This window comes from Haliotis cracherodii, unplaced genomic scaffold (genome assembly GCF_022045235.1).
Source record: "Haliotis cracherodii isolate W230 unplaced genomic scaffold, xgHalCrac1.p SCAF_11, whole genome shotgun sequence".
Lineage (NCBI taxonomy): Eukaryota > Metazoa > Mollusca > Gastropoda > Lepetellida > Haliotidae > Haliotis > Haliotis cracherodii.
In genome coordinates, this window is record NW_027266266.1 from 26,183,744 (window position 1) to 26,236,778 (window position 53,035).

The following is a 53,035-nucleotide window of genomic DNA, read 5'->3' on the forward strand; positions in this document are numbered from 1 at the left end:
GTTTGAACAAGAGATTCTTTGAAACCATCCCTCAAGGTGTTTTGTTTATAGATTCTGTTTGACAGCTGTGAAATGTTTCCCCATACTTAGTTTATTCCAATTCATGCCACGAGGTAAGAGTTCAACAGTCATCTACCTGGGCTCTTTATTTCTACTTAAGTATTTTTTAAATCTGAGTTGTTCAGCTGTTTGGAGTGTGTGTATGTGTTCAAGAGAAGCTGGAAGGTTTACTTTCAGAGATTACACAGGACCAGAGATTGCTACTCAGATAGTCCTAGGGGACACAATCTCAGGTCATCCAAAACTAAGTGCTATAATCATCCTTTGGGGGAAACTTGGCAGCATTGTCAGTCCTGGGTCAAAGGAATATCACAGATAGTGAAATAATAGCATTGGATTGAGGTGTAAGAACTGGATAGACGCATATGGTGATGTCTACCCGAGGAAAGATGTGACACCTCACGTGCACATTCTTGCGGGTCATATTCCAGAAAATGATAAGACTCCATGTAGACTTAGTCTCCTCCAGGTAACAAGGTTTTGAAAAACTAAATGACTGCACTACATTGTGGTAACAATCAACATCTTACCATGGTAGAGCTGCACTGATACAAATTTTGCTTAAACAAAACTGCCTTGAGTGAGTACAAATACAGCAGAACGAAAACCAAAGAGATCAGTAAATGTTCTCTTTGTCAAAGCAGAAGTAATAGTAGTAGAAGCTGTGAAAATCATCCCAGGAAAAACTGAACATAATTGTTTTATTTTTCAAGCTTCTTAAGTTGTTTAATTGTGTCAATACTTCTTAGGTGTGATTCGTCACTAAATATTAACGCAATATTGCTATAAGCGGCGTAAAATCAAACTCATTCTTTACATCGACTTATGCTGAAATTATTCCAGCAGGCAGGGGTAAGAAGTGTGAAAATACTTCAGCAGGCTAAGGGTTAAGGACATTAACGAGTCCAAGGAGATCAATAAAAAGCTTCATGCATCTGACAAGACTAGGAGGACTTTTCACAGCCTAAAGTTTCCAGAGGTCATGGCTAAGGGAGTGAGTGAGTGAGTGGGACACCAGGAATGGGCTTCACAAATTGTGCTGATGAGGGAAATCGAAAAGTGACGAGTGAACGCTTTAACTACTAGGCTACCCCACCGCCCCTCCGGCTGAGGGAACCGATCAAGCCATACGATAGTTCCCAGAGGGAACAAAAGAAGAGACTGCCAAATGAGAAGAAAAGGGTACCATTACGGGCCATCAGATCGAACATGAGGATCTAATGCCCCTAGTCCATATGGCCAGAGACTTTTTTAGCCAGGAAATTTGGGGCAAAGAACGATCCAAGGTAACAGTAACAAGAAGTCAAATTTACAGGTGAACAGCAATTACCATATGAATTTGTTAATACACCTAGAAATGTTAGTGCAGGAAACGGTTTTGCAAACACTTCCTACATTGGCGATTCGTTGTTGGTGGGTGCAATTGAAGAACATGTATTTGGTAAAGACAATGTTCACTGTACAGTTCATACCTTGCACAGCGTAGGTTTTACAATACACCCAGATAAGTCAATCTTACAGCCAGACAAGTCTATTACCTAATTGGGATGTCATTGACAGCTCCAACTTGACAGTGATTTAACACAGGAGGAAGTTAGGAAAATTGAACATAGTTGAAGAGAAGAGAGAATTTATCTGTCAGGGAATATATTTGGCAGCTGAGACAGATGAATGCCCGTGTTCATGGTGTTAAGAAAGTGAAAGGGAGTTATTATGGCACAGTGACATTAGATGATGTTTGTGTTAGTGACTTGACTGGTTCGATGACAGAGGGGAGTACTGGAAGAGACAAGGGGACTATCAATTAGACTTGATGCAGGGAACCATGACCAGGGAACACATCTGCCTGGAACCCATGAACTCAGCAATATTCCAGCTATATGACTGTGGCCAAGTCATGTTTTAAGTATTTGTACATATAAGTTAGATATTTTAGATGTTTCATTTTAGCTTTAAACTTTACATACAGTACCCTACAAACAAACCTTTAGAGTTATACAAGCCCTCAATACAATAAGCCTATCCCTGCACCCTGCATTTAACAATAGCCACCTTACTGGGTCAGGCCAGGTTCTGACCCATGCGTATGCACACTGCACAAGTTTCTTTTGTCTGTCTGCTTTAGTTTCTGTGGTCAGCTTACTATCTATTGTGTATGTAGATTTAAATGTTTCTGTCCGGCATATCCTGTTGGCAGTTGTACACATTTATTCGAGGAGGTCACTTGGATTTATATTTGATCGTTTTCCTTAATATCAGCCCCTTGCTGATTGTGGATGTGGAACATTGTGCATTCAGGGAACTCGATATTTGTGTATTGAGGATTTCATTATCCAGGTTAGTTTATATGGGCTTAGTATTTCATATATTGTATATATGGTCGTGTACATATTGTACTACTTAGGAGGTATTAAATTAATGCATCAGTGTATAAGTAAACCTAGCTGGTAGTTAAAGTAAAGTAGGTATTTCAACTATCATTACAGTTGGTTGTATGTAGAATTTATTTAATTTCAATCTAAAATGTATCATATTGCATCTTTACAGTATGTTATCTTCTTAAATACTGCATTACTAGTATACACTTTACTAAACTAAATTATTATTTAAACATGTTCTTAAACCTATAACTGTCTGAACGTGGTATGAAATAAGAACGTATGTATGGGAGATCGGTTGTTTTTATATCTTATTTTATATGGCCATTATTAATATTTTCAAGGTTGTATTTCAACTTGTTATAGAATGATGTGACCGTAAACAACCTTGAACGTGACTGCGAACCACTGAGATAAGCTCATTGCCACACAGTGGTAAGTAGGGAGCATAATTATATATATGGTTCAAACTAATAACTAGTATATGGTTATTCTTCTAAATTAATGTTTTGTGTGAATTTAATGTATTCACAAGTATTTACAAATGGCAATTTTATATAGTTATTCAGAAATAGTTTACAACCTGCTATTTATATTTAAGGATTTATTCATGCTAGTGCTAATGTGCTAGCTGATAAGATGAAGTCATGTAATTGTGTTTAATCTCCATGAAGGCAATATTATTATGTTCTTCTACAAAAATACTTATGATGTTTGATTTATATTTTCAGGGTTTACTATGATTATTATCTACTCTCTGAATAAAGACGGTTGTCATGTGAACTGACGAGAAGCGTCGTGTTGTGTGTGCCCCACCAACATCCACCCTCTAACCGCTACTACATGACGGCGGTCTGTAAATAATGGAGTCTGGACCAGACGATCCAGTGATTGATATCATGAGCATCGATCCACGCAATTGGGATCGATGACATCTTCAGAGAGGTCTTTAGCAACCCATGCTTACCGTAAGAGACGACTAACGGGATTGGGTGGTCAGGCTCGCTGATGCATGTCATCTTATCCCAATTGCGTAGAGCCATCTCATGATCTCAATCACTGGACCCTCTGGTCCAGACTCAATTACTTACAGACCGGCGTCATATCGCTGGAATATTGCCGAGAGCAGCAAGAGCTGCCTAGTTACTGGGACTTATTGGCTTTAGTTAATCTGTGCCTCCATTTATCTGTTGCTTGAGCCCCCTATCAAGGCTAACTCATCCAGCTTACTTCGATATGTCCTTTATTAATTACCAATCAGTGCATCCATTTGTCCATTACTGAGTCTTCGTTAAGTTTTCACCATTGTTATCGTGTTACTTTTGATGGATTAACATGCACATACATACATATCTACTATATAAGCTCTCTGCATCCTAGTTTCATTCACCTGAGTGTAAACATATGGGTAAAAATCTCAATTTGATCCCACTTTATCAATGTCTGTCCCTACCTTTCAGTTAAGACATTGGAACTGTTACAGAAACAAATAACATCTGATTTTGAGGATATTGACTGAATTGTATCTATTTCTTTTAGTCTGATCATGCTGATTCATGTTCTGCCCTCTTCTATTTGGTTATTTTAAACTTCAATAAATGTGAGTCAGCTGACCAGTAAGAATATCACTGAATGTCTTTTTTAAAGATTTGGTATGATTTTATGTAAGCTTCAAATGTTACTGCGAGAGTTGCGCAGCGGCGTAAAATCGCCCGTCATGTATAGTTTATTTTTAGAAATAAAATTGCCAACTCGCTCTCAAGTGTACTAAAGAAAAGGCAAGCAATACTAAAGCAAAAAGGAAAGGCAAAAAATATCTATACGCACGGCAAAGCAAACTCGAAAGCGAACGCCGAAACACAGAGTTCGGGATGGAAGCAGAACAACCACCACTCAAAAATCTCAAAACAGAAACACATACACAAGCAACAGAACAACTAGAAAAAGGTACAGCACAATTACAAGAAAAACAACCCCTATTAGGAGCAGGTGCATTGCACAGAAAAACCACAAGGTAGCTTCCCGAATGGAAATTACAGCAGATTCCAAACAATAACAAAACAATACTCTCGAAGCTTCATGGTAACATTTCCAATTTACACATTGACTTTAGACTTTCGTTGGATAAGTTTATTTTTATTGTGGTGATACACCACAATAAAAATAAAATTAAACTTATCCAACTAAAGTCTAAATTCAATGTGTAAAGGTGCACTCTCAGTTTGTAAAAACCCTGTAAATCACAACAGATCGAAACATATTGATGTGAAATACCACTCATTAGATCTGAAGTTGAATGTGGTTGAGTTGTCATATTTTTTCCTTGGCATGCTTGTGCCAAGAAGTAGATAAAGTTGATCTACCCCCATCATGAACGATCCATTAACAGGCTGGACGAACGTATGGTTGTGCTGAGTCAAACATAAGACTGTGGAGATAAAAACAAGTCGAAGTTGGTGGTCATGCCAAACAGTGGTAGAGGTAGAACTGATAGGGTGGGTGAAGGAGCGTCGGATGTACAACGTATATCCGCATAAAGACCCTGGACATCGCCAAGAAGTTAGACATCTCCCCAAATGATTTCAAGGCCAGCATTAGGTGGTGTCGTAGACCTGAGTTTTTAAGAGGAAGACACTACCAAAGAACAAACCTTTTCCCAAAAGAGTCAAAGTCCGTGTTCATGAGAAGGGATTGTTCAAAGGCGAAACGACTGAAGAATGGGTCAGAACTGTTTGGAAGAGGACACCTGGTGGCCTGCGTAGAGAGAAAATTCTACTAGAGTTAGACGCATTCCGATGCCATCATCTGCCGTCAGTGACGAGACGATATCAAACCTGGGGGGTACAAGTCTTCTTCAGCTACTGGAATTCTCTCTGAATAAGCCATTTAAGTCTACTCTTCGATCAAAGTGGAACCTATGGAAGGCAGAAGGGCAGCAGACAACAGCAACTGGCCGCATCCGTCACCCTGAACTATGGCGTATGTGTACATGGATTCTGGAAGCTTGGTCTGAAATCCCAGATGAAATGGTACCCCATTCATTCAAGAAGTGCTGTATAACCAATGCCTTGGATGGAACCAAAGAGGATATCCTGTACAAAGACGAAGTTAGAGAGTTACCCAGGACGACGAAGATGATGCCCACAATATTGATGACAATGTCATGGACAACATCGTTAACGATGAAACCGACAGCGACTTCCTGGGCTTCAACAGTCAGAATCGTTTTGTCTTGTTACTCAACACTGTTACATAACTTCCAAATTATCTCCATATAATATCACCTATGACCAGAAATGATAGGAAGTATATCTAAAATGACTATGTTAAAAGGATATTGGTTTAAATGTTCTGCAATAAATATTGATTATGACTTGATCCTTACAATCTATTTTTCTCCACAAACCATAAACAATGTTTTTGTCGAGTCATGTAAAAGCAAGACGAACACAAACATATAGAGAATCTCACCCGAGTGTCTTTTGATATCAAATATATTGACACGAGTTGATACAGGTGGGAAAACTCCGAGGCTTGCCACTTTTATCATTATTATTATCACTTATTTATCATCCAGCATCATTCATCCAACTTTTTCAGTTTGTAGACAGTAATAAACAGTGTCTTTAATGTAAAAAGTAGTGCTAACAGCTTCAGTAGCAGAGCCATTAGTGATGTCATTTGATTGTGACGTCATGGTAACCAATGAAGTCACAATGGTCTGCAAAGCATTGTGATGCAATTTCATTGCAGCAATATCTACAGTGTAGATATCACTTGATCTCACCTAAGCGATATCTCCTGTGGGAGCCAGTTTTGGATGATAAAACCTCATACCTTACTGAACATTTACTATTATTATCAAGATCATAAGTTGATGTTTTTGTTTGGCTTGTTGTTTAACACCGCACTCAGCAATATTCCAGCTATATGACCGCAGTCTGTAAATAATGGAGTCTGGACCAGACAATCCTGTGAGTGACATCACGAGCATCGATCTACGCAATTCAGATTCTATTTTAAGTTATAATTTCTTTTATGGGGGCTCTTTTGGTCCATGTAATGGTTCATGTTCATGAAATTGAATTCAGGATACCACAACCATCTATTAAATCTAGCATACATACATATTCTTTTATATCCAGCTCTGCTAACTACATAATAGGAAGCATTTGATAGCAGGCAATGTTTTTTCAACTTGTATAAAATACGGAAACATTCTGTTATTTTTCAACTGTAGGCAGTGTTTTGTGCCCCAAGTGAGATTTTCACCCATGTTCCTCAGAATAATGAAGTGGACAATGACATCCACAAACTCTCTATCACAGGTTCCTGGCTTGCACAAGGGCCACAACTCTGCACACCAAATTGTGCCCCCTGATGTCAGTGTCAATATATTTTCTACTTTGGTCAAACCCTAAAAAAATTAGGTTATTAGAAGTGATAACATGAGAATACTACAGATGTTACAGCCTGTGACATAGCAGATGCTTCTTAAGGAGTCCCGTTCCTGTGAATGCTTTCCCACACTTACCACATTGATAGGACTTAACTCCACTGTGACAAGTCACATGTTCCTGCAGGACACTTGACTTAGTAAATGATTTCACGCACACCCCACACTGATAAGGCTTAGCCATGACATGTCTTTTCACTCGAGGATTAAGATCAGCCGATTCTGTGAATGCTTTCCCAGACTCTTGACTCAGACTAGGCTTGTCTTTATTGGTCCTTCTTTTGGCCCTCTGCTGTTGATTTGATTGGGTAACTTTCTCACATGTACTACTCTGATACGGCTCGACTCTACTGTGAATTTTCATGTGTCTCTGTCGACTACCAGATTGTGTAAATGTCATTCCACATTGACTACACTTATATGGCTTGGCGCCACTATGGCACCTCATATGTCTACTCAAAGTACCTGATTCTGTGAAGGCCCTATCACACACAGCACACTCATAAGGCCTTTCACCTCTGTGACGCATCATGTGCGTCCGCAGGCTGCCTGATGTTTTAACGGTTAACCCACACACACTACACTGGTGGGACTCGACGCTTGTCGCACTCGTGTCTCCGCCGTACCCATGGTGACATTTCATATGTGTCTGCAGGTTACCAGATTGTGTAAAGGCTTTCCCACACTCCGTACACTTATAAGGCTTCACTCCAGTGTGACACCGCATGTGCGCATCCAAGTTACCTGACGATGTGAATGCTTTCTCACATTCACGACAAGGATAAGGCTTGTCTCCACTGTGACATCTCATGTGTTTCCGCAGGTCCCCTGATTGTGAAAATGTCTTCCCACACTTACTACAAAGGTAAGGCTTGACTCCGTTGTGACATCTCATGTGATTGTGCAGGTTCTGCGAACGGGCAAAGGTTTTCCCACACTTCCTACATTCATAAGGCCGAACTCCATTGTGACCCTGGATGTGTGTCTGCAAAGTGCCTGCTCTCGTGAACTCTTTCCCACAGTCATCACATTGATAGGGTTTGACTCCGGTGTGACGTATCATGTGTCGCCGCAGGCTGCTGACCCTTGTAAACACTCTCCCACACTGGCTGCACTGATGATGCTTCACCCCACAGGGACACTGGATGCCACTTTTCTGGTCGCTTGATGTTTCTAAAACTTCCCCACACTTACTACATTGATAGAGCTGGCCTCTACTCTCACACTGAATGTTGTCTCTCTTGGGATCACTTGTGATCACTGCTTCCTCAAGTCCACGGTTTGGGTCTTTCAAAGGGAGGTGGTTGTTTTCTAGTGCCAGGCTTTCTAGGCGTTTAATCAAGTCACGAATGCAGTAGCCTTGAGTGTTCACTATGAACCTCAACTGAGCTGTCAGTTTTCCTCCGTGTATCTTCTTCAGATGTTTCCACAGGAACACCACAGATGAGAACCCCAGGTCACAACTGTCACATGGGTACATTCCTGGAAAAGAAATTCAGAATTCGAAAGTCAAACTTGTTGTGTTGTTTTACACTGCAGTCAGTATTAATCAAGTCTTGGCCAGGTTGATAAACTGAGCAACACCCATGCCAATAGAATGGATACATGTCTGCCAATCTTAACCATCTTATAGACGTCTCTTCTGGAAGCAGGGGTTAGTGCTGATCCGGCCCTTGAATCCCCATGGGAAGACAGTGAGTGAGTGAATATGGTTTTATTCGACTTTTAGCAATATTCCAGCAATATCATGGTGGGGGAAATGGGCTTCACACATCGTACCCAGGTCTTTGGGGTGACGAGTGAACGCTTTTACCACAAGCCACCCCACCGCCCCCGATGGGAAGACAAGTAACTGAGGCTCCAGTGCAGATCTATGAAACACCCAAGATGGATTGATCTGCTAACTGGATAATGATGAGTGAGTGATGTGGATTTGACATTGCACTGAACAGGTCTTCAGTTATATCCAAGCATGTCAGCTTCACGTGAAGGAGGAACTGAAAGTCAGAGGCTATACATGTTTACCACAAATTTGTTTGTTTGTTGTTTAACGCCGCACTCAGCTATATTCCAGCTGTATGATAAATAATCTAATCTGGACCATACAATCAAGTGATTGACATCATGAGCATTGATCTACACAATTGGGATAAGATGACATGCATGAACCAAGTCAGCGAGCATGACCACCCGATCCCATTAGTCGCCTCTCTGGCTATCCATGTTAAACTGCAGCATGATTAAATCCCACGTAACCTCATCTAAAGGGCATATTATTTAATGCAACACTTTTATCATTAACAAGGAGTTCCATGGAGTTGTTTCCCTTAAAGAAGTTATTTTTATCATTGTCATTGCCATCATCAACATCCATTTCTTAAGTCTTTTTTTAATGGTGAGCATGATGAGTTTACACTTCTGTGAAAATAAAATAAAATACAATAAATGTGTAAACACAGGTCTTAAATGCTCTGATTGAATTCGAACTGTTTAGAAAATTGACCCCACGAAACCATGCATAACCCTGACAGTGTAAACTCTCTACTGCTTTACCTTTTAAATAACCTTTAGGTAATTTTAGTTGTCTCTCGATACCAAGGTCCCTTGCATACTTGTGTCCATACCAAACAAGCAGCTCAGAACCAAAATCAATCTTCTTGTATGCTCTGTAGTAGATATGACCATTGTATTGAAATGCTGTCAGATTCTGTTCTTCCTCTGTACGAGCACAGTTGACATATCTCATCCAGTTGGCTGTGTGGCAGTTTTGTCCATCTACAAAGTGGGAAGGTTGTCCATCTGCACGTATCTAAATGAAAGGAACTACATTACCAATTACATTATCCAACACATCATAGGGTGAAGTACTTTCTGTCTGGCATTCATAGTCAGTGCTACACATAAGAGGATTGTTGATATTCCATAAGTATTTCAATCTCATCAAAATCAGATCTTAGTTTTCGCTACTGCTAAACAAAGATCTGAGAACATCCCATTACGGGTCACGTCAGAACAGCCTTTCGTGAATTTTGACCGACCAATGAAATGACTGACAAGAAATCGTCATTAGCCAATCAGAAGGCAGCTTTCTCGAGCTTTACGACACTAGTTTCAAACTGGCGACTACGCTTCGAAACATATTTTGACGTATTCTCGATTAAAAACATTCTGGAATGGCTTATAGATGGCCTAGATTGTATGGATATAATCATAAAACCCCTAATTGTCGTCTGACGGTCTGACGTGACCCATAATGGGATGTCCTCAGATCTTTGTTTAGCGAAAACTAAGATCTGATTTAAATGAGATTGTAAGTATCTTCATCTTTGGCAATTAGGGAGGAATATTGCCCGTTCAAATTTGGTGGTCCCTTACTGCTTTTGTGTACCTTATTTTCTTGAGTATAGTGCATGCTTCTTTAAAAAAACAAACCCACAGCTGTGTTGAAGGGGGTGTGTTTTGATGGGTTTTTTCCCCAATGCAAAGACATTACCGTGAGCACGTAACACCGGAAATAAATGTCAACAATGTAACCTTGTAATTACACTTTCTGATTATAAGTGTTCACCATATATTGGACTTATGTTTGTAAGTTATTTCATTAATTTTATTCAAAATTTCTTTCAATATTGAAAAAATTAATTTCGGTGAAATCGTGTGTGAAGTAATCGGTAGATCGCACAACTCACTGTTATGTACAGCACATACTGTCAGATTACCGTTATTGACGCCTTGAAACAAAGTTAAGTTGACAGAGAATGGATACATATATCATAAATGCCATACTTTGACTTGTTAAAAGTCATATTTGTTGTAGTTTGACGATTCTATGTCAACATATAGTTCTCGTGATCACAAGCCTCGAAGGTGACTGGCGGACATGCGGAAAAATATATCTGTAAAAAGCGTTCATCTGCACCGAAGTGCTATGCTTTATGGTTTTTAAATATATGTAGTAAAAGCTGCAACTAAAATAACATGATTTTGGAATATATTATTCCTGATAAAATAATAGTTTCAGATATAATTTGTTCCGATCATTGCATCAAAATTCTTTAAAGTTATGTCATTGGGTAAGTTTAACTCATTCACCGGTAGATTCCAAGAAAACGTGTGTACATCTGATTGCTGTTTCTGGCTTAGTTTACAAGAAAAAATACATGGTAATCTTAATCTCTGTATGTGAAACAAGGCCTAGCAGAACAGAAAATACAAGTTAAACGGTAAATCAACATGTCTGGTGATTTTTATCTCAAATTTTAAACATGTATTGACCAAGTTTCTTATCACCTGTTCGTTAACCTGAATTTGCTGAAGGGGTACAGTGTATCTTTCCAGCACATAATACTTGAAAAATCTTTTTTTTCAAAAAACCGGAATCCCCTCGAGGATGTGCATCATACTTGGGTGCGCACTTTTACTCAAACTATGGTGGTATAGTAATGTAAACACACAAGTAACTAAAGCTGTGAGTATAATTGTTTCTACTGACTAGCTATCTATATACTTTTATGTGGCAGTAGATATAATTACAAAATAAAATGTAGCGTTGGTCGCAGCAAAGTAATGAAGCTCTCATACAATATCTACTAGTGGCCCATCTGCATTGTAAGTCTTCCTAAGCCTCTATCTCAGTCTTGACTGTGATGATTATTTATAGTTTTATAGGTGTTCGGGCAACTAGGCCCATTTTTTATGTAGTATGATTGCATCAAATGTTATGATTTGTCATCAAAACAACATGTGCACTTTACTTGTGTGCATACCCTCTATCTCAGATATTTGTTTAGCAGCAGCAAGAACTTAGATCTGATTTTAATGAGATTGGTTCAAATGTCGACATAGAATTCCTGTTCCTGAGAGGTTTTGATAAATTATTCCCTATTTTGATAGCTGATCGAAAGAGTTTTAGGATATTTAAAATCTAGTGGCAAACACTAATAAATTACAGCAATTGATGGGTCATACGGTCTACCATATGGTTGATCCCACATTATCACATAATCAATCACTGAGATAGTTTGGACAAAGTCTGTTGTGTACTTTACAGATGCAGTGTTCCTGTTTACCGGTAATGACCAGTTTTTTACCGGTAGAATTAGGCTTGGACCGGTAATTCATGTGACTGCCAGTCCCTGTGGACCGGCAAATAAAGTACCTTATACATCTTTGTTGTTGAACAAAACATTGGTGATATTCATATATGTATATTTTTCGAACAGTCAGGTTGTCTGTTACCATCAGGGATTCCTGTTTTTCTATTTTGTGTGCAAGGAGATAACATTTCGCTTTGCTTTGAGGTTAAATATATATTTGTAGTGACTTAGTCTCGAAATACAAAAAACACCAAACAACAAAAAACCCCGAGACATTGTGACTGAACTTTGTGTGAATGACGTGTAAATCTAACTAAGTTACTTCAGAGATGACGTCATTGCATTTATTTGTTGAAAGTTGGGACTTACCAAACTACCGTAAGAGGGAACTGTTAATTTTTAGAGTTGCCAGTCCACCAGGACTGGCAGTTTCAAAACCCAACGGGGACACTGAGATGAGACACGGTGGTGTACTTCTAGATCTTCGCAAACCATTTTTCTCAATGTCTAACCATGCCAGGTCACCCAATCCCTATTTATATCTAACCTCTGTGGGCAAACATTATATTCTTGTAGGTGTCATTTGTCAGGTTTTCTCTACAAACTATAGCAGTATTCATGGTCTTGAAACAGATATTAAATGAAGTCACTTGAATGTTTTTGTGAATATTTGCTATATTAGAGATCAAATTATTGGAATAATGGTTTAAGGATAACAATGTGGTTCCCATTAATACTCAACAGATCCTAATTACAAGGGCACAAACAAAACTCTCTTTGTAGTGGTACTGTGGTTCTACCTGTTTGTGACAAAACAATTCAGGCAAATATAATAAATATGCATATTTAAAAATATAACACAACTAGCATGATCAATGTTTCCATGGGCTATTAAACTAAAAAATTGTGTCCCAATAATAACCCGTCCCCGATCCTCCGTGTCAAAGTATACCTGAACAACATGAAGTTTTAGTCAGCATCTTCCAAACTCTTACTAAACATTCCAAACAAATAGTTTTTCACCTGTGAGCTGAAAGGCACTTTGCTTTAAATTCAGCTGCATGTTTATATTTTCCATAGATAGACATAACCATGATGCCATGTACGACACCTACTTGCCAAGTGTATCCTGATCCATGAACAATGTTTTTATTCTGGATGATATTTCCTTCATACGGCCCAAAGCAGGTGCGTGCAACAAAGTCCTGAGATGCCCAAACTCCAAGACCTGCACCTGGGATACCGGATTCTTCAATCTCCAGACCAACAGGCAATGACTTCCATGCCCTGCCTACTCTTCCTCGTTTTTCCTAAAATGATCCCATAATGGAGAAGTCATTGTAAATGCTTTAGAATTCATAAGGAGCATGCCTGTATGTTTGTAACTGTCTAAATTTCACTTTTTGGGATCGACGAGTTTTCGAGTAAAGTACAATGTATAATGATGATAAAACAGTGTTTGTGCATATACCATGCACCTTCCTTTGTTAAATGGCTATTATTGGTCTTTAAATTCAGATTGACAATCCACTCAAAACACTTGACTTAACAAGCTCAAATCACATGTCATGGAGTACCTATGCTGATACCAAAGGGTTTGCTTCTAATTTTGTCATGGTAGACTGGAAATAAGCCTTCTGTGTTTTCAATGTAGAGCTAGGTTACCCGCATGTTACATATCCAATTTAGTGAGGTTAATCTACCAGTAGTATCATCTCTCTAAATGATTGCCAAATAATTTCCATTATTTTCTGAAATGTACAAACCAAAAGATTACCTCATCATGCTCACACTGCCATACATTTAGACATTGTCATCCAACTTAAGTGTCATTTCTGGTATGCCAACGTTCAAATACTTTTTTTTTTGTTTATTTGTTGCAGCGTTAGAAATTGGCATTAGTCCTGTAGTCCTTACCAAACTGCCAAATAGTAAAGGTATCTTAAGGACTAGTAGAAATTGGCCCATTTTAAAGGGCCACTGATCTAACGCAATTCCCTGGACTGGTTGTTGCCTTTGTTATTGTTTTTTCCCCCGTGAGTACCCGGATGATACGCAACGCAACTGAGCGTGACCAGAGACTGGGCTACCGTCTGCAAGGACAGCTAAATAAACTTGGAGGCTGGAGGCAATATTTGTTTTACGCATTTTTGCATAAACACTGATTGGTTAACTGTGATCTATAAAGATTTCGACAAAGGGCGCATGTTAATTAATTTCTTCAGCCTAAACAAACAGACACAAAGAACGGCGGAGCTCATCAGATGTCGTCATTTGGAAATACCCCAGATGGTTACAGTTTAATACGAAAAAAAGTATCAATGCAGTGAAAGCATTTTCGGATTTCGGATTGCGTCGATAATACGATTACTACTCCCTTGTTGTCATCCACGTTTTCTCGTATAACCCTACACTTGTGTATTTGTCGTCATTCACTTGATGCTCAGTTAATGAATTTATTACAGGTACAATTAGTGGTAGCACCACTCAGATTACCTGACAAAGGTTCCCATTTGCCATTTATTGTGTCTGGGGTAATTATTCAATCTAAATCCAGGTTTGAAGTGATGTAAAATGTGAGTTATGTAATATGCACGTGGCTGACCAGCAAGAGGTGAATGATCAGTTGATTTACCTTTTTTTGTGAATCAACGGATCGTTCCTAGTCATCAAAGGATTAACAGAAAATACGTTGATTGATTAATCACTGTTATCTTGCACAGTGGATATGTCAAAAGTGAGTGTTTACATGTCTAGGTTTACTAAGACAAAGGGAAATACACTCATATCATGGCGTGAAGTGCCGATGTAAAAACAACATACTTTGTTCAAAGGGTTAACTGATAATACGTTGATTGATTGATCATTGTTATCTATCACTCAATCTATTTTTTAGGAACCGTGAACGTTATGAAAATAGTTGTCACGTGGGCTTTCTCAGCTGACCCTTGAGACTTGACACCTATGTGAAACACCTGAAACAATCCAAGTGATCAGTTGAGAAACGAACGCGGGTTATGATATCCGGAAACGATATATATCTTTCAAAATATTTGATTGTTACAGAGACACGTGACATCGAATAAGTTTCTTTGTACAGCTGCAGATGAGTGGAATATTGTTCCTTTGTGTGGATATTCACGGATACATTCCTCGAACAAGGAAGCTGCCTAAAATTTGTACACATAAATTTGGTAGGTTGCAATTATGGTTTTGCATTTTGTTTTCCTTCATTTGAACCGATTCATTCTTGTTACTCTACGTCTTGGTTGGGAAATTCTTCAATGCGCGATAGACGTTGTTTTCACAGGTCTTTTCCTTTGTAAGCGTGTAAATATTACCGTCAATTTGTAAAATGTGATTCTCTCAGGCTATTTATAAAATGTGTAAATATTTCAGTCATTTTGACTAAACAATCTGTCCAGATTGATAAAGATGATCAAAAGGGCCTACAAACATCACAACAGATTATTATGTAGGATTAGAAGCCAAACGTAGGAATGTACTTTTCAAGGTAACATTTTCAGTCTCTTGGTGATGACATTAAACATCAAAATGTTTGGAATTCGTTATCATAATAATACAGATGGAAATGTTTTTCAGTCACTTTGTAAAATAACTGAATATTTAGACGTTTAATAAATTTGAAAATGTTACACATTTTGACAGTAAAAAAATATACACACTATAAAAAAAGCAATGCTCAGGTGAAATATTTACTTTGTGTTGCAAGTCAAAATAGTGTAAACGAAAATCGCAAAATTACAAAGCAAGTGACTTGCTATCAAAACTTCGTCACCATTACCGATGCTACCCACAAAGATACCTACATTACCTTATTATCTTGAAAACTGTATTTCATTTTGTTGATCAATGTGACCATACGCCCTTATTACTACCCATAAAAGTGACTGATGCGCTTATGAATTGCGCAGCAGAGGTCGCGAACTAGTCTAGATTTCTGCTATACATCCGGGTACTCACTGGGGAAAAACAATAACAAAGGCAACAACCAGTCCCGGGGAATTGCGTTAGATCAGTGCCCCTTTAAGGGTTTGTTATATGTTATGATTATAAGGACTAGTGGACAAAAACTGTTTGTTTCTAACCCTGTGTTGTTTAATGCCGTACTCAGCAATATTCCAGCTATATGACGACGGTCTGTTAATAATCGACTCTGGACCAGACAATCCAGTGATTGATATCATAAGCATCAATCCACGCAATTACGATACAATGACATGCATCAACCAAGACAGCGAGCCTGACCACCCAATCCTGTTAGTCGCCTTTTACGACAAACATAGTCGTCTTTTACAGCAGGCATGGGTTGCTGAAGACCTATTCTACCCCGGATCTTCACGGGTCATAAACCTCCGTAATCCAATTACTTTCTTTGCAAGTGAGGTTCACACAACAATGTACTATTTCTTGTGTATTTGACTGTATACCTTTGTGTCTATGACCATGAGAAGAGGTCCATGTACTGAACAGTCCCCATCATACTCCTTGTGGCAGTCCTCACAATCTGATGTACAAATAGACACATTAATCAATTTCTTCATCACTATGAATTATTAAATAATTATTATGCAGGCATACCATTGTGATCATGAATATGTGGATTGTAATATCTTACAACCTGACACACACAGTCACTGAAAATTGAGTTATTAAACTTTGTATAACATAATTTGCATTCCAATATTGTTTCAATATCAATATCATACAAAGTCGAGACTTTTAAGTTCTACACAATATGCTTACCCAGCATAAATTCATGGTGAAGGAGGTGAAATGGAGTTGAATATCGCATTCAAAATTATTGCACGTACATTGCAACAATTGTGTGTAGCTGCCTGTACTATTTAAGACTTACGCTGGCTCTATAGAGCTATCCTACTCAGGCCCACTGAGAAACAATCCTGCAATTAACATGAATACAACACTCGGACACAGTACACTCCTCGCTATTATTCCACGGCCAAGAAAACAAAATTCTGCAGTCAGTTTTGGTAAATTCTGCAACCAAATCTTGATAATTCTGCAGAGTGGCACAATTCTGCAAACTTTCAAGCTTAGTTTCCATGAATTTCTTAGTTTTGCACCAGTTTGACTTGAGGCAGGCATTTTTATGATAAACTTACCCACAGATAGAATAGCTTATTGAAGTGAATCTGGAGATCACTAGTGTTAACATATACTAATGAATTTCCTGTTAGCAATAAACTCACATTCTGCATCAGATTAATACAAAATAGTGCACACAAAAATGTAATTTTCTGCAAGATAAGTACATTTCTGCACTGAGTGGGCATTTCTGCAAAATATTCTGCAACCAAAATCACGGAATACAGCAGGGAGTGACAGTATACTGGCTCCTAGCCAACCATTCCTACTTCTCTTCCCTTAATGCCAGGTAACAAGGGTTCCATCTCTGACATCGTTTGGTATTTAGGCCAGGTGATTGAACTACCAACCTTCCGCTCTCCAGGCATCAACCTGGCCTCAGAAGACTCATCTTAGATTACCTAACTGCAAATCATGAAACATAATGCTTAATCTGATTGCAAAGTGGACTAGTGGACTAAAAATGTTAGTTTCTACCCCTCATACCGCAGCCACATAGCAGGTGCAGTCATTGATGGCTTACACAAAAACTGATCATCACCACCAGGAACCTCCACATCCATGCAATTCTTCTGTGACCGACGACTCAAAGGAGCACATTTCCGTCCTTTAGAAGATCTTTTTCCAGGCTGTTTTCTCTTCTGAAATCAAGAGGTTGCACAGACACTCATCAGTAGGGGTTTATGTGTACATTATAGGGATGTGTATTGGAGGTTTAAAGTGTATCACAATATTTTGTAATGCACAAGGCTGTGGAAGGTGACGCAAGTGTAATGGTACAGACAACTATGAACAAGGCTAACGTGACATTGAACAGCTGATGAATGTTTTTACTTCAGGGAAAGGAGTGATCTATAAGATTTATTGTGACTTTGGTGACTCGTAGATTGGTGAAATCTCCTGCTCAGTAGGTCCATGCATCAAAGAACATAAAAACAACAGCCAAAGCAGACAGCAAATCAGACCACCAGAAAACATTCCCCAGCCATGAAATCCAGTATGACATAAGTCCAAATCCTCTCGACCAAACATCAGGACGTCACACAGAGAAAACTCTCGGAAGCCATAGAAATCCACAATCACAAACCTTGGATCAAGAGAGATCAAGAGTATATCATCCCGTCTGCCTATGAAGATCTAATCAAGCAAAACTCTTTTAATTAGTACCCTATCAGTTTGTTCAAGAATTTAATTAGTATCCAATCAGCTTTTCTAACTTCTTAATCCTCACTGTATATCTGGCGTCATTACCGGTGTGCCATTTGGTATTCTTTCTGTACACCTGGCTTCATCTAATTATATACCTTTTATAGCATGTAATGTACATAGAGGTTATCTGTTGGCCTACCTGTTGTTATTGTTAATCTGCTGCTTATCAATATAAAATATCATTTATATGTATGACTTGGTTGTAGTTTCTCTCTCTATATATACCCATAATTACTTGGTTGTAATCCCACTAGCTTGATAACATATGCAATAAACCTGAAGTTGTTATCCGATTTGTTTTCTGATTTACCCACCAACTTCCTAAATGCCAATCAAAACAGTTGTTACTAGCTATTGATTTAAAGTTTCTAATTAACCGTGTCGTGCTATAAAGTAGCGAATGTAAGGCCATGAGTAGATGATGCACCTGTGACCGTTTAGATGTATAAGATAAGACACTGACTTTTATTCTGTCTTCTGCATACATACCATTGCTGGTTCTCGCGCCATTTGCGCAGCCAGGGCCCTAAACTAGTTCCACTGCTTAGGGATTTAGCTTACGTAGACAGGAACCCAGTCTGTTCATAAATATCAAAATTGCGGAATTGGTCTTAAACGGTTTCCACTCCAACTTAAAAGTTGGTACATGATTGGAAATGACGATATTAACGAGAGGTTGTAGGATAAGGTGAAAATCTTAAATAGATATCTCAACCAACAATAGATATCTTCATATTTACCTTTTATACACATGGATATGGATTATGATATTTGGACCAATGACATTAATTTTTTACAGGATGTTAAATATATTCGCCACGCAATTACCTCCCTTTGAGAATACTACAAGATGGCGGTAAAAACAAACCAGATATTAGAACTTGTCATTTCGTCCTGATGTTATCACAAAATTAGCAACCAACAATGAGTCTATCGACACAACAAGGAGATGATGACAACCAGAACATTCTTGTCGCAAAAGTTGACAATGCCAGGAATGTTTCCAGTATACTGAAAGCGATAAACTTCAAAGAAGTATGTCAGAAACGAGAAGTGATAGTTATTGACCTGCTATATTCAGTGCTAAGTATTAGGATCTAAATATTGATGTTTGAATGGTTTTATGTCACATATATTTGACTCAGGTCTCATTGAAAATTCCTTTCTTGGCAACTGCCTCTGTAGCGGAGTGGATAGAGCATCTTATGTCCGCTCACCTCAACCCAAATGGAAATTAAACATTTCCTAATTGATGTTAATGTAGGCTTGGATCAAGGTGCATGGTATTTCACTGATGAGAAGACAAAAGGGGAAGAGGCTTAAATGCTTCATTTTATTGGAATGTTAATATGTTAATGTACCTCTGATATTAAGAAAATAAGAACTTTATGAAAATCCCCATTCTGAAAAGATTGTTCTTTGCTCACAAAATGTATTTCTTAATTATCCTACTTTCCTAGAAAAATCCCTTATTTTGTCCATCAAACATATACTGTGTTTGCAGGAAGTTGTCTAGGCCTGGTCAGAGGCCAATATACAGCTCCAAGTCTGCAGCAAATGTCATTAACAATTCCCCAAGTAGAATTAAAAGTTTCCCAATTCCTGTTAATATGTAGCCTGCAACCTTGGGGTATCGCAGTACTTGTTATGTACGCTAAATGAAAATGCACTCACTAACCTTTATGATTATTCGTGTTCTCAATATCAGATGTCATTTATTTTATCTAACAATGCACATTTTACTGATAAAAGTTCATTATTTACATTAGTAGTGCCGACTAAAACCCGGGCCTCGCGCTCAGTTTGAGAACTCCATCATATCGCGGAACAGTGAAAAGTTGTGTATGGAGGTCTGAATTGGACAAAAAACAGGACATAATTCTACCAACCACTAAGTATGACGATGCCAGACTTCAGTGATTCGTCCAGACAAGTGCAAAGACAACACAAGTAAAATTCTGAATCTGTTATCAGTAGGTATTCAATGCATATTTACCGAAAAGTAAGAAAAAAATATTTTAAAAAATCAACAACAAAATATCAGAAATCATATTTTAATAGGGCTGCAATGATACAGGAAGGTCAAGATACGATGGGCATCTCGATATTCTGGTCACGATACGATACGTATCTCGATACGCAATGATAAAAAAAACAAGACTTAAAGGGGCACTGATCTAACGCCATTCCCCGGACTGGTTGTTGCCTTTGTTATTGTTTTTTCCCCCGTGAGTACCCGGATGATACGCAACGCAACTGAGCGTGACCAGAGACTGGGCTACCGTCTGCAAGGACAGCTAAATAAACTTGGAGGCTGGAGGCAATATTTGTTTTACGCATTTTTGAATAAACACTGATTGGTTAAATGTGATCTATAAAGATTCGACAAAGGGCGCATGTTAATTAATTTCTTCAGCCTAAACAAACAGACAAAAAGAACGGCGGAGCTCATCGGAAGTCGTCATTTGGAAATACCCCAGATGGTTATAGTTTAATACTAAAAAAAAGTATCCATGCAGTGAAAGCATTTTCGGATTTCGGATTGCGTCGATAATACGATTTCTACTACCTTGTTGTCATTCACGTTTTCTCGTATAACCCTACACTTGTGTATTTGTCGTCATTCACTTGATGCTCAGTTAATGAATTTATTACAGGTACAATTAGTGGTAGCACCACTTACATTACCTGACAAAGGTTCTCATTTGGCATTTATTGTGTCTGGGGTAATTATTCAATCTAAATCCAGGTTTGAAGTGAGGTGAAATGCGCGTTATGTAATATGCACGTGGCAGCCCAGCAAGAGATGAATGATCAGTTGATTTACTTTTTTAGGTAAATCAACGGATCGTTCCTAGTCATCAAAGGATTAACAGAAAATACGTTGATTGATTAATCACTGTTATCTTGCACAGTGGATATGTCAAAAGTGAGTGTTTACATGTCTAGGTTTACTAAAACAAAGGGAATACACTCATATCATGGCGTGAAGTGCCGATGTATAAACAACATACTTTGTTCAAAGGGTTAACTGATAATACGTTGATTGGTTGCTCATTGTTATCAAACTCAATGGATTTTTTAGGAACCGTGGACGTAATGAAAATAGTTGTCACGTGGCCTTTCTCAGCCAACCCTTGAGACTTGACACCTATGTGAAACACCTGAAACAATCCAAGTGATCAGTTGAGAAACGAACACTGGTTATAATATCCCGAAACGATATATATCTTTTAGAATATTTGATAGTTACAGAGACACGTGACATCGAATAAGTTATTTTGTATAGCTGCAGATGAGTGGGACATTATTCCTTTGTGTGGATATTCACGGATACATTCCTCGAACAAGGAAGCTGCCTATTTATACACATAAATTTGGTAAGTTGTAATTATGGTATTTGCATTTTGTTTTCCTTCATTTGAACCGATTCGTTCTTGTTTCTCTACGTCTTGGTTGGGAAATTCTTCAATGCGCGATAGACGTTGTTGTCACAGGTCTTTTCCTTTGTAAGCGTGTATAGATTACCGTCAATTTGTAAAATGTGATTCTCTCAGGCTATTTATAAAATGTGTAAATATTTCAGTCATTTTGACTAAAAAATCTGTCCAGATTGATTAAGACGATCAAAAGGGCCTACCAACATCACAACAGATTATTATGTAGGATCAGAAGCCAAACAACATAGAAATGTACTTTTCAACGTAACATTTTCAGTTTCTTGGTGATGACATTAAACATCAAAATGTTTGGAATTCGTTATCATAATAATACAGATGGAAATGTTTTTCAGTCACTTTGTAAAATAACTGAATATTTATACGTTTAATAAATATGTTACACATTTTGACAGTAAAAAAATATACACACTATAAAAAAGCAATGCTCACATGAAATATTTACTTTGTGTTGCAAGTCAAAATAGTGTAAACGAAAATCGCAAAATTACAAAGCAAGTGACTTATCAAAACTTCGTCACCATTACCGATGCTACCCACAAAGATACCTACATTTCCTTATTATCTCGAAAACTGTATTTCATTTTGTTGATCAATGTGACCATACGCTCTTATTACTACCGGTATCCATAAAAGTGACTAATGCGCTTACGAATGGCGCAACAGAGGTCGCGAGCTAGTCTAGATTTCTGCTCTACATCCGGGTACTCACTGGGAAAAAACAATAACAAAGGCAACAACCAGTCCCGGGGAATTGCGTTAGATCAGTGCCCCTTTAAGCATGTCAAGATTGAACCTTTCATGATTTAGGAACAGTCAAAATTATTTTATAATAACAAGACTACTGAAGTTGTTAAGCTTCAAAGTGGAACTTTCCCTAACTTTCCTTCAAAACAATTCAAAGTTCAAACACCAGAAAATGATTCATGTACTTCACCAGTGATACAACTTCAAAGAATTTTGATGCAGTGGTCAAAGAAGTTGTATGTGAAATTATTGTTTTATCAGGAATAATATATTCCAATATCGTGTTACTTTAGTTGCAGCTTTTACTATATATATATTTCAAGTTATCAGAACCACAAGCATAGCATTTTGGCACTGGTGATTGCTGTTGCAGGATATTTTTACGTATGGAACAATTTGACTAGACGCCGCAGGGACTTCTTGCGCAACATGTGTGTATGTGAAAACGTTATGTTGACATATATTAGCCAAATTGCCACAAATATGACTTTTAACGAGTCAAAGTATGGCATTTTTAATATATGTATCCATTCTCTAGCAAATAAAGTTTGTTTCAATGCGTCAAATGCGGTAATCTGCCTGTGGTTGCTGTATCTCTTCACACACGATTTCACCTAACTTAATGAAAAAAATATTAAATGAAATTTTGAATAAAATTAATAAAATATATTACAAACACAAGTCCAGATATACAATGAACACGTTTTAATATCAAGATAGTATACTAGTATAGCTTACTTCAGTTCAGTTTGCTGACTGGTATTTCCGCTGTTATGTGCTTGCGGTGATCAGCTGATAATGTTTTTTTGAGATGGGGGAAAAACATCTGTCAGTGTAAAACCTGAGCTTATTAAAAATGTAAGTACATTACGCTTTAACCAAGTTAGCGGTTTATTGAAAGGCGCGATAGCGAGGAAACGCTGAGATTTGCGTTCAATATCATGGCGTATCGATAAATGGGCCCACGTCTATCGTATATCGTATCGTGGGTCAGGTATTGCGATGCATCGGAATATTGGTGTATGATTTCACCCTTATATTTTAAGATATTTGTTTAAAAAATTGGATGACAACAATTTGTAAAAAAAATGGATATATGTTAAAAGTTAACAATAAAGATATAAAAAAACTTCTAGTATGCGAAACGTATGTATTTATAATTTGGCTACTAGTGAAGAACGTATTTCTAAGTATGGCATTGTGGCCCTTATGATCTTCTTATAGATTCTGGGCATAGAGCGGGAAAAATGCACAGACTACGTAACTTCAATTATCTTATTAGTCGCCATGAATATGCAGATGATCTTGTACAGGTTGATAGGGAAGTTTACTTTGGAAACTGTGTGTTATATCATTGTCCATTGATAGATGGGGGTCAGGCAATATTTAAAAGATGCCAGAAGTAAGTATCAACTCGTTAATATATCCTACATTAAAGCAGACGGAACATTCCAAGGAAATTGAAATTGTTTACGAAACGAGCACTTCCTGGTTACTGTTTTACATTATTAGATAGCCGCTAAGAGTTGTGTCCCTCGTAAACTACCGGAAATCACAAATGTCGCGATGCCATGAATGCCGCGGTTCCACGGGGTCCGAGTATATAACTAATAACTAATTTTGGGGTTTTGTAGAAATAACCTGTATTTTACTGATAAGGGGACCAATAAATAAGAAGAGATTTTAATGCTTAATTTTGAATGCAGTCTCAAAATGTATTGTTAAAACTGGCCTATGTCTGAATTTAAGGAAATAAGAACTTTAAGAAATCCCAATTTTGAACAAAATAACACATGTTTTTTTCATGTTGGCCTGCCAGAAGCACTTAGTTTAGAAATCTGGATAAATCTCTGGTTTGTTTCAGACAGCCACCGTGTTTGCCAGTCCTATGGGTCTGAAGGTGACAGTGGAAGATGCGAAGTGTGTTCAAGCCAATGCATTCATACAAGAGGCAATCTTCCATGAATTCGCCATCAAAGAAGATCAAATTACATTCAAGATAAATTTGACAGTATTATTAGTAAGTATAAAATATTCAACTTGAATTTACCCTTACATCCAACTAAGTATAACCATAATGATGGAATTTTACAGAAATAGAAAGTTATAAAAAACGTTTGCTTGGACAGAATGATTCATTCATCATCATGTTTTTAACAATGGCCTGATGTGCAAAAGTCATGTTGAAACTATAACATGTATAAAACTGTCAATGTGTCCTTCAAGTAATTTGTTAATATGCTCAAAGGCAAAAGTTATACAAACACAATACAAACAAACAAATAGAATCCATCAAAAGTTTGATTGCCATGGATGGAGTAAACGTTTGAAACAAAACATTGCCAGGCTGCAATGAGGACCCACAGACTTTCGAAGCTGCAGGCCCTGACTAAACACTTCAGGTTGTCATTTTAAAAAATTGAAGCTTATTGTGAAAAGTAAATAGATATGTAAATTTATAGCAGGCGATTAGGACTGTGGGGACGGCCTCCATGGTCTTATAAATACTGTAGAGTGAGGGGAAGGTCCGGGGTTTGATTCCTGGCCACATCATACCAAAAGACATTAAAAGAATGTACTTGTTGTTACCCTGTCTGGTGCTCGGCATTAAGGGCCTAAAACAAGGACTGGTCGGCTTGGAGTCAGTATTCTGTGTCTGAGTGGGGTATTCATGCATGCATGCATGTCGCTATGTAAGTGCAATAATCTTGGACACGACGTTAAACTCCATTTCACCTCATCCGACCAATCAAAGCGTGGCTTACCAGATCATGAAAGTGACAGTCGGAATGTGTTTTCTAATCATGCAACCTCGAAAACGTTAACACGGTGTATTCCGAACAACAGTTACGGCCTGTATTGTCTATCTCTCACGTCCGTGGGATAAACATTTGAACGGAGGAGGCGTTGCACAGTATGTGGGATGCCCTGGCATACACTCTCAACCATATATTAGACATTCAGGAATGTTTGTTTGTTCAGTTTTCAAAAGTTTAATCGAGAACTGTGTATACATATTTTTCAAGCGTAGTCTGTAATGGTATTCACCAGGTTGAAACGAGTGCCGTAAAGCTCAAGAAAGCTGCTTTCTAATTGTCCGATGTCGACTTCTTGTTAGTCAGTGGTCGGTCAAAATTCGCAAATGGGATGTAATGGGATGTGAGCTAGCACTATAAATCGGCATCAGTCCGGACTAGTACAAGCAGCCACACCAATACACACACACGTACATGCACGTCGCTATATAAGTGCAATAATCTTGGACGCGACGTTAAACCCAATTTCACCTCACCTTATACGTAAACAATATACATGTCGCAGTGACATTTGCCTTTGAGTATACATCAACAAACTAAAGTTGACAGAATGTACGGCATTTAGACTAACGATGCTAATTATAGTTAGCCATATGTTTTGCCCGGAAAACTGTACAGTATACAATTTTATACTGCAGTTTGTGGACAAAAAAAGCTTTACCACACCACAGCAACAATAAACAAAATTACTGTTACTGTTTTGTTGCTAACCCTAACAAAAGTGTACATCATCAATTCATGTTAGATTCTGGTTTGGAAATTGACAAAAAGGTCTTTCAGCTTTTCTGTGCACAGCTGAATGTATCAATTAAATGGTTTTGAAATTACCATTGCCAAAATTCATCTTCCAAAAATGCTGTTAGGAAATCTAAATCTAAATTTTGTCAAAGTGTGCTTGATGGTAATGCATTCCAGTGTCTGCCAAACTACTCAGCCATTAGAGTCTACCATTGTCTACTAGCCTGAAATTGTCTCTTGGCATCATGTTCAGTGTATTTTGTTTGTAACTTTAATATATTAACATGGGACTTGTGGCTAGGGTTACAGACTGGCCTCCATTGTTGGATTACGGGACCCGACTACCATGGGTATAATGATGAGTTGAGATGACCCTGAATGTTGTGTTGTCCTAATCCTTGAATGTAATATATTATGTTTGTTTTCCAAGGAATGTCTGACCATATTTGGCAGCAGTAATATCCCCGGGGTGACGACCAGCCTGAAGATGTGTTACGCTGGCTATGGCTGTCCCCTTGTGCTCATGTGAGTGTGATGTTTGTTTGTTTGTTTGTTTGTTGTCTAACGCTGCACTCAGCAATATTCCAGCTATATGATGGCAGTCTGTAAATAATAATGTCTGACCACCCAATCCCATTAGTCACCTCTTACGACAAACATTGGTTGCTGAAGACCAATTCTAACCCACATCTTCATGGGTGGGATGTGAGTGTGATATCTGTTTGATGTGAGTTTATTATGACATCACACAATAACGTCAGATTGATCGCCCACAAGACAGGCAATCACTTTGTCGCCTTGGCCTGGGGCATTTGCGCTCTACCCTTCAACCAGTAAACATCATCTTTATTCTTAAATCATGATAAATGCCTATCTTCTGTGGTTTATTGGAGTGCTCTCATACATAACAGAACAAACATATGATAACAAAGTCATCTCAAGTCACAGACTGAGATACTCATACTGAGATTTTTATTCAAAGTTTGAAAAATCAGTCTGAATCAATCATTTTACCCATACATATGTATCTCATCATGTCAGAAATAAAAAAAATGGCAAGTGTAGGAAAGCTAGTTCTTATAATCTTCATGCCAATAATTCAAGGTGTTCCTCAACTTTTAGCATTCAAGTGGGCAAAAAAGGGCGTTTGTCCATCTGTGACCTTTGGTGCTATAAGCAAGCTCCTGGGAGTAACAAGAGCGAAAGAAACTAACTGTTTTAATCCACTAGTCCTTATGATGACAACATATAGCAAAACCCTTAATAATGGCAAATGTCTGCTAGTCCTTATGTTGCCTAAGCTATTGGGCAGTTTGGCACGGACTTCAGGACTAGTGCCAATTTGTATTGCTGAACAACTGTGGTTATACTACTATCATGTGTGTTGCGTGATTTTATTATTATCATTATGATGTCTGATTGTGTATATTATATTGGATGTTCCCAGCCTGGAGGAGGAGGGGGTTCTGACCGACTGCAGCATCAAGACCCTGGAGCCGGATGAAGTCCTGGACTTTGATTTCTGTAGTACAAATGTCATCAACAAGATCATTATGAAGGTACGTAGTGTTAGCCTCACTCCTAGCAGCGACTAATGGTGGTCTGGGTTCAAGCTTTCTCTCCTCATGCCTAACGGGGAGATTCCTGACAGAGGTACCAGATGTGAAGCTCATTCAGCCACGAGATATTGCTGGGATATTGCTAAAGGCAGTGTGTAACTTTATTCACTCCCTCTGCTACCTGAATAATCACAGGGCTTGATTTAGCTATATATGACATGAACAAGTGCAACCTATTATTAAAAAATGCATCCTTATGCTTATATCTACATGCACCAAGTGCATGTCAACACATTTCAAATTTGTGTCAACCCTTACTTAAAAGGGTCTTTGAAAACATTCAATACCTCTAAGCTTTATGTAACACACTACAGTAAACTACGGTTATAACGAACACGCTTATAACGAACTGACGGATATAACGAACTTACTATCCCGACTATTTGCTGTAGTTATGCTGTATATATGCTTATAACGAACTAAGGTTATAACAAACTAAAAAAAGTTGTCCCTTTGAGTTCGTTATAACCGTAGTTTACTGTACATAAATAATCCCTGTTTTATGTATAATTTATCATACCTTCTGGAGCTTGACGACAAACCGTGGTACTTCAAGATTATTTGCACATTTCAATTTGGTAAATTTACCTGGTTGTGTCTGGTGCAACTAGATTTCCATGTCAACAGGCACCTGGTGAACATTAAGTTAAGTGTCCTTAGATCGAGCCCTGTATCATGGAACTTGATGTTTGTATCTATCTCCATGAATCCTACCATGTCAAAGGTCAGTGGCAAGTCAAGGTCATTTGGTTGAGGTTATTATGAAAGGTGGTAGAATTGGCCAGCCTAAGGTCAACAGTTGTATGATCCAAAACAAGTGGATGATAAACATTATTCCATCAGTAGGTCATTGACACTCAGTGAGTAAGACCTTGTTTTCTTTTGCTTGGTTTTCACATCTGCTGACCTTGGAAATCGAAAATTCAGAAATATATAAAATCAGAATGACTAGGTTTTCTTATGCTGCTGATGGTAAAGATCCGTTTGCCAATAAGATTAACCCAAGGGATATTTTATAACTAAAACAGAATTATTTACTACCCCCAACCAAATTTTTCACTATCAAAATCTGCAAACCAAACTGAAAAAGCTCTGGCCTTACTGGATATGTTTTGGGTTACAAGTACAAGGTCACATTCAAGGTTATAACATTATCAGTGTTTTACATAGACATGTTTTCCTTTAGCTTACTGGTAGCATTTTGTCCTGAGTTTAAGGGTCAAAAGATCAAGGTTACAGTGAATGTCAACATTCCATTGTCCTTGCAGTCGGAGTGTGTGAAGGAGGTTTTCAGTGAGCTGGACATGAGCAGCGATGTATTACAGATCCTTATGTCACCAGACCAGCCATACTTTCAGCTGTCGACCTTCGGCAATGCTGGCAGTACTCACGTGAGTTCTTCAAGATTTAAATGAAGATGTATTTATCTATTTACCTTGCATGCATGAATTCCAAGGGGGAAACAGGTGCCTGAAGTCCGATGCTGGTTCAAGTGCAGATACAGCTTATGAGGTGTAGGAAAAGTGAGTGAGGTGATCTCAGGTGAAATGGGGTCTAACGTCATGTTCAATATTATTTCACTTATTTAGTTACTTGCATTTATCTGTGAGTGTGTGACTGCTTGTACTAGTCTGGACTTTAGAATGCTAGCCCATTGAGATATCACTGGATATAATTGATGATTTTAACACGGTTGATAGCAACAAATTCTTTTTGGTAGGACCTCATGGAATGTTGAGAATTTAACACAAAACCAGTACAGCTAAATATCATATGTTTCATGACTCAAATATTGATACATTTCAATATGTGACCTGGTCTTATTTGTGACACCACTAGATATCATTCATTTTTGTAAGCTGATGTTTCATTTTCAGTCAGCCTTTCCCAAAGACTCAGACATGGTTGAATCCTTCCAGTGTCAGCAAACTCAAACCAACAGGTGAGATCTGGTCATGTTGTGTGTAGATTCATGATGGTACATAATTATTGCTGTAGCACCAAAAAAAGCAGGGAACAGGTGGCCCAGTCTTAGGTGTTGCAATTTGCTGTGCTGCATGCCAAAACCTATGATCATGGGTTCGAATCCGGTTTACTCAGATTATGTTTCAAGGTGTGTCAGCACCCATCTTCCTGAAGCAAGGGAGTTAACTGACTGTAACTTAGTGTAAGAGTCAGGTTTCCACCCTTGCCAAACTGGGCTGGAATTTCTTGGCTCGATCATAGCACCATGATTCGCTATTACGAGTTATGTCCCTTCTACTGATCAGATTCCACCTCTCAAATCACTTGCATTTGTTGAAAATGTCTGTTGACTCAGAGTTGACGGTACATATGTTTCGCTAATCCTGCGATCGTCCGAAATCTGTGCGGCAGTTTACAATATAGATGTCGATTTTGTCAATTTTGTTACACGATTTTGATTGGACTATGCATTGTCCAAAATATAAACTGGGGTTATATAGTCAGTTAACTCCCTTGCCTTGGGAAGATGGTCAGCACCATACCCTTGCTTGTGGGTTTCACCAAAGAGGTAAACGTTTAAGACTTGCATCACTTCGGGCTTTCCTCCCACATTAAGCTGATACGGTGTGATATAACTTGAATACTGTTAAGAAAGGCATTAGACCTAACTCACTCAAGAATGTACTTATTTTTTGGCAATCTCTAATCCCTAGAATGAACTTCCCACAGGCAGTGTTACACTAGGACTGTGATCACAGGTGTCTGTATCATTTCAAGACACACCATGTACTGCATCTCTTTCTACAGAGGTGATTTGCTATTTCTGTCCTCAAGTTTTAGATATGCACTGAATTTAAATTCAGTGTCAGTTCTAATAAGTACAGGCATTGGTAACTATCAGCATGACAGGCTATCATTCAAGGTGATTTTGTTCTTCATGAGGTTTCTGTGGTAATATTCTTTATCACCATATTGACAGACGTAAGACCCTTTTCACTGATTTTGTTTGTTTGTTTGTTGTTTAATGCCGCACTCAGCAATATTCGAACTATATGACGGCGGTCTGTAAATAATCCAGTCTGGACCAGATTGACATCATGAGCATCGATCCACGCAATGAACAATAACATGCATCAACCAAGTCAGAGAGCCTGACCACTCGATCCCGTTAGTCGCCTCTTACGACAAGCATAGTCACCCTTTATGGCAAGCATGGGTTGCTGAAGACCTATTCTACCCCGGATCTTCACGGGTCTCATTTCAAAGAAGAAAATATATCATTCCATAACAAAACCAAGGTCTAGAACCTGCTCATTGCAATGTTGATATTCTGTGACTGTGACTGCATCAAGAGTCCTACTGCACATTCAGGATCATATTTCACCTCACCTACATCCAAGTTTTTAAAATATGTTAGGTGGGAGATATTTGATATTCTATATAAACAAACTACTCAGGGAATCTGTGTGTATTAACTGTGGATGGATTTTATTCCTATGAACATCTTCCCAAGGCCAGGGCGTTAACTGACTTATTGATAATCAAGATATATTTCTTGACGGATCTTACCTTGTGAGGTGTGTTAAATCACATGAGCACCTTGATTAAAAACATGAAAAGATTTACTAAATATCTATCAACACCCAGTTCGCCGTACTCATGCTTTGCAAATCCTGCAGTTGACTGAAATCTGTTCATTGAAATCCATGTTTTCGAACTGGATGTCTAGTTCATCACACAATGTTGATTGGACTATGCATAAACTCGTTAATCCAGCCAAAATGTAGCTCAAGAATTCCAGCCTAGTTCGGCAAGGGTGGAAACTGGACTTTTATAGTCAGTTAACTCTCTTTCCTCAAGAAGGTAGGTTGGACTATGTTTCATTGTTGCAGGTATAAGTTAGCCCTGCTGAAGCCGACAGTGAAAGCTCTGGCTCAGTCAACTCGAGTGTCCATCAGAACGGACAACAGGGGCTTCCTGTCACTACAGTACATGATCAAGAATGAGGACAACCAAGTCTGCTTTGTAGAATTTTATGTGAGTTTAATGATTTGAAATTTGACTTTGGCATGTTTTCAACAGACTACCTCTTTTCATTATTGCCTGAAAGTAAATGTGACCAAGTGCTCTACGACAATTTGCAGTGCAGAGTTGCATCCCTTTGGCATGCCCGGATCTGCCCACGTGTTCCAGTCCAACAAATTGAATATGATTCTTACTGTGCCAGCACGATACCCATGTGCATTGGCAAATGTTTATTATGTTGCTTAGAACTTCCCCTCACTCTCTCCCCCCCCCTTAAGTACCCAGCAATCTTTGGTTGTTGTAAGAGATGACTCAGTGAATCAGATAGACTTGGTAGATTGCTTGGCATCATATCTGTAGAAACTGCTTATGATTTCAATCACTGGTTTGTCTGGTTATGAATAGATTAATTGCAGGCTGCAATATAGCTGGAATATTGCTGAATGCAGCATTAACCAACACTCATTCACTCACATAGCTAGCTGCTGACCCGTGAAGATCCGTGGTAGCTTGTCATAAGTGGTCAGACTCAGACTTGGTTGATGCATGTTATCGTATTCCAATTGCGGGGATCGATGCTCATGATGTCAATCACTTGATTGTCTGGTCCAGACTCGATTATTTACAGACCGCTATCACACAGCTGGAATATTGCTAAGTGCGGCATTAAACAACAAACAAACAAAGCATAGCTGCTAGTGTTTTCATTAATGTTGACATTTGCAGACAAGCATGTGGATAGTTGAAGGTTGAAGCTGCTTCTGGGGCTCAATGTGGAACCTATCGTATACTTACATTAGTTGGTAACATCTTGTCTTCATTGCAGTGTGCCCCAGATGAAGAAATGGATGAGCCTGATCACTGATGCAGGAGTCTACCATGTATATGTGTGGTCAACAGATGTGCTGGTTCTTAAATATGAATGAGTGACCATGATGACCTTACGGACACTTGGAAAATTGTTGACAGCAGTGTTGAAGACGGAGGCAGATGTTTGCATGGTCAGAGACTTCCCAATACAATCTTAGTTCTGAAAGTGTCGTATTCCCATAGCTTAACGTCAGCAGTGCCTGGGTCCATCAACTGGCAGTGTGGTCAAGGAGCATTAGAGACATTACATGGTTTGTTATTATGTGATACATTTGTACTTTTATTTTTCATAAAAAGTCATATATCAGATTTTGGTTTTGGTTTGATGTCTGCTTACAGAGTTTCCTGGCTGAAAACGTGTTGAATCAAAACAAGCTGGATTCCAAAGAAGGATGTTGTTTTGGTGGAAACATCTCAACATGACAAAGAAAATGTTGCATATTTTGGTCATTGTTTAAAAGTTTTAATTGTGACCTGTGTGGGTCACCTGACTATATGTTTTAAGGTCTGGATTGTATCAAAAAAGCAGGAAGTAGGTCAGTCTCATTAAAATCAGATCTTAGTTCTCACTACTGCTAAACAAAGATCTGAGGACATCCCATTATAAGTCATGTCTGCGCAAACTTTAACCGACCAATGAAAAGACAAACAAGACGTCAAAATTAGCCAGTCAGAAAACTGCTTCTCGAGCTATTAAGCTCTAGTTTCAAACTGGCGACTTCCATTCCTGACTAATCTATAACATATATTTTGACAAAGTTCACAATTGCAAATTTAAAAACTGATCAAAAGAATATTCTGGAATGCCTAACAGATGGCCAAGATTGAATGGCAGTACTTCCCACAGGCTGAGAAGCGAGAGATGGGCAATGATTTTGAGGGAATCAGTCGTACTGCCCATAACTGTCATTTGGAAGACCCACGTTAACAACCTCTTCAAGGTTGTATGATTAGAACACATTACCGACTGTCATTTTCCCAGTCTCGTAAGCGACACTCTGATTGGTCGGATGAAAGGTCATTCTGATTATTCTGAGTATTAGGATTAGATTTTTGTTTAGCTTTAGCGAGAACTAAGATCTGATTTTAATTAGATTGGAATAAGCTTACAGTACGTGGATGTATTGGAGAATATGAAACAAGAAAGGAGTTTGCATCATATGCAGAAATGGAACCGACTCAGTAGTGGATAGATTGTCTGTCGGTAGAGCAGAAAGTCATAGATCCATCCCCTGGCTGCCTCACACCAAAAATACCTCAACAGATGGTACTTCTACAAACACAGGGTTCAGTGAACAAAGACACAGAGCTTATGAGCACTTTTGGTCGAATCACCTTGACCCTTAATCTCAGGCATTGAATGATTATAGCTGACTGGAAAATGGTTTGATTTTTCATGAACATGGTGAATTAATCCAAACTCTCTGAAATTTGAGCTCTTTCAAAATGTGACCTCCAGTGCTCTTGCCTTCATACCGAAGGTCACCCACAATGACCACAGTTGGTCACCCAAGAGATACCGATACTAAGTTTCATCTGCTGACACTCAAATATACTCAGCTATGATTTACACTTTCATGGACTTGTTCATAGAGAGGGACCTAAACTTTCCATGTCATTTAGTCATATGTCAAAACCAAAGAATCCTGTGTATACAAGGCATATCAGGTTTAAAGTCTTTAACATGGGTCATCAAGGTGCTTGAGAAAAACCTTGAGGAGCTTGTCCATCCGCTCCAATACGTCAGTTCTACGCCAGACCTGTTCTAACCGGGATCCCAGCAAGACAACAGAGAGAGTACAGATCAACCCCACTCAGATTCATAACAGTTGGTTTATCTCCTTCACACAATCACAAATTAAACCCAAACTCTATGGTAACAGCAGCAACAACGAGTGATTTGACGTCAGTAGGTTGAATTGCCAAATTCAGGGATCCACAAAAAATGCTTTCAATCTACATACATTTACATTCTTGATAATATTGTCAAATCAGTTTTTATCACATTGTCCCATCCGCTTCTAGAAGACGCATGGCGGTGGGGTAGCCTAGTGGTTGAAGCATTCGCTCGTCACGCCCAAGACCCGGGTTCGATTCCCCACATGGGTACATGTGAAACCCATTTCTGGTGTCCCCCGCCGGATATTGCTGGAATTTTGCCAAAAACAGCGTAACACCCAATCTCAATCAAATCAGATCTTAGTTTTTGCTAGCGGTAGCAAGAACTAAGATCTGATTTTAATGAGATTACCACACTGACTAGATTTTGATGCACTGCGTCGTTACTGTATTACCTTGTCTGACGTACATTTGAACCACTCGACAACCTCCATCACTTACTCACTCTACAAAACGCAATAACACAACATAGCGCAGATATCCTCGAAGTACAATTCAAAGTATTCTTTTTCAACTGTCATTCATTTAGTTCTAAAGCACACCCAACTATAACAATGGTCTCTAAAATATTTAATTTTGACAGAATCAAGTAACTCCATTTAAATTGAAAAGGAGCCCCCAGTGAGAAGGGAGGTTCATATCCTAAGGAAACTAGACTTGCTTCATTTAGGGTGTTTGCATTACAGAAAGAACTTAGGGAAGGGGAAATTACCCGAACAGTCTAATAGGCATTCTGCTAGTAACTTTTTATACACAAAGCATATTTCTAAAAGTCCTCCTTAAATGCAACACAGAAGGTGGTTAATACTCTTGAAACAAGGGGGCACGGGTGGTTCAGTCGTCTAAGGCGCCACGATTCGTTGTGCAGAGTTGCGTCCCTTGGACACGCCAGAAACCTGAGTGTGGGTTCGAATCACGGTTCGCCCCGATTATGTTTCTAGGTTTGTCGTGCATACCCGTGCTCGTGGGTTTCACCGAAGTGGCAAACGTCTGAGACCTGCTTCACTTCGGACTCTCCTTCCACATTAAGCTGACACGCCCTGATAGTACTGGAATACTAGCTGTTGAAAGCGGCGTTAAACCCAACTCACTCACTCACTTGAAACAAAGTCTAGTTCTCACAATGTTAAGGTATAAAATAGGTGATTTAACTTTTCTTAAGTGAACTACATTAGTTTGACCTTCACTTTTACAGCCTCTCAGGTCGAGTGATAAATAGCTTACTGAGGAGTGTATGTACAGTGTAGTCCACAACGACCGTTTCGGTTATTTTTGTTGCAGTGTTCCAAAGAATTTTAACATCATAACTTGTACATATAAACCTGTCTTCGGTCACTCTTAAGGTCGGTTCGTTCCCCACATGGGTACTATGTGTGAAGCTCATTTCTTGTGTCCCCCGCCGTGATGTTGGTGGAATATTGCTAAAAGCGGCTTAAATCACACTGACTAGATTTTGAAGCACTGCGTCGTCAATATATTATCTTTCTGACAAACAATTTAACCACCCGAGGGGGCGCGGGTGGCCCAGTCGTCTAAGGCGCCGCGAGTTGTGTTCGTTGGGCACGCCAGAAACCTATGAGTGTGGGTTCGAATCCCGGTTCGCCCCAATTATGTTTCTAGGTTTGTCAGCACCATACCCGTGCTCGTGGGTTTCACCGAAGTGGTAAACGTCTGAGACCTGCTTCACTTCGGGCTTTCCTCTCACATTAAGATGACATGCCGTGATAGAACTGAAGTAATGTTAGAAGTGGCGTTAAATCCAACTCACTCACTCACTTTAACCACCCGACAACATGACTGGGATCCTAGCTTGCGTAGAGCAGGAATGGAAAACCAGTCAAGCTCTAACGTCACATGATACTATGACAGTCTCGCGAGATTTATGACGTCGCCATGACGACAGTTTCGCTACGATCGCCATTGTTGTAATTATCATATTGCTATCATCTGGCTATTATTTTGCTGTTGTTTACCTCGTGTTTTGCTTTGTAAACACTATGAGCTGCTACGCCCAAGGTATGTCATTACTTCTGAATTAGTTCGTCTTTGTTTTCTCTCTTTTATGACATATGAATTGAATGTAATCTTTGTAGCCTTTGGAAAAGAAGAAACTTCCAGAACACACTGTCATATAAGATGATCATTTTCACTTTATTTGAGACCGCCTTTTCAATCCTACCCTAAACCCATTCATATACAAATGTTTGTGTTTTCTTAATTTTATCTTTAAAATTTTAAATCTAAATAGAACTTACGCCGCTTGTGTCAGAGCTGATGTTGTCGGAGGCGAATGGTCCAGTGGTCCTTGATTATCCTGTTTCAAATTTTGGATTCGCTGATTAACTCTCTTGTTTGTTAGCCCAACTGTGCAACTTAACTTAAAACTCTTAGTGGTTCATTTGTCTGTCCAAAGTCGTAGGATATTGGGCTTTTAGTCTTGACAGTTGTATATGTACTTTACTAGGACCGTTTCAGTACCAGTTAACGTTAGCCAGCAGGCATGAGTCGGTTATTGGTAGCCCTACATATAGATATTGCTTACATGCTATTAATCTGAGAGGTAGTGTTGGTTTCCACGATTTTTTCTAGCAATTAGCCTGTTGAGTTTATCCTGTCTTGTTTATCCTTATTTAAGACTTTCTTTCCTTCTTACTCGACAGCTGTTGACCTCGTGATCAGGTTCCCCTTGAACTTTGACATCTGGGCCCCTCCTCGCCAAGTGGGTGTCTTAGGAATCAGTACTTTACTAGAGTTGTTGTAAAACTGAACTTGGGTCTTGTATTTCATGAGTGTATGGACTTGACCACACAATACATAACCAACACACATATACTGTTGACTTGCAAACTAATATATATGTGCAGTAATAACTACATACCTAAACTACTTAGGTTCTTCTAATTAGTAATGCTTAATCATTCCACTTCCAACATCTCCCCTCCCCTTTCTCTACTTTCATCTTCTGTCACTCTCTACATGTCCTTTTCCTCCCTGTCAGCATCGTCCTGGGAGATACATGACCATCCTTGACCCGCTGTCTGAGCTGCCCACCCCTCCCACCTCTCTCCCTGCCCCTCTCTCTATCCCTGCCATCCGTGATGCCCCTCACTTCGTCGATATCAACCTCGATGATGACGACACCCCGACCCAGTCCCCTGTTCCAGTCTTCCTGTCACGTGTGTCTGGATTCTTGAGGAGAGTGTTAGGTGTCAAGATGGACGCTTAAAAGTGGCATCTTGCTATCTCTTGGACGCTGTGTTATATAATAATTAATTGCCTTGAATCATGAATGCCATATATAATAGAATTTTGGCATACCTTTCAGACTTTCTTATACTTTTCGGACCTTTCGGACATTTTGTGCTTTTGGATTTAAAAAAAATGTACGATATTTGTATTATACGTTTTAACGTTTAAACACCTATATTTTGATTCACACATTTTGGCTCTTTCGGACAAGGTTTTAATTCAGGTTTACTTGATTAAATCGATAAGCATCCAGTATTAACTATTAAATATTGACTTGATTTTCCAGCTCCTTTGTTTTCAACTTTTGTTATATACAACACGACTTTATTTTCTTATCAGACAACTTGAAAAAGAAATAAGCAATGAGTTGCATGTGAAGAATAACGTTTATGATATCCTCCGTGGTTCGTTTGACTCGTCACAACAGATAGTTATGGAATCGAAGTAATTTCTTTGCATCTCTTTCATTATATTTGATGGAGCAAGGCCAACGTGCAAAATACAGTCTTCTATCATGGACTTGTACTAAAATATAAATTTGTGTATACAGTCTCTCAACTCTAGTTATGAAGATCGATTTAAAGTGACACATATTCAATCCCAGATAAGTTCCGCCCTAGTACCGCTAAATACTGCTTTTAATTAAAGTCAATGATTTAGCGACCATCCCTATTGGGCCTGCTTTTTATGTTGCATAACCGAGTGAGTGAGCAAGTTTGGTTTGTCAGCTTGATGTAAGGGGAAAGTCCAAAGTGACGAAGGTCGTAGATCATGGGTAGGGAAGGGTACTGACAAAACAAGGGTCAAGGCGAATCAAGATTCGAACCCACGATCACCGGGGTCCAGATACAGGTGAAGGACGCAATTGTCAAGTACCAAAGCATACCTTGGTCCTATGCCCTAAACTTCCTTGATCATGTCTTAGATGTCCATTGTAACTATTCAACTTGGACAGCATGTCTATCTGATATTAAGCTAGAGGCGCAATCATCGTCTACCGACAAATTAGTGAGTGGTCTACACACGGTTGTAGTCAAAAAGTGTTGTTTTACGCCGCTTTTAGCAATATTCCAGTAATATGACGGCGGAGGACACCTGAAATGGGCTTCACACATTGTACCCATGTCGGGTATCGAACCCGGATCTTCGGCGTGACGAGCGAGCGCTTTAACCACTAGGCTACTCGACCGCCCCCACACGGTTGTAGAACTATTCCGGCCAATATAACGACGATGGAGGCCAAGATACTGGCCGATACTGTAGTCTCTCTCTGAATACTAGTATTATGCATAAGTGTGTGACTGATTCAATGTTCTTCAGTAATATTCCAGCTATATTAAAGCCGCCTGTCAATAATCTGGACCAGGGAAACCAGTAGTTGACTTCATGAACAGGTTGGAAGGGGAGTTAACTCTGCAATGCAATCTCCAAGTTGGTTTTGTGGACCAGGGCCCACTTGCGCTAAACGATCTTAGCGCTAAGATGATCGTTACTCCCATACTATAACATGTCCTATGATAGTCGTAGCGCTAAGATCGCTTTTTGCAAGTGGGACCAGGTTCCCAGTTGCAGGTGCTCTGAGTTAATCGCCAAACTTGAGACCAGTTTTATCAACACCAGAACATCCAATTTTTACTTTCAATTACGATATGCATATTTAGTACCATGTCAGTGATTGTAACACTAATGGATTATACATTTGTCCTTTGTCAAACGCTAGGATACATATATAATATTGACAATGACGTAATGCGTTCTACATGTACATTCAAGTCAACATTCCATAAGTCAGTCCAGAAGTATACCAGAGAAAGCTGTCAGTGTCTGTACACATGCTATCTACTCACTATTGTTGGTTGGTTGGTTTGTTCAACGCCGCACTCAGCAATATTCCAGCTATATGACGGCGGTCTGGACCAGACAATCTAGTAATTAATATCATGAGCATTGATCCACGCAATTGGGATCGATGACATGCTTCTATTGTATCACAGTTAAGGTAATTCATTATTTTCCGTCTGTTCACAGGTAGAAGATATGAAGCCTTTCACTCGATAGTGATGTATCACTGAGCAGGCTTCGTCTCCATCTGATGTGTATCGCGCCTGTTATAAACACGTATCAGTGAAACTTTGTAATAAAATCCTAATGTGAACCTTAAGCTGTGTTGTGCATCTTTGTAAATACTTTGGTGTACTTATCACTTGAGTATGTGAGTGAGTGAATTGGGTATAACGCTGCTTGTGACAGTATCTCCGATTGTCAGCATAATGTGGTATTCAGTCCCTAGTGAGTGCTTAGTATCAGTGGAAAGAAGGTACATGACATTCGCCTCCACCTTTTCATTGTGCGTTATACACGATGGAACAGTAGTGGTGCTTGTAGGGTTCTATTCCTTAAATGGTGTTTATATTTGGAGATATTTTTTCAGAACATCCTGCGTGTCTAGTGCTGAGGATGTTTGAATTTTTAGGACGTTGATTCTGTCCAGTATGTTCGGGGACAGAGTTTCATTTTCAACCCTTTCCATTGCAAACAGCTTTTGAGCCATATTCGAATGACACGACGCTTCAAATAGCTGTCCCCTCAAATTACAGTCACAGGCGAGTATATTTATTATAACAGAATGGAGATACAAGACAAGTGATGCAGAGCAACAAAATCTAACAGCAAATAGGCATCAGCGGAGGCCGTTTATGTTATCCTGAAGGAAAGTAACTCTCATCGGAAAAGACCAACGTGATTATCTCCCCTGGACCGTTCCTTAAATACTCATACAGATTTTGAAATAAAACTATCACCATCTGAACAAAGTTACATCAATTATTTCTAAACTTCTGGCCACATCACCCTCTGTTTTTCAAACACTCAAACAAAACGCATTTCAAACTCATTAAAATCAGATCTTAGTTCTCGCTACTGCTTAACAAAGATCCAATTATAAGTCAAGTCAGCGCAAACGTTAACCGACCAATGAGAAGACGAACAAGACGTCAACATTAGCCAGTCAGAAAACTGCTTCTCGAGCTATTAAGCACTAGTTTCAAACTGGCAACTTCCATTCCTGACTAATCTATAACATATATTTTGACAAAGTTCACAATTGCAAATTTAAAAACTGATTAAAAGAATATTCTGGAATGCCTAACAGATGGCCAAGATTGAATGGCAGTACTTCCCACAGGCTGAGAAGCGAGAGATGGGCAATGATTTTGAGGGAATCAGTCGTACTGCCCATAACTGTCATTTGGAAGACCCACGTTAACAACCTCTTCAAGGTTGTATGATTAGAACACATTACCGACTGTCATTTTCCCAGTCTCGTAAGCGACACTCTGATTGGTCGGATGAAAGGTCATTCTGATGTGACCAGTATTCGGATTATAGTTTTATTTAGCTTCAGCGAGAACTAAGATCTGATTTTAATGATATTGGAATAAGCTTACAGTACGTGGATGTATTGTAGAATATGAAACGAGAAAGGAGTTTGCATCATATGCAGAAATGGAACCCACTCAGTAGCATAGTGGATAGGTTGTCTGTCGGTAGAGCAGAAAGTCAATGGATCCATCCCCTGGCTGCCTCACACCAAAAATACCTCAACAGATGGTACTTCTACAAACACAGGGTTCAGTGAACAAAGACACAGAGCTTATAAGCACTTCTGGTCGAATCACCTTGACCCTTAATCTCAGGCATTGAGTGATTATAGCTGACTGGAAAATGGTTTGATTTTTCATGAACATGGTGAATTAATCCAAACTCTCTGAAATTTGAGCTCTTTCAAAATGTGACCTCCAGTGCTCTTGACTTCACACCAAAGGTCACCCACAATGACCACAGTTGGTCACCCAAGAGATACCTATACTACGTTTTATCGACTGCCACTCAAATATACTCAGCTATGATTTACACTTTCATGGACTTGTTCATAGAGAGGGAGCTAAACTTTCCATGTCATTTAGTCATATGTCAAAACCAAAGAATCCTGTGTATACAAGGCATATCAGGTTTGAAGTCTTAACATGGGTCATAAAGGTGTTAGAGAAAAACCTTGAGGAGCTTGTCCATCCGCTGCAATACGTCAGTTGATAAGTGCACAGTAAAATGGGGACCTGTTCTAACCTGGATCCTAGCAAGACAACAGAGAGAGTACAGATCAACCCCACTCAGATTCTTAACAGTTGGTTTATCTCCTTCACACAATGACAAATTAAACCCAAACTCTATGGTAACAGCAGCAACAACGAGTGATGTGACGTCAGTTGAGTAGTATTTACAGTAGGTTGAATTGCCAAATTCAGGTATACACAAAAAATGCTTTCAATCTACATACATTTACATTCTTGATAATATTGTCAAATCAGTTTTTATCACATTGTCCCATCCGCTTCTAGAAGACGCATGGCGGTGGGGTAGCCTAGTGGTTGAAGCATTCGCTCGTCACGCCGAAGACCTGGGTTCGATTCCCCACATGGGTACATGTGAAACCCATTTCTGGTGTCCCCCGCCGGATATTGCTGGAATATTGCCAAAAACAGCGTAACACCCAATCTCAATCAAATCAGATCTTAGTTTTTGCTAGCGGTAGCAAGAACTAAGATCTGATTTTAATGAGATACTTAAAACCACACCGACTAGATTTTGATGCACTGCGTCGTTACTGTATTACCTTGTCTGACGTACATTTGAACCACCCGATAACCTCCATCACTTACTCACTCTACAAGACGCAATAACACCACATAGGGCAGATATCCCCGAAGTACTATTCAAAGTAATTTATTTTCAACTGTCATTCATTTAGTTCTAAAGCACACCCAACTATAACAATAGACTACCACTTGGTCTCTGAAAATATTTAATTTTGACAGAATCAAGTAACTCCATTTAAATTGAAAAAGGAGCCCCAGTGAGAAGGGAGGTTCATATCCTGAGGAAACTAGACTTGCTTCATTTAGGGTGTTTGCATTACAGAAAGAACTGGGCGGAAGGGGAAATAATGGTTAAGGGGCTGTGAGAAAGACTACCGCAGAGGAACCGACTCACAATTGACAAAAAGATAGATTAAAACTCTGACAGATTACTATAACTAGAAAATAGCGACGCAGACGATCAAAATCTAGCCACATCAAAATAAAGTGAAATGGTTGAAATTACCCGAACAGTCTAATAGGCATTTTGCTAGTAACTTTTTATACACAAAGCGTATTTCTAAAAGTCCTCCTTAAATGCAACACAGAAGGTGGTTAATACTCTTGATACAAGGGGGCACGGGTGGCCCAGTCGTCTAAGGCGCCGCGATTCGTTGTGCAGAGTTGCGTCCCTTGGACACGCCAGAAACCTATGATTGTAGGTTCGAATCCCGGTTCGCCCCGATTATGTTTCTAGGTTTGTCAGCACCATACCCGTGCTCGTGGGTTTCACCGAAGTGGTAAACGTCTGAGACCTGCTTCACTTCGGGCTCTCCTTCAACTTTAAGCTGACACGCCGTGATATTACTCGAATACTGTTGAAAGCGGCGTTAAACCCAACTCACTCACTCACTTGAAACAAAGTCTAGTTCTCACAATGTTAAGGTATAAAATAGGTGATTTAACTTTTCTTAAGTGAACTACATTAGTTTGACCTTCACTTTGACATCCTCTCAGGTCGAGTGATAAATAGCTTACTGAGGAATGTATGTACAGTGTAGTCCACAACGACCGTTTCGGTTATTTTTGTTGCAGTGTTCCAAACAATTTTAACATCATAACTTGTACATATAAAGCTTTCCTTCGGTCACTCTAAAGGTCGGTTCGTTCCCTACATGGGTACTATGTGTGAAGCTCATTTCTTGTGTCCCCCGCCGTGATGTTGGTGGAATATTGCTAAAGGCGGCTTAAATCACACTGACTAGATTTTGATGCACTGAGTCGTCACTATATTATCTTGTCTGACAAACATTTTAACCACCCCAGGGGGCGCGGGTGGCCCAGTCGTCTAAGACGCCGCGAGTTGTGTTCCTGGGGCTCGCCAGAAACCTTTGTTTGTGGATTTGAATCCCTGTTCGCCCCAGTTATGTTTCTAGGTTTGTCAGCACCATAACCGTGCTCGTGGGTTTCACCGAAGTGGTAAACGTCCGAGATCTGCATCAATTCGGGCTTTCCTCTCACATTAAGATGACATGCCATGATAGAACTGAAATACTGTTAAAAGCGGCGTTAAACCCAACTCACTCACTCACTTTAACAACCCGACAGCTGAAGACATGGCTGGGATCCTAGCTTGCGTAGAGCAGGAAGAAAACCAGTCAAGCTCTAACGTCACGTGATACTATGACAGTCTCGCGAGATTTATGACGTCGCCATGACGACAGTTTCGCTACGATCGCCATTGTTGTAATTATCATATTGCTATCATCTGGCTATTATTTTGCTGTTGTTTACCTCGTGTTTTGCTTTGTAAACACTATGAGCTGCTACGCCCAAGGTATGTCATTACTTCTGAATTAGTTTGTCTTGTTTTCTTTCTTTTATGACATATGAATTGAATGTAAAGTATATGTAGCCTTTGGAAAAGAAGAAACTTCCAGAACATACTGTCATCAAAGATGATCATTTTCACTTTATTTGAGACCGCCTTTTCAATCCTACCCTAAACCTATTCATAAACAAATGTTTGTGTTTTCTTAATTTTATCTTTAAAATTTTAAATCTAAATAGAACTTACGCCGCTTGTGTCAGAGCTGATGTTGTCGAAGGCGAATGGTCCAGTTAGCCCATCTGTGCAACTTAACTTAAAACTCTTAGTGGTTCATTTGTCTGTCCAAAGTCGTAGGATATTGGGCTTTTAGTCTTGACAGTTGTATATGTAATTTACTAGGACCGTTTCAGTACCAGTTAACGTTAGCCAGCAGGCATGAGTCGGTTATTGGTAGCCCTACATATAGATATTGCTTACATGCTATTAATCTGAGAGGTAGTGTTGGTTTCCACGATTTTTTCTAGCAATTAGCCTGTTGAGTTTATCCTGTCTTGTTTATCCTTATTTAAGACTTTCTTTCCTTCTTACTCGACAGCTGTTGACCTCGTGATCAGGTTCCCCTTGAACTTTGACATCTGGGCCCCTCCTCGCCAAGTGGGTGTCTTAGGAATCAGTACTTTACTAGAGTTGTTGTAAAACTGAACTTGGGTCTTGTATTTCATGAGTGTATGGACTTGACCACACAATACATAACCAACACACATATACTGTTGACTTGCAAACTAATATATGTGTGCAAAAATATCTACATACTTAACTACTTAGGTTCTTCTAATTAGTAATGCTTAATCAATCCATTTACAACATCTACCCTCCCCTTTCTCTACTTCCATCTTCTGTCACTCTCTACATGTCCTTTTCCTCCCTGTCAGCATCGTCCTGGGAGATACATGACCATCCTTGACCCCCTGTCTGAGCTGCCCACCCCTCCCACCTCTCTCCCTGCCCCTCTCTCTACCCCCGTCCTCCATGATGCCCCTCACTTCGTCGATATCAACCTCGATGATGACGACACCCCGACCCAGTCCCCTGTTCGAGTCTTCCTGTCACGAGTGTCGGGATTCTTGAGGAGTGTGTTCCGTGTCAAGATGGACGCTTAAAAGTGGCATCTTGCTACCTCTTGGACGCTGTGTCATATAATAATTAATTGCCTTGAATCATAAATACAATATATAATAGAATTTTGGCAGACTTTTTACCTTTCAGACTTTCTTATACTTTTCGGACCTTTCGGACATTTTGTGCTTTTGGATTTTTAAAAAAATGTAAGATATTTGTATTATACGTTTTAACGTTTAAACACCTATATTTTGATTCACACATTTTGGCTCTTCCGGACAAGGTTTTAATTCAGTTTTACTTGATTAAATCGATTAGCATCCAGTATTAACTATTAAATATTGACTAGATTTTCCAGCACCTTTGTTTTCATCTTTTGTTATATACAACTCGACTTTATTTTCTTATCAGACAACTTGAAAAAGAAATAAGCAATGAGATGCATGTTATGGTATGCCCCGTGGTTCGTTTGACTCGTCACAACAGATAGTTATGGAATCGAAGTAATTTCTTTGCATCTCTTTCATTATATTTGATGGAGCAAGGCCAACGTGCAAAATATAGTCTTCTATCATGGACTTGTACTAAAATATAAATTTGTGTATACAGTCTCTCAACTCTAGTTATGAAGATCGATTTAAAGTGACACATATTCAATCCCAGATAAGTTCCGTCCTAGTACCGCTAAATACTGCTTTTAATTAAAGTCAATGATTTAGCGACCATCCCTATTGGGCCTGCTTTTTATGTTGCATAACCGAGTGAGTGAGCAAGTTTGGTTTGTCAGCTTGATGTAAGGGGAAAGTCCAAAGTGACGAAGGTCGTAGAGCATGGGTAGGGAGGGGTACTGACAAAACAAGGGTCAAGGCGAATCAAGATTCGAACCCACGATCACCGGGGTCCAGATACAGGTGACGGTTGTAGTCAGTGAGTGTGGTTTTAAGCCGCTTTTAGCAATATTCCAGCAGTATGACGGCGGGGGACACCTGAAATGTGTCACACGTTGTACCCATGTCGGTGTCGAACCCGAGCGCTTAAACCACTATCCTACTCGACCGCACCCACACGGTTGTAGAACTATTCCGGCCAATATAACGACGATGGAGACCAAGATACTGGCAGATACTGTAGTCCCCTTTGAATGCTAGTATTATGCATAAGTGTGTGAGTGAGTCAATGTTCTTCAGTAATGTTCCAGCTATATTAAAGCCGCCTGTCAATAATCTGGACCAGGGAAACCAGTGGTTGACTTCATGCGCAGGTTGGAAGGAAAGTTAACTCTGCAATGCAATGTCCAAATTGGTTTCATTGACCAGGGCCCACTTGCACTAAACGATCTTAGCGCTAAGATGATCGTTACTCCCATACTATAACATGTCCTATGATAGTCGTAGCACTAAGATCGCTTTGTGCAAGTGGGACCAGGTTCCCAGTTGCAGGTGCTCTGAGTTAATCCCTAAACTTGAGACCAGTTTTATCAACACCAGAACATCCAATTTTGCTTTCAATTACGATATGCATATTCATGTACCATGTCAGTGATTGTAACACTAATGGATTATACATTTGTCCTTTGTCAAACGCTGCGATAAATATATAGTATTGACAATGACGTAATGCGTTCTACATGAACATTCAAGTCAACATTCCATAAGTCAGTCCAGAAGTATACCAGAGAAAGCTGTCAGTGTCTGTACACATGCTATCTACTCACTATTGTTGGTTGGTTGGTTTGTTCAACGCCGCACTCAGCAATATTCCAGCTATATGACGGCGGTCTGGACCAGACAATCCAGTAATTGATATCATGAGCATCGATCCACGCAATTGGGATCGATGACATGCTTCTATTGTATCACAGTTAAGGTAATTCATTTTTTTCCGTCTGTTCACAGGTAGAAGATATGTAGCCCTCCACTCGCCGTGATGTATCACTGAGCAGCCTTCGTCTCCATCTGATGTGTATCGCGCCAGTTATAAACACGTATCAGTGAAACTTTGGAATAAAATCCTAATGTGAACCTTAATCTGTGTTGTGCATCTTTGTAAATACTTTGGTGTACTTATCACTTGAGTATGTGAGTGAGTGAGTGAATTGGGTATAACGCTGCTTGTGACAGTATCTCCGTTTGTCAGCATAATGCGGTGTGCAGGCCATGGAGGCTTACAGTTTTAGTAAAACCCACGTGTACAGATATGATACTGCCACACCAAGAAACGTACTTCAGGCAAGCGTGAACCCATTGTTCCGGCGCGCCACAGGTGTCGACAGCTGGACGTGTTGAGTCCCTAGTGAGTGTTTAGTATCAGTGGAATGAGGGTACGTGACATTGATCGTGCTTCATACATAATGGAACGGTAGTGGTACTTGTAAGGTACTATTTCTTAAATGGTGTTAATATTTGAGATAATGGTTTCAGAAAATACTGCGTGTCCAGTGCTGACAACGTTGAATTTTTAGGACGTTGATTCTGTCCAGTATGTTCGCGGACAGAGTTTCATTTTCAACCCTTTCCAATGCAAACAGCTTTTGAGCCATATTCGAATGACACGACGCTTCAAATAGCAGTCCCTTCACATTAGTCACAGGCGAGTATATTTATTATAACAGAATGGAGATACAAGAAACGTGATGCAGAGCAACAAAATCTAACAGCAAATAGGCATCAGAGGAGGTCGTTTATGTTATCCTCAAGGAAAGTAACTCTCATCGGAAAAGACGTGATTATCTCCCCTGGACCGTTCCTTAAATACTCATACACATGTTGAAATAAAACTATCACCATCTGAACAAAGTTACATCAATTATTTCTAAACTTCTCGCCACATCACCCTGTTTTTCAAACACTCAAACAAAACACATTTTGAAATATTTGTGAATAAAGGAAAACAAAGAAAATCAACAAAACTCAAATATAAAATATAAAATATAAAAATTTAAAATGTACACTATACTGATATCGTGTTGCAGTATTCTGCACAGCACGGTTACAAAACGCTAAAACATGGCAATACTGGCTCTATAATATGATGAAATGAAAACTGTAACCTGTGCAAGACTAATGTTTTGTTTTTTAAAAATCAATGTCACTACACTTCATCATAATACCTTGCACATAAACAAAACTGTAACTACAGTACTAAAACAACATCCTTGACACATATGCTTACAGAAAAAAGTTTAATATTAATGCTTTGCTGGTGCAATAGAGATGTGATGAAATACAATTCAAGTACATTCCCGTGAATTTCCTCAAAATGGGTACACAAGGATGAAGTTCCTCAACAAAATGGAACTGTTACATTCATTAACAAGCAAAGTCTTATACTTATTTGTTTGTTTGTTTGTTGTTTAACGCCGCACTCAGCAATATTCCGGGGGTCTGTAAATAAAAGAGCCTGGACCAGACAATCAAGTGATTGACATGAGCATCGATCTAGGCACATTGGGATGCGATGATATACATCAGCCAAGTCAGCGAGCCTGACCACCCGATCCTGTTAGTCGCCTCTCACGACAAGCATAGTCGCCTTTTACATCAAGCATGAATGAATGAATGGAATGAATGATTTTCTTTATTTCCTCCAGAATCTCTGATATTCTCCGAGCAAATGCATTGTGCTTGTATTTAATAAGATGGGTGCATTATTAACACATAAAATACAAACATACATACATACACACACACACACACACACACACACACACACATATATTTTCGTTATTTACTATGTACACAAGTGAGCACTATTAGGATACAACAGATTAATTTGAGGTTAATCTGATACGTTTCTGAAATTTAAGACATATTCACAGAATATCAATGATATGTTTTCCCATGTAAACTGGTTCATAATTCCAGATTGTACATGTATGTCTACTGAGTCCCAGAATAGTGCGAGCATATCATTTTCTTCCAGAAGTTCAATTTGAACATAACTTTCGATATCCAGTTTGTCGATGAGGGTGGAGAAGAATTCATTTCGATCATTTATGAAATATTCACAAGTACATATCTGTCATAATCATAGGCATATCTGCCTATGTCGTAACCCGGATATTCACGGGGACCTTATAATGGTGAACCTACAGTCAGTTTGTGACATTCATGTTCAGAAGTTAAACTTGACTATACAGGGCGCAAACACCGTTTGTACTTTAGCATAGGAGCTCATGAATAATGATTAACTCTTTCACTTCCAAGTGCGTACATTATCTGTCTATCATCACAGTGACTATCAACTTCAGCACTAAATCAACAAGATTAACTAACACTGAACTATATCAAACCACAACTTGAGCTGGAAACACAGTCTGGCACAGTGTCTTGAGCTTCAGTTACAGGAACCGTGAAGATCCGGGTTACAACAGGTCTTCAGCAACCCATGCTTGCCGTCAAAGGCGACTATGCTTGTCGTAAGAGGCGACCAACGGGATCGGTAGGTCAGGCTCGCTGACTTGGTTGATGTATGTCACCACATCCCAAATGCGTGGATCAATGCTCATGGTGTCAGTCACTGGATTGTCTATAACAGACTCGATTATTTACAGACCGCCGTCATAAAGCTGAGTGCGGCGTTAAACGACAAACAAAAAAGTTTCAGCAGACTTGTCACTGGTAGAGGGCACTCGATTATCAAGAACTGATGGCTCAATGTTGTTAGTATTTGCAGGAGGTGTGGGGTCGTCAGGTTCCACTCTCTCAGCCATGTTCAAGTCTGCTGATATGCACCTTGTTGTGGACTCAGCTAACATAACACAACAGATAGTTGTGGATTCTAACTCATAAGGTTCCACTTCCTCAGTCTAAGTCTGCTGATAGGGACCCTGTTGTGGATTAGACGTCCATCACATTTTCTTCAAAGTGTAACATATGTACTTCAGATAGAATCTCCGCAATATAGCAGGAACTTGTCTGTACAAGGCCTCAGCTTCCTCGTCTTACCGTTACCAACACAGAACGACATACACTTTCTCCAACTGAAAATACTGGTTTGTGTTCAGTCAACTTTGATTTCTCTGCCATAGCTTCTTTCCAATCCACCAGATTCAGAATAGCCACGTTGTAGTGGAATAATACATGATTATTTCACCACAAACATAATAAATCTGCATTACAGTTGCAAATGTGATAAGAATTTCAATATTTGCTGTGGCAGGCAACTGCAATCCCTGAATGGGCCCCTATTATTAAATGTGACTTTGACATACACTGCTTGCCTACCACATTGCACGGTGATAATCCTTTTATCTGGAAAAAGCCGTCTTATATAATGTGGTTTAAATAACCAAATATTCGTTAAAAAGTTATGTCATTCAGTCATTTGAAATGTTAAAACAATGACAACAATGTCCTTAGTAAAATCCTTAGTGAATATTCTATGGCTAGGAAAGGTTTCTACATGTATCACCAGAACTGTATGAAACGTTATCTTTGATTACCAAAGCATAGCCCTTGCTGAGAAAACTGCCTTCCAGAAACTGGTGCAGGAAAATGATACTGATTCGCCTTTCTTGGAACATGCTCAGGCCCTTGGAAGTCTATGTACCCCCTTAAATCAAATCTTGACAGCACAATTGTCCCGGCAAAGACAAATTGTCCAGTTATTATGATGGCAGAATAACTGTACAAACATTTCCAGGAAGAGGACACCCAAATATTATTCTGAGTAATACCATATCACTAAGCGATACAAAACATGGTGAACAAGAGCTGAAAAAAGTTTCACGACACTATAGAAGATGACCTTTAAGTTGTCTCTCTCAGAACAGCCATGCCACTGAGATTCATAGAAATGCTGAAACAGTTCTGTGTAGTGACATTCAGGAAGTGACAATCTGAAGTTGTACAGATTAATCCAGAGAGCATTTGCCATCAACACTACGTCGAGTAATGAATATATTCCTAGATGCCAAATCGTTTGAATCATCAGAAGATGAGAAACCCCTGGAAATAATTGAATTCAGTTTGTAGAGTCTAAGTTCCAAGAAAGATCTGACATGGGTTGTTTTGAGGATGCTTAATCAGTGTATACTACCTGTTCCTCAATACAAGGCTGGAAAGATTATCCCATTTTTTGTCAGATACAATCAACAGCTAGCCAAGCAGCATGATACAATGTTCAAAATTGAAATTGACATTGTTCTCGGGCATTATTTTATAAATTTCAGGAGACTCTTACGTTTTATTTTAAACTGTAAAAAAGGTAAATGACTCATAATACTGAGATTCCTTTGTGAAACCTATATCCAGCGAATTTACAGACGCAAAGCAGACGTAGAAGAGAGATCTGACAACGGTAGTTTTGCACTCTACGCCGTGCAATGGACATCAAGTTACTTGCTGATGATACCATTACTGGACTGCTGTAGGGCTCGTAAGTATTCTTTCTGGTAGCGGATATGCTTCCTTTTCTGTGCGTCCCCAGATTTCATGAGGCCATTTTGTGACGGGAAGATGTGGTGTTCCTTGCCAAATATACCGCCACCTGCTAAGAACTTCAAACACACAAAGAGGTTATTTCAAAGCAAAGAGAGTAAGAATGACAGATAGCAGTTTTCAAAAGAAGTGGTATAAAGATCACTCAAAGGGCCCACGAAGGCACAAGAGGACACAAATCTTCATTTTGCTCAAAAACGTAGTGCACCTGTTGGTTCAAGTCAGGCAACCAAACAGTGCAAATGTTTGAATGCATCTGTCTTCAACTTGTGATCCGCAGAGAGTGAGAGAGGATTTTCTGTAAAATCATTACCCTAAAATAACATTGTCGAGACCACTTAATTACTCGTTCAACCTGGCTTAGCTAACCAACTTTAGTCAGAACATGATAATGCTACCAAATGGCTACTTTTCTGCTGCTGTTAGCCTCATATTCTGCTCATCTTCATTTGTGAAAACCATGAGGTCCTACGCCCAAACGATATTAAGTCATGAAACAAAAATTGATTACAGGAATCGATTCCCAAGCCAACTAATGACCAAGCTGATGACTGAGAAGATGCATTTCCCCCAAATCAGTGACTTTGATCCCACACCTTCCATTCACTACTGGAATTCAGAAGGCCAGAGGTGAGTTCAAGAAGAGATCTGCACAACAACCACATACACAGGTTGATCCTCTTGCTCAAGGTGATGTGTGGTACAGCTGGTGAAATTGCTGAACATATTGAGGATGGGGTGGTCTTGAATGGGGAGGAAGAGCAGAATGCACACTGACCTGAGTGTGTGGATTACTTTGCAGACTCTGACTTTGATGGAGTCTCATTTTCTGTCCATTCAGATTATAGTGATGACCAGATGGTTGGATTTGCCTATGACCTGTATATCCTGCTGGTTTTAATTGGAAGGACTGCATTGTACAACACCATTTTTGAGTCTCCACAAGGGAAGTAACTCTCATCGTTACACCATCATCATTGATAAAATTCAAAAGGATTATCTCCCCTAAATTACAAATACAAATTAAAAAAAACGACTTCAACCATCAAAACAAATTTCTCCTCGCCAATTACCCAAATATGAACAGGCTCCTTCCAAGTTTGAGGTGAAAACAAAAAGCACAATAGCTTCCAATTTCTGTGCAAAACATCCTTTATACAGAAAATTATGAATAGTCTTCAATTTTTTTTCATTAGTTGTCTTCACTTTCACAGCCACTACATGAAGGTCGAGTGTTAACTTATTGAAGAGTGTATCAAGTGTTGTCTACAAAGACCGTTTTTAATTATTTTTGTT

At 39.2% G+C, this 53,035-nt stretch overlaps 2 protein-coding genes across 3 annotated transcripts; one reads left to right on the forward strand and one right to left on the reverse strand.

Moving 5' to 3' along the window:
• Positions 1-6,427: 6,427 nt before the first annotated feature.
• On the reverse strand, positions 6,428-17,753 carry LOC139455648 (zinc finger protein ZFP2-like). The gene is made up of 5 exons (XM_071237204.1): positions 17,644-17,753; positions 16,442-16,518; positions 13,106-13,300; positions 9,448-9,703; positions 6,428-8,376 (listed from the first exon to the last, which is right to left on the reverse strand). Exons 1-5 carry the CDS (start codon positions 17,681-17,683, stop codon positions 6,905-6,907), a joined length of 2,040 nt encoding a protein of 679 aa, XP_071093305.1. The 5' UTR covers positions 17,684-17,753; the 3' UTR covers positions 6,428-6,904.
• Positions 17,754-19,191: 1,438 nt separating this feature from the next.
• LOC139455650 (cell cycle checkpoint protein RAD1-like) lies at positions 19,192-32,802 on the forward strand. Of its 2 annotated transcripts, none has more exons than XM_071237205.1 (8): positions 19,192-19,364; positions 24,399-24,554; positions 26,519-26,613; positions 27,536-27,647; positions 28,976-29,098; positions 29,585-29,649; positions 31,565-31,709; positions 32,524-32,802. In XM_071237205.1, exons 1-8 carry the CDS (start codon positions 19,254-19,256, stop codon positions 32,560-32,562), a joined length of 846 nt encoding a protein of 281 aa, XP_071093306.1. In that variant the 5' UTR covers positions 19,192-19,253; the 3' UTR covers positions 32,563-32,802. The 2 variants fall into 2 exon arrangements, with proteins under 2 accessions (XP_071093306.1, XP_071093307.1); XM_071237206.1 differs by lacking the exon at positions 19,192-19,364 and adding an exon at positions 20,109-20,279.
• Positions 32,803-53,035: the final 20,233 nt, after the last annotated feature.

Bases quoted from the DNA above. Each gene is read 5' to 3' on its own strand.
- LOC139455648 (XM_071237204.1), bottom strand. From the start codon at position 17,683: ATGGATGTGGAGGTTCCTGGTGGTGATGATCAGTTTTTGT. The intron at 13,301-16,441 runs GTATACAGTCAA...GGATCATTTTAG, and splicing joins TCATGGTCATAGACACAAAG to GAAAAACGAGGAAGAGTAGG. The intron at 9,704-13,105 runs GTAGGTGTCGTA...CCTTTCATTTAG, and splicing joins GATCAGGATACACTTGGCAA to ATACGTGCAGATGGACAACC.
- LOC139455650 (XM_071237205.1), top strand. From the start codon at position 19,254: ATGAGTCTATCGACACAACAAGGAGATGATGACAACCAGAACATTCTT. The intron at 24,555-26,518 runs GTAAGTATAAAA...TTGTTTTCCAAG, and splicing joins TAAATTTGACAGTATTATTA to GAATGTCTGACCATATTTGG. The intron at 29,099-29,584 runs GTGAGTTCTTCA...TTTCATTTTCAG, and splicing joins GCAATGCTGGCAGTACTCAC to TCAGCCTTTCCCAAAGACTC.